Raw genomic sequence first — 69,194 nt, forward strand, 5'->3', positions numbered from 1 at the left:
CTTGGAATTGTTCAGCATTCTATGTAATAAAAAATGCAGAACTTGAAAGAGGAACGCCAAGATTAGTAATTAATTACAAACCTCTCAATCAAGCCTTAAAATGGATTAGATACCCAATACCAAATAAGAAAGATTTGCTACAAAAACTTTGTAATGCAAATATTTTCTCAAAATTTGATATGAAATCTGGATTTTGGCAAATCCAAATAAAAGAAGAAGAAAGATATAAAACAGCATTTACTGTACCATTTGGACAATACGAATGGAATATAATGCCTTTTGGGTTAAAAAATGCTCCATCTGAGTTCCAAAGAATAATGAATGATATTTTTTACCAATATTCTCAATTCACAATAGTATACATCGATGATGTATTAGTATTTTCAGAAAATTTAGAAAAACACTTTAAACATATATCAATCTTTATAAAAGTCATAAGAAATAATGGTTTAGTAGTTTCTAAATCCAAAATAAGTTTGTTCCAAACTAAAGTAAGGTTTTTAGGTCATTATATTACCCAATGAACCATTACCCCAATAGAACGATCTATAGAATTTGCTAGCAAATTCCCAGACCAAATTCTTGATAAAGTCCAATTACAAAGGTTCTTAGGAAGCCTCAATTATGTTATAGACTTTTATCCAGGTCTTAGCAAATTATGTAAACCATTATATGATAGACTCAAAAAGAATCCACAACCTTGGACAAAAAACCATACCAATATTATCACTCAAATCAAAAAACAAATCACTAAGCTTCCTTGTTTATATTTAGCTGATCCAAATGCCCCCAAGATAGTTGAAACAGATGCTTCTGAAATAGGGTATGGTGGGATCCTAAAACAAGTTAAAGGGGGAAAAGAACAAGTAGTCTAGTTTACTTCCAGACACTGGAATCCAACTCAGCAAAATTATAGTACTATTAAAAAAGAAATTTTATCAATTGTTTTATGCATTACAAAATTCCAAAGTGATTTATTAAATCAAAAATTCCTTTTGCGAATCGATTGCAAATCAGCAAAAGAAGTTTTTCAAAAAGATGTTCAAAACATTACCTCAAAACAGATTTTTGCAAGATGGCAGGCAATTTTGAGCATATTTGATTTTGATATTGAATACATCAAAGGAGAAACTAATTCTTTGCTTGATTTTCTCACCTGAGAGTTTCTTCAAAAATGCCCCTAAACTCCGAGACAAAGGAAAAGGGAAAATAGAAGAACCATCCAAAACCCAAATCACATCAAAACCTATTAAAACATGGTATGAAATGTGCCATGAAGAAGATGAGAAATCATCATCATCGTCAAAATCCTCCAAAAATACAATAATTCAAGATGCACAAGATCCAAATGAGATTGGTTCTCAAATCAAAAAATGGATTGAGTCCCTATCTCCATATCCAGAAGTAGCATTGGCCTTTTCTCAAATGAAAGAGGAAACTCCTCTCAAACAAATTGCTGCTGAAGCAGCAAAGGTTTCAAAAAATAAAGAGATTGTTTTACACAAACCAAAATCTCTTAAAAATGTTTTAAAAGAGACTTCTCTCCAAGATGTTTTTCCAAAAGAGATAGCGGTGTCTTCACAAACTGCTACACAAAAATCTTCACAATATTTTCCAAACAAATATTTTGAAAAAATTCTTGTTATGGAGGAAGAATTTTCAGAAAAACCTCCACATATACTGGCAAAAGAACTTTTCAATGGATGGCATTTCAAACCATTGGATTCTCAAAAACCCCAACAGTATTATGAAAATATACTGGTCCAAACTGGATCTGTATTGTTCAAACATTACACAGATCCAAAATATCCAAATTTTATTACCCATTCAACAGCCCAAATATTAAAAATTCTTCGACCAAGAGATTGGAGTGAAAACCCAAATTCTCCAAAGAAATTCTCAGCCAAATTTGCCACCAAAATAGATCATTACCCATATTTTACATATTGGGATTACCAAATGGCATGGTACAATGCCTTTTTAATGAACAACCAACATATGAGACATTCTTGGCTCATATATTTCAAATATGGCACCCAATTCAAATTCCCAAACTGGTTCCAAGAATGGTGGAATTGGTATGGACCATCATCCTTTGAGATACTACCAGAAAAAATTTAAAACTTATAGCCCAAATTCTTTGACAAATTTCATCCTAAACCAGATCAAAAACACATTTACAGGACAATCTATTTTTCTCAAAACTATGCATTTTTTGGATTGTCTCATGGAATTATTCTTATGAGCAAGACCAACACACTGGAATTCCATTATTAGTTCGCAATTACAGGACTAAATGGTGGGACAAATTTAATGATGAAAATTATGATTCAAAATATTTGGATAATTTTTTCAACAAGAATCCAAGATTATGTAAGTCCGCAGCCCCGGATCAAACCACAGCAAAATTTCTTCAAGCAAAGTCGACAGCTAGTGCAATGTTAGCTCAAGCCAAGACCAAAAAGGAATACAAAAAACTCATGGCTAAAATGCTCAGCTCATTAGACTCCGAATCTGAAGATGAATCTCCGGCATCCTCAATCAAAACGGTGGATCTTGCAGATGATACCACGTCGGTAACCATCACCAGGTCCAAAAAGAAATAATACATGAACAGGAGAGATTCCTTGCAACAAAATAATGCGTGAATAGGAGAGATTCCCTGCAAGAAATGATGTGTGAACAAGAAAGATTCCTTCCAATTTAATGCTCGATCTTTAGCGGCGTTTTTGTAAAAGCGCCGCTAATGCTTGATCTTTAGTGGCGTTTTTTTGTCCAAATGCCGCTAAAAGTGCCGCTAAAAGCCTATTTTGGTGTAGTGATTTAACCATCTGACTCAAAGAGTTAATATATTAAAAAAGTCGAAAAACACTCTCTATAAAAATTCAAATTATTTTTAAAAATCGATCTGTTTCTCAGAAATCAATTCAAAAACCTAAATATTTTTTAAAAATATTCTTCTTTTTTCAAATTTCAACCAACTTTTTAAATGTAAATATATACATATGATGATTGATGTGATAAAATATAGAGAAAATATATATAGACATAAACAGGGTTTTTTACAAAATTATTATAAAAAAATAAAAAAATAACCAAAATATTATAAATTTTTTTATTTACCAAAATATTATAACTTTTTTTATTTACCAAAATATATAAAAAAAACCTGCAAAAAGCCTGCACCGATTTGACAGCACCTTGGTCAGGCCAAAGCCATTGGGGGCACCAAAGGTGCCAAAGCCATTGGCGACACCAATGGTGCCATACTGATTGGCGGCACTACTCTTGTTGTAAACACGAGCTCTGTCCAGCTGAAGGGAGAAAAATCAGAAGAAAAAGAAGAAGAATAAGAGGTGCTGCGGAAAAGGAAAGAAAAAGAGAGAAAGAGAAGAGAAAAAGAAGGTATTTTTTAAAAAATAATTGATTATATTGTTGTTATTGTTTTGTATATTTTGTAATATTTTTTGTTTTAGTTTAGTTATTAAGATTAATAAAACTCAAATTGATAGTTTTAGTTAGTATTATTATTATTGTTGTTGTTGTTGTTGTTGTTGTTGTTGTTGTTGTTAGTATTAAGATGTTATTAATGTATTAAGATGTAACTTAGTAGTATTATTGTTAGTAAAAATCTAGTATTATTATTATGGTTAGTTATTATTTTTAGTAAAACCCTAATTAATAATTTTAGTGTGTATTATTTTGAGTATAAAATTATTAATATTATTATTGTGTTAGTTATTAGGATTAGTGGTTAAACAGTTTTCAAGTACAGAATTGCATATTGAAACATTAAAATTTTTTTAAGTAATTTATTTACCGTTCGAGAATTTTTATGAGATTTTATTTTTTTTACAGATTAAATATTGAAGATGGATGCTAAGTTTCTTGTATGTGTTTATTTCGATGGAGTCATCTTGACAACAAGTGTTGGATGTGTATTTGAATGTCGGCAACAAATAGCAATGATATTTAATAGAAATGTATCGTTCGATGAAATGAAGGCAATGATAAATGCAAAAATTCTTAGACGTTGTGGGAGAAGATATCAAAAATTTTCTACAAGTTTCTAGTTTCGACAAATCCGGTCAAATTCGTCGAAATGGAACTTGTAGACGACGAAGACGTGGAGACAATGGTCGATCTCTACTGTGGGAATGGGAGTGAGAAGAATGCACTGATTCACTTATTTGCTGAGTTAGTCGGTATGGAGCGAAATGAAGATGTTAATGCATCTGATGAAGAAGACGGGGCTGAAGAACCGTGGATGGTGGCTCCAATATCTTACGTTGATAGTGAATCAACTATGGGTGAGATCGATATCGACCTGAATATTACACCCGATGTTGATATGGTTGGTGGTGAAGAAGAATGTGCTGGCGAAGAAGAAGGTGGTGGCGATCATTGGGATGAAGAGGTCGATAGTGACGGTGATCCCGATGTGGACGATGTACCTGATGATATTAACAATGAAGATGTCAACAACGATGAAAGCATTAATGCTTCTTCGGTCGGGGAGCAGATACGACGTATTTTGATACACAATAATCTTGGGCCATACATGTCGCTCATAGACCCCAACGCAACGTATGTAGCTGAGTTTTCGGAGTACCCTGAAATAGTTCATTCTCACGGGTTGGCCGTAACATCTGATGATGAAGAGTTATTCATAGGCCAGAGATTCAGGTGTAAAGAAGAGTGCATATATGCCATTAAACGGTACATCATGAAGATATCGGTGGATTATAAAGTCTCCATGTCTACTCTGACAATATATGTTGGGGAGTGTTGAAAGGCAGCGGAAGGCTACAATTGGTGGGTACGAGCTGCATTCATTAGAAGTTCTCAGATGTGGAAGATACGAAAATTTGTTGGTCCTCATACATGCACATCAACACGTATGACAGAAGATCATGGAAAACTTGATTCAAAAACTATTTGTACGTGTATCATGCCAATGGTGAAGGACGTGCCGACTATTAAAGTTTTGGTACTGATTGCCGAAATACAAGCACGATTCCAATATCGAGTCTCATATCGAAAGACATGGATAGCTAAACAGATGGTGATGGAGCAACTGTATGGGGATTACGATTTGTCGTATAACGAGCTTCAAGGTTGGATAGCTGCTATACGGGAGTACGTACCGAGGACTGTGATTGAGTTGCAGACAAGGCCATTTACGGCCCGGATGACCAGTTACAGCCGGCAAAAAGGATTTTCCATCGGATGTTCTAGACGTTCGATCCATGTGTGCGGGCATTTCCCCACTGTAAGCCAGTTGTGCAGGTGGATGGGACCTGGCTGTATGAAAAATATACACAGATCCTACTTCTTGTAATTGCTCAAGACGGTAACAGAAACGTGCTCCCAATAGCATTTGCTATCGTAGATAAAGAGAACATGGAGTCTTGGGAATTCTTCCTCACAAATCTGCGGAGGTATGTTATTAGGAACGATACCATTTGCATCATCTCCGATAGAGGGAAGGGTTTAATTGCAACTATTAGGCGTTCCGGTGTGCCGTGGAGATCCGTTTACTGCATTCGTCACATTGCGTCTAACTTCCATAAAGATTATAAGAATACAAATTGGAAGAGACAAGTCGTGGCAATGGGTAAATGATAATCTTATCTTTTCAATATAAGTTGTAATGTTTGATGTTATCGACTTACTAGAACTTATTTTTCCTTAATACGTATGCAGCGTACGAGTTAGAGCCACATATTTTCCGGTGAAGAATGATCCAACTTGAGAGTGACATGGAGGGGCAGACAAACACATCTTTCCGACAATGGTTGGGCATAATGGAGCCGTGGCAGTGGGCTCAAAAATTTGACGAGGGCTTTCGTTATGGCCAAATGACCACAAACTTAGTCGAGGGGATCAACGCTGTCTTGTTAAAAACACGTCATTTTCCGATTGCATCGATATTTTCTGCTACTTTCTACAGGCTGGCTACTTTGATGCCAAGAATGGGTCAGCAGCAAGTCGACCAGATTCAGGTGGGACATGTGTTTGTCGAACATGTCAGGGATGCAATGGTCGTAAACCGTCGGTTGGCAAGGTCAATGAACGTGGAAATATATTCACGACGACTGGAACCGTTTCGAGTTACTGAGACCATCAGTCGTCGACCTGTTATACCAACTAAGTCCTACGGAGTTGATCTCCGAAATAGACTGTACGAGTACAGGAGGTTCGAAACACTTCATTATCCCTGTGCGCATGTCGTGGCAGCGTGTGCTAAAGTCAACATTGATGCTGAACAATATGTCGATGATGTGTACACGTTGGAGCGCACATTGCGTGTCTGAGAGAATGAGTTCCCCGTCCTGCCTGACCTATCTACGTGGGAGGTGCCGCCAATGACTTTCGAGCTTCTCCCAAACAGAGGGCTACGGAGGAATCCAAGGGGTCGTCCGCAGCCAAGCAGAATCCGTAATGAGATGGACATTAGGGAGAAATCTGACGGAAAGCGTTGTGGAATATGCAGGTTAAGTGGTCATAGTCGGAATAAATGCCCTAATCGAAACTTTCATGTTGGACAATCGTCCGGATAAGGTCAGAATTGACCTAATGCTGTAAAATTTTTATGTATATTGTTATAAAAAGTATAATTCATTTGAAATAATTTTTATTATTCGGCTTATGCTTACGCTTAAATTGTATCCAAATTAAGTTATAAAATACCATGTGCGCATTTGCAATTATTAAAATTATATCGAAAATAGAGGCATTCATAATTGGATTCAGCTTTAATATAATGGAAAAAATAGAATAATTTCTATTTATACAAAAAATTCAGAAGTAAGGAAAAATTAAATTAGAAATATTAAATTTATACAAAAAGTGCATTAAACCCCTAAAATTGATGGTTCGATGGTGTTGTCCTGGGGGTATACCTATGCGGAGGTCGACGATCACGTCCTGGGCGACGACCAACATCATCATTCGGCGCAGGTGGGGTGTGGCAAACATAGAGGAAAAGTCATGTGGCTCGTTCGCTGCCAACGAACTTGAACCAGAATGAGTCCCATGATGCTGCGGATACGGGTCGGACAGGCTGGGCATGCCGTACTGCGGCGGGTAGGATCTAAATAGTTCAAACTCGTAGGCATATTCGCCCTCTGCGAAGCTCAAAAAATAGTCACTGCCCGCCAAATCCGAACGATAGCCACGTGAATCCACATTTGACTGTGATTGTTCGGGATCTGGCTAGGGCTCCTGCTCGGGATCTGCTGGTTGCGAAAGATAATATGCCATCGGATCCGGATCTATCGGGCTCGCTGCGTCCGATCCCCCAAGTTACTGCACGTACGGGGGGATTACAGTTGATTAGCCTCCAAGTATATATGGCTTCCCGCAACCATAATACCATTGTATATACTCTAATGATGGTTGCGGGTCGGTAGCCATAACCATCTGAGGTATTCGACGCAATCGATCGTTCCATAGTGCCACAAATTTTCGGTGCTTAATTCCCCAATCTAATTGAAATCTTCCTCTCTTAGTCATGCCGTGAACTTCCCCCACCTGGCACGGCGAATCCAGGATAAGTTGGATGCAGCCAAACTGCCGTAGCACCTGGTCTCCGTGATACCACTAAACTACGTTGAAATTGATAATTGGTGCGTTAGTGCACCATATGTGGGAATCAACGTATGCAGACGAGGGTACAACATTTGTAATTTTCGGCCTCCGGTATGGCATCCATATAAACTGCATGATTAATAACATTGTAACGAGTTAGAGCCATAACATGTAAGTAAGATATAGAAATAGAATAGATGTCATGAATATTAGAATAGCAGCTTACCCCTTCTCGGGCATGTTGTTCAATCATGAGGCGATATATCGAGACATCATACGACTTCCCGATGCCTGGACGAACAGTCCACCTACAAAAAATAATATAAGGTTTAGGGTTGGTAACATTAGTCAATATATTATGACTACAAATAATGACAATTTATATTTTATCACCTGAGTGGCAGTGGATACGGATACGGTTGGTGACTAACGGATGCCAAAAACGGCAGCAAATAAAGCACCCAGGACTGCAGCAGTATGAGGCATCCGCCGATGTCGGAAACATTCGGGTTTGTCGCCCGACAAAGCTCCCGGTACAACATCACTAGAACTGCGGAACCCCAGCTATACGACCTAGCAGTGGACAAATCAGCTAACAGAGGCAAGTACATCAAATGCACATTATCGCCGTTTGCATCAGGCATGAGTACTGCCCCTACCATATGCATGATGTACGCTCGAACCGCGCACATCAACTCACCTTCAGTGGCATTCGCTGATAATTGTCCAATTTTGGCTTTCAGCCATGTAGATTTTATGCCGGAAAAATATGACTCACCGTCACCTGGCGAGTCTCCTAGGAGCTGATAACAAAGTGCAGCCGGATCGTTAAATAAAGATACTCCCGTTACGGGACTCCCGTCAATTGGGAGCCCAAGCTGCAATGCAACATCCTCCAAGGTCACCGTGCACTCCCCGCACGGAAAATAAAAAGTGTGGGTCTCCGGGCGCCACCGCTCCACTAGCGCAGATAATTAATCAAAGCGCAAGTCAGAGGACCGGATCAATGCTACTGACCCAAATCCGGCTAGCTCTAAGTACGGCATCAATCGTGTATCCAGAGTTTTCTTTAAAACACTCACACGACCCCTTAATACTCAGAACGAGTCCTGATAGTGTTAAATTACAAAAAAAATATTACAATAACATAATTTATTTGTATATACTGCGTATATCCTTTTTAAATAAATAGAACTCGTGATTAACAAATAATAAATCATACCCCGTTATTAGCCGCATCAGATATGTGTTCATCGTTTTCAATCAATGGAGCCATTGCGATGCCTGCAAGTTGAAAAAAAAGTTAGTAAAAAAATCTTACTTCGGCCATTTATTCGTATTTTTTTCTCCGCATTTTATTCCTTTAAAAAATATCATAATTTCTAATTTTATAATTTTACATTATTTCAGTGCATAATGTTTGAAATTTATTAATTTAGTATGTTATTTAAATTAATTTGGTGTAAGAAAATAACCCTTACCCCTGCCCTTTGCTCGTATTATTTTCTCGATTTTTATTACTTTCAATAAAAATATATTATTTTTTTATTTTATTATTTTATATTATTTCAGTACATTTTCTTTAAAATATTTTGTATTAATTATTTCTGAATTTTAAAAAAAGTTAGTAATACAATCTTACTTCCGTCATTTGTTTGTATTTTTTTCTCCGCATTTTATTATTTTAAAAAGTATCATAAACTTAGTCTTTTATAATTTTACATTATTTCAATGCATAATGTTTGAAATTTATTAATTTAGTGTGTTGAAGGGGAATAAAAGAAAATAATAAATAAGGAGGGCTTAAAAGACAATTAGCCATATATTAGTGCCGCCTTTTTATTCCTCTCCATTGGTGCCGCCTTTTTATTCCCCTCCATCACCCTCTTTTTTTTCCTCTATTGTTTTGGTAAATAAAAAAAGTTTATAATATTTTGGTTTTTTTAAATTTTTTTGTAATATTTTCGTAAAAAAACCCGAAAAAAACCCTTTTCCCTGCCCTTTGCTCGTATTATTATTTTCCTGATTTTTATTACTTTCAATCAAAATATATTATTTTCGTATTTTATTATTTTATATTATTTCAGTACATTTTGTTTCAATTATTTGTATTAATTATTTCTAAATTTTTTTTAAAAATTTATTATTACACTCTTACTTCGGCCATTTGTTCGTATTTTTTATCCGCATTTTATTATTTTAAAAAATATTGTAATTTTTAATTTTATAATTTTACATTATTTCAATGCATTATATTTGAAATTTATTACATATACAATTTTTTTCGCATTTTATTATTTTCAGTGAATATACAATTTCCGTTTTTTCTTTTCGTATTTTATGTTTTCTTAAACATATTTCTTTATCATTTTACTTTTAATGTTATTTTCCTAAAATAACTAATTTCAACTTCCTAAGTAAATTTCATAAAAAAAATCTTTAATCACAAATAATGACAATGTACATACCATAAATTTTTTCATTCTAAATATATTTCATAAAATATATATGCTAAATAAAATAATAAAATACGTATAATGTACATAACATAAATTTTTAACACACAAATATTACAAAAAATTAAATTTATAAAAAAATTACCTTTTTTTCTCTTTTTTCCTTCCTTCCCTCTTCTTTTTTTTTTCTCTTCTCCTTTCCTTTTCTTTCCTTCTTTTTCTTTCTTTTTTCTTCTTCTTTCCTCTTCTTCTTCTTTCTATTTTTTCTTCTCTTCTCCTTTCCTTTTTCTTTCTTTCCTCTCCTTCCTTTCTTTCTTTCTCTCTCCTTCTCCCCCCCCACCTCCGGCTGATCCACTATTATACCATTGGTGCCGCCAATGGCATTGGCCTGACCAGGGTCTTGTCATTTTCGGTGCAGGTTTTTTGCAGGTGTTTTTTTTGTATATTTTGATAAATAAAAAAATATTTTGGTAAATAAAAAAAAGTTATAATATTTTGGTTATTTTTTATTTTTTTATAATAATTTTGTAAAAAACCCGACATAAACAGTTTTCTTTTTTCGTTTGGAGCAGGGGTGAGTTGGGTTTTATTCGTTCAGATTTTTTTTTCTTATTTTGGGTTTTAGATTTTTAAATTTATTTTCACAAAAATATTTTATTTATGAATTTTGAATATTATTTGGTAAATAATAAAAAATTATAATTATTTCTAAAAGGAATAAATTTTATTTAAATAGAAATCAATAAGTTGCATTTAAAATATATATTCTATTTAAATTATTATAAAATATTTATTTATATATCATAAAAATTAAACTCAATTATAAATCAATAAAAAAAAGAGAAAATATAGGAAAGCCAAATAGAATGTGGTGTTTAGGGTTAAAAATACTTATTCCTTTCATTTCCAGAGAAACTCCTCCACCAGTCTCTGAGTTAATTTTTGGTGGCTTAAAATTCTTTTTCAAATCAGCATTGCTTCCCCATTAAAGACTTCTTCTCAGCATTCTGCAAAGTCTGATCACCTCTTCTTAAATGATGACGATCTTTAATTCAAAATTTGAAATTTGGTTTGTAGGGTTGCAGGTGCTGGCAATTACTTTTTCTTCTCAGGCACTGATTTGCAGGTGAAAGGGACAATGTCCAATAGTTTAACACTAATGGACCGTAAGTTTATAATTAACATTTCAACATTGCACAGTATATTATTTTCCAAACAGCTTCCTACGGTAGATATGGTGAGATTGGATAGGGTAATTTTCATTTTACCCCTATCATTATCTAAATATAATTAAATTATTGTTTCACATGAAATAATTTTAATATGTCAATATAATTATTATTTCAATAATTAATTTATTTTTAATACAAATGTAAATTAAATATTTTTAACTATCATTCAACATTAATTTTATTATTTAATATGAATATGAATGTGATTTTAATATTTTTATTTTTATAATTATTATCATACATAACTAAGGTGAGTATGGCCATGTTTTTTTTTGGGTCTTCTTATATTGCTCGTCATAATTTGGTTTAATTCGATTCAAGTATAAAATTTTCATATTAATTTTTAATTTTATTTTATGCTTTTTGGGTATTATTTGGTAAAGTGTAAAGATTTTTTTTAATAAATATTTCTAATAAAAATAATTTTTCAAAGTAAATAAAAAATAATCTAATAACTTTTATATGATATTTAAAAAAAATATATTTTTGCATAAAAATTTTTAAATTAATTTCGCTAATCTAAATATAAAATATTTATTTTTACATCATAAAAATTAAAATTAATTATATATTAAATAAAATAGCATTCTATTTGGTTTTGAGTAATTATGGTTTTTAAACTGTATTTTATAAATTATTTAAATATCTCAACTTGGGCCACTTTATGATTTTTCTTGCTCAGCCATATACAAAATAATCAATTTTTTTAATCTAATTTTCTTGATGATTATTTTTTATTCTCACTCATTACTATACTTATGTTTGAATCATTATATGTACCTTATTGGTAAAAGATTTGGGTTTGAGGCGGGAGGACAGTTCTACTTTGGAGAAGTTATGAGAACCTCCATGGAACTTGATTGGAGGAGATGGAAGAAGGGCCTCTTTTCCATGGAACTTAAGAGTAGATAAAGGAGTGTAGGGTTGTTACAAAGTTATGTGGATGTGAAAGGACTCGATATTTATGTATAACTATTACCTCTTAATTGAAGGGAATGCTAAAAGGACATTTCTCCATATGAGAAATATCAAAAGTATGTGTTATAGGTGAGGTTAATTTAGTTTAAGGAAATGTGATTTATTTATGAAAATGATTTATTTTGAAAATTATGTACATAAATGACTTGTTTTGAATAGTAAATTATGTTGTTATTATTGCTATTAGCGGCACTACCCATCACAATTAGTTAATGATTGATCTGTGGAAATAAAAAGTAAATTCTTTGGGTGTTGCTGTTGGCATTGGCGGCACCAGTATAAATATATGTATACCCATCCGTTTAAAATACTCATATTCTGTGAAAAAAAAGAAAAAGAATATTTTTTAAATAGGTGCCGCCAATGACAAAGGCGACACCAATATTTTTTTTAAATAGTATTTTTGGTGGCACCAATGACAACAGTGGCACCGGTGTCAGAAAAAAATTTAAAATTTTTTGTGGTGCGTTGACATTGGTGACAATTATTAAAAAATATTTTTTTTTGCGAATGCAAATATTTTAAACATGGGGTATACTTGTACTTATACTAGTGTCGTCAATGTCAACGATAACATTCAAATAAATTATTTTTTATTCAAAAGGGCCAATTATTGGGTGATTATGATGGACGGTGCCACCAAAGACAACAATGACATCGAAATTTACTGTTTAAAACAGAAAATTTATGTACATAATTTTCAGGGTAAACATTATCATAAATAATAAAAACTTTTGGGTATTTTTATGAAAAAACCAAATGTGATGATATTTCTTCTAAAAAGAATAGTGGGAATTTTTGTGGATATAATAAGTTTAATATCCCTTATAAAGTGTAGAGCAGTAGTTATTCATATCAAATAAAGCAATATTAACCGAAGAGTGAAACAACTTTTTCTTTATTACTCCATCCAGTCGTATAAAAAATTATATTATTAATAGAGAAAATATTTGATAAGTAATTTTTAGACTTAATAAATAAAATTAAGTGACTGATAAATATCTTATAATGATATAAAAAAATATTAAAAAAATTTAAGATTAGTTATAAAATAAAAAAAATATTAAATACTAATCGAAAAGAAAAAACAGCATGATACCTTTTTTTAATATTAAAAATATGATCATTGGCCATCAATCAATCCATTTAATCATGATAAGTTGATCTTCGATAAAAACAAAAGAAGTAAAGTTGAAAAAGGGCAAGCCGAGTACTACGCATGCTAGTGTAGTATAACGGGCAAGCGACGGCCCAGATTCACAGAATATTCCTCAAAATTCTTGCCGACTCCTAAAAACCACTGGCTCTGCAGTTTAGTTTAGGCCCAGTAATGAGTTTTGATGTTGATTTTAATTTATGAATTACATTCTTATCGTATAAGATGAACATTTCTATTTTTTAAACAAATTGTATGAAGGTTTGAAAATGTCCAATTAACTCATCCTCATCCTTTTACTTTTCCCACCGTTTGAATCCTTGGGCCTCGCGCGAATAGATAAACAACCATACTTGCTTTCTTTTGCCTTTTTCATCCTGTTTTTTTATTTAAACTAATACAATGAATGGATTCAAATTTATTTATAAAAAAAGGAGCAATGTTTCAAAGTTATTTTAGATGACCAATTCACACCAAAATTAAAATAAAAACAAAACTGTCTATTGTCAAATTGCTTAACAATGGCACACGGTTGGAGGAGACCTTTCTCTTTTTCAACAGCTTAGAGTGTGAACCATTGTTGAATCACACAGGGTTTTTAGAATTTGACAGCTAAAGTTTTTAAGTTTTATTATAATTATAATTATAGATTTTGATTTTATGTTATATTTTATTTTATAGTTGTTCAAATATAGATTTATAATTGTGTTAATTTATAGTATATATGTTGAAATTATCTCAAATACGAGATTTTATGTTTTACTTGATATATAATTTGGAATCATACATATGAGCATAACCAAATTCATATCCGGTGGCTAAAATGAGAGAGAGAAGAGGGTAACGATAGGAACATTTATGATGCTATACAAGTCTTTTAGTAATTCGGAACAGAGGTACAATGAACCAAGCAGAAGAAGTCAAAATAGAAAGAGAAAGGCACGTGTTGTCCACGCTCCAGCTGATTATGATACGAGGTTCACGTCTTAAAAAGCTGAGTCAAGTCATCAGCCAATCACACATTTCAGTCTAATAACGACAAATATCCTTCAAAGATAAAAGCCTTAGCCTTCTCTTTGTAAACATTTCAAACACCCTTCTTTCCCCCTGCCTTTCCCTCCCCCCTAGTATCCTTATCCATTTATTTTAGCTTTAATTAACTTAATTCATTCCTCCTCCTCTTCTCTCCCATTAACTTGATTTCTTGTTTGGATTAGAAGGAACTAAATGGAAAGAAACACCAGTTCCAAGTCTGACCTTCCTCCTGGTTTCAGATTCCACCCTACAGATGAAGAATTAATCATGTTTTACCTCAAAAACCAGGCCAAATCAAAGCCATGCCCTGTTTCGATAATCCCAGAAGTTGATATTTACAAATTTGATCCATGGCAACTGCCTGGTTAGTTTTTCTCTTTATTCATATTATCACCCAAATTAATATAATTTATGTTCCACGCACTTTGATGCTAAGCTGAATTTATACGGTTGGTTTTTGTGTAGACAAAGCAGAGTTTGGTGAAAATGAATGGTATTTTTTCAGCCCTCGAGATCGAAAGTACCCGAATGGGGTTCGTCCGAATAGGGCCACTGTTTCAGGGTACTGGAAGGCTACTGGCACGGATAAAGCTATACACAGTGGTTCTAAATACGTTGGGGTGAAGAAAGCTCTTGTTTTCTACAATGGCAGACCACCAAAGGGTGTCAAAACTAATTGGATTATGCATGAATATAGATTAAGCGATTCGCATAAACAAATCAAGAAACATAGTGGATCCATGAGAGTAAGATTTGTTGTTTTCGGTATTTTGGTTTATGATCATCAACTGTTTGATCATATTGTTGTGCGAATTGTCCAACTAATGACTTCTGTGTGTGTTTTTTTCCCTTTTCAGTTGGATGATTGGGTACTGTGTAGAATTTACAAGAAGAAGAATTCAGCTGAGAAAATTTTGGATCACAAAGTTGAAGAATCAAATACCCAAATTGATAGGGTAGGGTATTCAAATGATGATAGTGAAAGTCAAGAACTGTTGAAATTCCCAAAAACAGGCTCCTATTCTCGTTTGTTGGAGTTGGATTACATGGGTCCAGTTTCCCATCTTTTAAATGAAAATACATACATTTCGAGCTTTGATTTCCCTAACACCATAGCTAATACAGGGATTGAAGATGTTGAGAAGCTACAGCTTGGAGACATACCTTACAATTACAGTACCGAGTCAGGGAATTTTCAAGTGAATCAGAATGGGATCTTAATGAATCCCATGGTGTATCAATTTCAGTAATATTTGTTCATTACATTAGTTTTTCACCTTCACCAAATATTGGATTGTCTAGAAATGTAAAAAATTGGATCACCTTTATCCGTTCAAAAAAATTGTGAAAAAAACTACTGTTTCATGATACATTATACATTTAGATGGTTTAACTTTTTTTTTTTATTATATATTTTGCATATTCCATCTCTTTCAAGAACTATAAATAATTACTGATTCCTGTAAATATTATGAAGGCTTTAATTTCGCAAAAGAAAAGAAAAAAGAAAAAAAGAAGACAACCTAAAGACTTTAAGAAATATTCCTAGCATATGCTAATGAAAATACAATAATCCATTGGTTATTTATCCTAAATAAGCTCTCCTACCCCCCCCCCCCCCAAAAAAAATGGTTAGGGTGGCATATAGATGCTTGAGGAAAAAATTAATTAAAAAAATTAAAACACAAGTTTAATTTAATTGATTCATACAATTTTTTTAAACCCGTAAATCACAACATTTATAATCCATTTAGTTCTACCTAAACTGATTCAACATAAAACTTTATTACCAAAAATAAATTTCAACATAAAACATGGATATTTATATCATTGGTGGGAAGTGTGAAGACGACAAACATAAAAGAACAAATGGAACCAAGATTGGTACAAGGAAAATGGATAGCTACGCCATCACTTATCCAAAAGAGAAACTAAATAATTGGGGGGAATCAAGATGGTCAAAAGGACCTTTGTGGGAAAGCAGCGATAGTAGTGGATGATTGCGTCTAGAATTGCTGCAATGCGTGGGGCTAGTTTTGTCGTTCTTCATATTTCTTTCTTCAGATTCTGCCGTCATCTAACATTAGCACCTGCATACCAATTGATTCTGTTTGAACAAGCTTTAAAGTAGCTGCTGCCTTCTTTGAACCAGTCATACTTGTAGGACTACCGTTTTGTGTTTTTTGCCTTTTTTTCCCCCCATTTTAGAAAGTTGGGTTAGGTGGAACTTTCTTAGAGCCGAAGAAGCATGCATGTATGTGTATCTATCGATGAGTCAAAGTGCTCTTGTAGAGATTTATTTAGAGATGCTCATAAATGGATCGAATTTATACAATATATTTATTTTAACTTTTTAAGTTCGTAGATTAATCTTTTTGCAATATTATTATTCGTTTTGATTGTAAACTTTCAGATTTTTTTTTTGTTCCTTTTGAATAATTTACCAAAACTCATCATCTCATTTGAGTTTTTTTTTTCAAAACTCATATTTATTGGATTATCATAACATTTCAAAACAAACTAATACCTAAAAAAAAGTATGTACAAATATTTAATAAATTTATGTTTTTATATAATTATTCAATTGACTTGTCAAAGTAGGCATTATTTAGTAGAATTCAATTTAAAAAATGTTAGTTAAGTATTATATTTATTTTTAAGTTAAGAGTCCAAATCAAGTAAGAAAATAAAAGTTAGTTAAATAATTAAAAATGGTTTTTGTTATACTAAGAACAGAGTTTTTTAACTCACCAACGAGGCTAACACATTAATTGAATTTTTAAAATTGTGTTTGTAAAATTAAAAATTTCATCATCGTATCAAATAATAACCATTTAATTAATTTATAATATTTATATTATATGCTTTTTAAGGAATATTTTATATATTTTTAAAACTTGTAAATAAAATAATTATTCAAAAGAATGATTTACCATTTTTTTTAAACTATGAATGAATTTTACTGAGTATGAGCTTAAGTATATAACTCAATAGATTAAACTTGACAATACTTCGAGTATGCGTCTCATAATAATTTTCTTCCAATTTTGGCCTCATGTGATTTGGTATAATTGAAAAGTGCATCATTCTTCGTTGCTATTTATGTGGTTTCTCTTCAATTTTATTAAAAAAGTCATTTTAATATTTTATTTAATTTTATCTTTTTTAATTATTAAATTTATTTCTTTTGTCAAATTACCTCAAAATAGATGAAAAAGTTAATATTTATCACCTTTACCGACGTGACATGCACGTGGATGACATGCCAGCATTTAATTAATTATTTAAAACTTAAAAATTATTAAAAATATATATACTTTATACTTTTTTAATAATTTTAATTTTTAAAAATATTTTTTTGAATTTTAAAAATTTTAAAAAATTAATTAAATATTGACGTGTCATCTATATGACAATCCACATGTGTGTCACATTAATAAAGTTAAAAACCATTAACTTTTTAATCAATTTTGGAGTAATTTGACAAGAAATGCAAGTTAAAGTATTAAAAGAAGCGAAAAATTAAATGAAGGGTTAAAATAATTTCTTGTAAAATTGGAAGGCCAAAAAAATCATTATGCCTTTTCTAAGTCAACTTAAATAGTAGGCTGATTGGTTGAAGTGAATTTTTCTATACTCCAAATTAAAATTTGATTTGTAAATTTTGCCATGTGCGTATGTGTATAAAAAAAAAAGAGAGAAAGATTTTCTTTATATAATATTGAGGTAGGAATGAGGTGACACGGTTTAACTCATTTCATAAAGATGTTTAACAAAAACTTTAACCACCATTTCATACAAATCAAGATATATGTTAGAACCATATTTCTACTTATAAATGGGAAGAGGAGATTACATCAATCGTGTTTAATCACAAGTTGTAAAAATCCTTAACCACTGCTCTTTTTTTTTATGCTATTTGCTGAAAACCAAACCCAATTATAAATGAAATAACACAAAGGGCAACATAATATTTGAGGTTAAAGTGGGTCATCAATCAACCCAAAAACTTAAACTAAATGAATGGGATTATTTTTGAAGACGAAAGAAATAATTTGGTTAGACTGAGGTTAAGGAAGCAAAAAGAGGTGAAACATTTTTTAAAGCTATAGCATGCAAAGAACGTTGACAAAGTTGTAGTTAACTCATGACCTTCACAACCTATCTACATTATAGCAAACCTGGTTCTTACTTGAACTCCTTATAAAAACAGTATTTCCCCAACTCATTCTATCAACAAATTAGATTTTAAACAAAAATGGAAGTTCATGACAATCTTTTTTTAGTTTTTTCACAAGGATGCAACATGGGAATGGTGATGCTAGCTTGCATGTTTATTTCATGGATCTTTGTTTACAGATGGAACCAGAGGAACAAAAAAGGCCCCAAAACATGGCCACTCATCGGAGCAGCGTTCGAACAATTAATTAACTATGATCGAATGCACGATTGGCTCGTCGAATACCTGTCCGCATCTAAAACGGTTGTAGTTCCAATGCCTTGCACAACTTATACTTACATTGCTGATCCTGCTAATGTTGAACATGTACTTAAGACCAATTTTGCCAATTACCCCAAGGTAAAGCTTTCATTATTTCATTTTTTTTCTGTGGTTGTTGGACTGCAACATGCTCGTTATATTGGTTAACAGAGATATAAAGGTTGATGTCTGGTTTTGTTATATTGAAAGGGTGAAACGTACCATTCATATATGGAAGTGCTGCTTGGAGATGGGATTTTCAACGTAGATGGTGAGCTATGGAAGAAGCAAAGGAAAACAGCTAGTTTTGAGTTTGCATCAAAGAATTTGAGGGATTTCAGCACTGTAGTATTCAGGGAATATAGTCTACAACTCCATTCTATTCTAACTCAAGCTTGCTTCCATAACCAAGAAGTAGACATGCAGGTAAGTAATCCTACCATTTCAGTCAAATGCCGTTGCTTTTGTCAGAAAGATTGAGCTGTGAATTCAATTTTCAGGATTTATTGATGAGGATGACTTTAGACTCCATTTGCAAGGTGGGGTTTGGTGTTGAAATTGGAACTCTGGCTCCCACTTTACCAGATAACAACTTCGCTCGGGCGTTTGATACTGCAAACATCATTGTTACACTGAGGTTCGTTGATCCTCTCTGGAAATTGAAAAGATTTCTCAATGTGGGCTCCGAAGCTCTACTTGGAAAGAGCATCAAAGTCATTGATGACTTCACTTACAATGTCATAAGGAGAAGAAAATCTGAGATTAAAGAAATTCGAGAATCTTGCAAAACCAGCAAGGTAAAGTGAAAAGGGTTGCTTCCTTCTTTACATTCTTTCCCTTTTTTTTCCCCAGAAAATTTATCCTAGAAACTTTCTTTCTTGGTGGAAAATTTCAGATAAAGCATGACATATTGTCAAGATTTATTGAACTAAGTGAAGATCCAGAAGGAAATTTAACTGACAAAAGTCTTAGAGATATTGTCCTGAATTTTGTGATTGCTGGCCGTGACACAACAGCTACGACTCTCACATGGGCCATATACATGATAATGACCAATGCCCGTGTAGCTGAAAAGCTTTACTCAGAACTTAAAGCTTTCGAAGAAGTACAAGCAAAGGAGGAGAGGATTTCATTACTACCATGTGACTTGGAAGACCCTGAATCCTTCAATCGAAGAGCAGTGCAATTTGCAGGTTTGTTGAATTATGATTCACTGGGGAGATTGTATTATCTGCATGCAGTGATCACAGAGACACTACGTTTATATCCAGCAGTTCCCCAGGTATGTAGCTTCTTCCATTTCAGTCGGTAAATAAAAAGAAATATTGTAAGGACTTAAAGATTTAGTTCCTTCGATCTCAGTTCCCAAAAAGGCTTGAAAAATTGTGTCCAAAAGAAGCATCTCATATGTTCGTTTCTGGTTTTATAACCAAGTAAATGTTGCTGGTGATTACAGGACCCCAAGGGCATCCTGGAGGATGATATCTTGCCCGATGGAACCAAAGTAAAAGCAGGAGGCATGGTTACTTATGTTCCCTACTCGATGGGTCGGATGGAGTATAATTGGGGCCCTGATGCAGCAGTATTCAGGCCTGAGAGATGGCTAAAAGAGGGTTGCTTCCAAAATGCATCTCCATTCAAGTTCACTGCATTTCAGGTATAATATGCAAAAGATCTTCATCCTTTGATAAATACAAATTCAACAAACTGGTAGAAAGCAGATTGAACTAAGTGTTGTGTACTTCCTTTACATTGAATTCATATATAATCCATGAAAGTTCTCAACTCTACCAAAGAACACTACAAGCTTATGCTACAACATGGTGGCTAACTGGTTCTTGTTTTCTAATGTCATGCAGGCAGGACCAAGAATATGCCTTGGAAAGGACTCTGCCTATCTCCAGATGAAGATGGCATTGGCCATTCTGTGCAGGTTTTTCAAATTTAATTTGGTGCCAAACCATCCAGTAAAGTATAGGATGATGACTATTCTATCAATGGAGAAAGGTTTGAAGCTCAAAATAGCCAGACAATCTTGTTGAGGTGGCCAATGGTCTACTTCTGGTCCAAAGTTAAACCATACCAGATGTTGTCCAAACGATAATATATACTTTAGAATTTTGCAAGCAATCAATTCGGATTCTTAACTAGAGTACTCCTCTAAGCTCTGCTGATAATCGCAATAAGGAATACCCTTTTTGATAGAAAAGGCATTATAAATTTAACTGCTGAATAACTAATAAATAGATAGATAACATATGTTGCAGTAATGATCGATTTCAAACAAGCTCCAAAACAGCATGTAAATCTGTTTCAACATGCAAATCCTTCCAACTCTGGCAAATCAGGGATAAAAAAGAGTGGCTATTATAACCATTTCATGTGAACATATTCATTGTAGCTACAAGCTGATGAACTGTCACTTCATGTGCTTTGAGTCACGATTTGTAGAATGAAACATTAAATGTATATTATGAGTTTGTTCTAATTTTCTACTCAAAGAAATCACCTGCAAGCTAGTGTCAATGGATGAAGTATCTAATTAAGTAAATTCTGCTTCTTTTCTTTCCATTCATTGATTTCAGTTTCGATCTTTGCTTGAACAATTGCATGAAACCCAGGGTACGGTTCATAACCAAAGAAGGTTTGAAGAGCCTGAGGAGCAAAGGATAAGAACTTATGAATATGTATGAAGATCAATCACTTTTTTTTTCCTGTCTCTTTTCCTTTATTTTGAAAGAGAAAAAAAGAAGATGAAATTACCTCAAACAGCACAAAGAAGGGAGCCATTATAAAGGCTTGAACAAGGTTATCCAATAAAGCTGGTGCTCGTTTCTGTGGCATATTAATCGAAATTTAGGAGAATGAATGTATGATCGAAAGGCATTAACTTTTTGTGTGTATGTGCTTACATGCATGAATATACACATGTATGTATTATTAGAACTCATTACCTCAAAGACCCCATGGCCAATGAACTGTCCAATCCAGCAGAAAAGTTGAACCGCAAGAACGACCTAAAATTGGTTTCAATCCAATCCAATCCAATCCAATCAGAGTAAAGCAAGATAAAGTGAACTTGCAAAATGCAAATTCAAAAACTACAGCGATCAGTTGGAAGAACCAGTGTAACTTGTAAGCAACAAATGGATTGAAACAAGAAGCGTCTGAGATGTAAGTTTAAATGCACTCTATAAAGCAACAAGAACATGTACATGTTGCAGCCATAGAATTTTACGAGAAGAACAGCCATAAAACATTTAGGCAAAATGATCAACTGTTTTTATTTTGTCTGGAAATGCTATGGATTGAGATTATCTAAAAAAAATTGCAGCTGAGACGCTAATAAACAATTAAAGATCAATTTCAATGATTTTCAAAGTCCAAGACCATGCTTGGGAATGAAATGGAACCAAAGACTCCATTAGCATGTGAGAATGATAAACTTTCCATGGTTTGGAATAAATTCCAGACGCCACTTATGTCGTAGGCTACCATACAACACTAAAGTGAAGCCATCATTCAAAACATTGAAACTTGAAAGGATGCTCCAGAAATAGATCTCTTTGAAGGTCTGGTTCTTTTAGAATAGAAATGCACCCATATATTTTCAGATTCTTATAAGCAAAACAATGTGTGTCAATTTTCTAACACTTTGGAGTTGGGGGTATGCAGACCCTTCTCCGTGAAAATAAAAAGTGAAAAGAATGCTTAATATGACTGAGTCAACCAGAAACCAAAACCATTAAAAAAACCCGTAACAAAAGGAACAAATTTGTACCTTCCAAGCAAGAGAAAAGCCAAGTCGAGTTGCAAGAACGCTGCTAACAATCCAACAAACCCCGCAAAGTAAGGCAGCCAAGGTTCCAGCTTTGACATCCAAACACATGTAAAACACAGCGTAGACGAAAGCAAACAAGAACCCAAAGTTGAAAATCAACGAAACATGGACTCCAAACAGAGAGAAATCAATATGAGGGAGATTAAACAGAGAAGGAGTGAAGTCAAGAAGGAGAACTGCAGTGAAGAAGATTGGCCAAACAAATAACATGTGAATCACTATGTTTGTTGGGTTGCTATGATATGCACCATAAAAAGCAAAGTGCTTTTCCAGATTAAATAATTCAATCCTATTTCCCATATTCAATTTTCTTGCAAATTTTCTCAATAAAATTTCTGGGTATGCTGTGAAAGGAGAATACTTGAAAAGCTAAAAATTTTGCTTCGTAAAACAGCGGAAACAAAGTCCTTCTTCTTTACCGTTCAAAAGAAAAAAGTCGTTCTTCTTGGTTCATCAAAGGCCAAATCAGAGAACTAGGACGCTTGCCATTTGACATCCTCATTCAAATATTTTTAGTAAAAGTTCTATTTTTTGTTTAATTTAGTCAACGAATCTTTCTAATCGTGTCTAAAAATTCCTGGTTAAACTTTGGAATTACTCATCCAACGATTACCATGTTTCTGTTTTCCTCACTTAACTATGAAAATTTTTAATTTAGTCACTAACGTTATAGATCATTTCTATTTTCGCCACTCATGTTTTAAATAGATCTATTTTGGCGACTCTCTGTTAAATGGTTAATGGTAGTGATGATTTTTATAATCAGTATAATAACACATTTAGTCCTCAATACTAACGCATTCTATCAATTCGATCTTAATTTTAAATAATTCAATAAATTTAAAACTCCATATTTTCAAATACTTTCAATTTGATCCTCAAACATGTATAATTAAATATAAATATAATTATACTGAAACACATATAATTAAATCTTGATAAAATTATATCTAAACTTTTGGTTTTTATAAACTTCATTTATAAAAAATGTTTAGGTACCAAATTAGGGAAAAAAGAGTTTAGATACCACTTGTAACAAAAAAATGTTTAGATACCAAAATGAGAAAAATGACATAATTTAGGTATGCTTAATTCGTATTTATTGTGTTTTGCAAGCAACCCACGACACATTAGCGAATGAGGGAATATTGCTATACCCCCATCCGTATCAAGACATGTGGCATGCCAAAAAAACACTTAAATAGTAAGTCTACCACCAATAAACCAAAGGGCCACTCGTGAGCTCTCATTTCCTAGATGACCATCCGGACAAGTACATACCATTCACCATTAGAATCCCTGAGCGTCATTGGGAAAATGAAATTGTTGGTCACCAAACATTTTGTGGGATCAATTGCTTTCTCCCATCAAGTCAGAATGAATGACAATATCTATTGTGTCATAAACATTCTCATCCTATTGAAGACATCCCCTTACGCGCTTCATAATAATAGGTAAAGAGCAAGTTCAATACGTTAACACCATCTTACACAGGACCTCTGCCTATAAATACCTCTTGGAACAATGAATAGAGGACCGATTCTCCAAGGATATTGAGCCTACACTGTAACACCCCGAACCCGAGGCCGTCGCCGGAGTCGAACACGAGGTGTTAACAGACTTCAAACCACTTAAAAAAAATTTCCCAGACAAGCTGCCAATCTGCGTACTAGTCGCTTTAAAAATCATATCTTGAGTTCTGAAACTCGAAATCCAGTTCCGTAAATTTTCCCTGAAACTAGACTCATATGCCCATCTACATATTTTTTTCTAGAATTTTTGGTCGGGCCAATTAGTACAGTTTATTAGTCAAAGTCTCCCATGTTACAGGGATCGACTACACTGACCTTTGTGCATTACGACTTGGATATCTCCCTGCACAGAGCTTCAATACTGATGCTGTTTGTTTCTATAGAAACTAGACTCAGAGAGGAATCTATACATATATGGCATGACTCCTAATTATCTCTGGTTAATTTATAATGAATTTCCAAAGTCGGAACAGGGAATCCAGAAACCGTTCTGGCCCTGTCTCACGAGAACCTGAATATCTCTTAACATACTGTTCATATGATCGTTTCGTTACTTTCCTATGAAAATAGATTCATCAAGGTTCGTTTACATAATCTCAAATTCAGCACAAGCTGTTTTTCCTGAGCAATAGTCACTAAATTATTTATAACTGGAGCTACAAAACTCCAAATCACTTTCCGTTAATTTTTCCTGAATATAGACTCGTATATCTTCCATCCATAAAATTTCCAGAATTTTAGGTTTGGCCAATCAATACCAGATTTTTCTTAAAGTTTCCCCTGTTTCACTGTTTGACTAATCTGACCACTCTTCACTACGAATCAAATTTCTCATTTTACTGAATTCAAAATGTGTTGTATTTGATTTCATTTGAAACTAGACTCATTAAGGAGTCTAAGAATATAAATTTTATCTTATAACCATTTTTGTACAATTTATAATGATTTTCTAAAAACAGAACAGAGGATTACAGTGTCATTCTGCGCTGTCTCACACAACTTTAAGTATCTCATTATCGGAAATTCCTTTGCTTACACGGTTTCTTTTATAAGAAACTAGACTCATTAAGCTTTAATTTCATGTCTCATTCAGCCTCTAATTCAAATCCATAAATTTATGGTGATTTTCTAAAGTCACGTTACTGCTGCTGTCCTAAGCAGACTATTTCAAATTACCCTTGAATTCCCAAGCTCAAACACTTAAGAACTTACCATTTGAGCTCAGAACATATCATGGCCACATCATATCTTATTAAATCAACTCATCATGTCCTATTATAATTGAATTTACTCAACGTTTAATCGCTTAAAACTTACCTCGGATGTGGTCGAACAATTTCGGCGGCTATTCGATCACTTTTTCCTTTCCCTTATCCAACTGTGGTCCTCTAAGCTCTTGAGCTAATTCAAACAAATTTAACTTATTAAAGTCTCATTATGCTAGCTTATGGCCGAATATGACAAGGAGTTTGATTGGTCATATGGCCACCTTCTAGCTCAACTACACAATGGTCATATGCATTTTTAATCACATCAAGCAATTTAATACAATTCATTCGAACATCAAAAGAAAACCTCAAGGTACTTAGCCCATATATACTTTAGGCATTAGAGTCACATATATATATGGAATCATGAATCAAACTCAACATTTTAGCTAATATTCCCCCTTGGCCGAATTTTCTAAGCCAAGACAAAAGCATCAATATGCTTGCCTCTAACCGAATACATGCAACATCAATATGCTTGCCTCTAACCGAATACATGCAACACCAATCTTCTTCCTATGGCCGAATATGCATGTCTATGTTTAGGCCGATTATATACTTAATACCACACATAAATGGCATACATTTTACTAACTAATGCATTACATATTATTTAACCATGTATATCACCAATCAATTTCATCACAATTTCACTTAAGCCTATTCTCAATACAATACATCGTGCTCAAATCATTATTCAAGTTCAAATTCGGCCAGCACACATATACATACTAGCAACTATGTATTAACATTGCATTTCATACTATAACCGAATGTATAGCTCATCGAAATATATTTATTCATGTTCCCTTAACACATATTGGTCAACTAGATCATGCATTATTCTTTGGCACATTTGGTCATTAAAGCAATCACCTATTTAACTTTCAAGCATTTTTATACTAACATTTCTCCCAAGGCCGAATTTATATACAACCTTTAGTACTCATTTAAAGTTTATATTTTAAGTAATTAATATACACAATATTAACCAAATATCCATTTACTAAGCATTTTAACAAATTTTCCTTCAACTATCCACACATTCGGCAATCACATAATCAAACACTAAACCTTAACTTCCAAGCCAAAACAACTAGCAAATTCAACACATCCAACATAAATTTCCATGCTAATGACATCAAAACAACTACTAAGAATTTCAAGCTCCTTGGCCGAATTTCAATCTTCCAAAATAACAAAAATTTGAGCCATGAAATAGGTAGAATTCAAACTAACCATTCAATTTATGCATGAATTTCCAAGAGTAGCATTGTACATACCTTGATCTAGCAATCTCCTTAGCTGAAAATTTTAACAACAAAAGGAAATTTCTTCTCCACCCTTTCCTAGCTACGGCAATGGAGGAATAAACCAACTACGGTTTTGTATAGAAAATCCTATGTTTGAAATTTGTTGTTAGAAAAGGGATTAAGAGTACTTAATAGACTCCATGAGGTTAAATTTCATATGAATAGGAAATTGTGAACTTAATTTATGAGCTAGATGCAATCCCTTATAAACCCCACGTTGAATTTCGATTTTGGTCAAAGAATGTGTATTCGGCCAAGTTCTTGATGAGTTAAATTTGATTGCTTGAAGCTTTAATTTGTAATTAGTCATTAGGTGAGTTTTAAACTTGTCAAAGTTGATAAATTGGGGGTTTAAATGGCTTGTTTATATTGTTAAGTTGGTTATGGTGATTTCATCAAATGATGGTTATTAATGATTTTGATAAATTGACCAAAGTGTAATGATAAGTGTGAATTATATTTGACACGTTGCTCATGATTTTGTTGATTCGGTTATGTCATGTATTTAATGGTGGTGGTATAATGTTTGTGCAATATATCCTAAAATGACTTTAGGCTAAAGGGGTAATGTATTAGTAAATTCGGCAATGGAGGCTAATTTATAGAAATTTTTTTAAGAGAAATTTATTATGTGTTATTTGAATGCCGAATATACTCCCAAATTGATGACATGAATTGTTTGTAATTTTGAGAAGTGGTAAGGTGAATATGCCAATTGATATTTCTTTAAAAATATTAGTAAAGCATTCGCCATAGGTAAAATGTCATAAGGATGGAATTTATGCTATTTGTTGGTAGCCTAAATCCATAAAGGAGCATTCGGTTTTGGTCTAAAGGATAGTGAATTGTTGTTGAATGGCCTCAAATGAAATGTGTATGTTATAAAATGAGTATTTGGGCAGGCTAATTGATTGAAAAGTGTTTGAAGCATGTTTGGGTGGAATCTAATTGAGTCCTTGTGACTGTTTTAATTGTAGTAATCGGCTAAAGTGGTTATTGTGTAACTATTTATATATTTTTATTATGATAGCCGAATGTAACATAAATAAGGATGTGAATAAATTGTAGTTTCAGAGGTTGTTAATGAAGACATGAGTGTGGAAGCATTCGGTCAAAGAAGAATGGTTGTATGAAAGTAAGATTATAAATGTAGTAGTGCCTTGTAAAGTGCGTAAATTACATGACTTTGATAAGTGTTGCTTGTGTTTTGAGACTTATCAATATTTTTTTTTAAATGTGCCGAATGTGATTTTTTTTGGAATAATAGAGATGTGATAAGTTGAATTTGTTTAATTAAGCTCAAGGACAAAAAGGGGCACAAATTTCGGATAAGGGAAAGAGAAAGTAGCTGAATAGTCGATTCGTGATAATTCGATAACATCCGAGGTAAGTTTTAAGTGTTTAAATGTTGAGTAAATTCAATTATAATAGGACATGATGAGTTGATTTAATAAGATATGATGTGGCCATGATATGTTCTAAGCTCAAATGGTAAGTTCTTAAGTGTTTGAGCTTGGGAATTTAAGGGTAATTTGAAATAGTCTGCTTCGGACAGCAGCAGTAATGTGACTTTAGAAAATCACCATAAATTTATGGACTTGAATTAGAGGCTTAATGAGACATGAAATTAAAGATTAATGAGTCTAGTTTCTTAGAAAAGAAACCGTGTAAGCAAAGGAATTTCCGATAATGAGATATTTAAAGTTGTGTGAGACGGTGTCAGAATGACTCCGAAATCCCCTGTTCTGTTTTTAGAAAATCATTATAAATTGTACAAAAATGGTTATAAGATAAAATTTATATGCTTAGACTCCTTAATGAGTCTAGTTTCAAATGAAATCAAATACAACACATTTTGAATTCTTTAAAATGAGAAAATTGATTCGTAGTGAAGAGTGGTCAGATTAGTCAAACAGTGAAACAGGGGAAACTTTAAGAAAAATCTGGTATTGATTGGACAAACCTAAAATTTTGGAAATTTTATGGATGGAAGATATACGAGTCTATATTCAGGAAAAATTAACGGAGAGTGATTTGGAGTTTTGTAGCTCCAGTTATAAATAATTTAGTGACTATTGCTCAGGAAAAACAGCTTGTGCTGAATTTGAGATTATGTTGTGAACCTTGATAAACTTGTTTTAGTTGCTCACAAGCTATTGATTAAACCCGTACTTGAATCCTAAATCGTGATATTGTAAGTTTATGAGTATTCGAATATGAAATGATAGTATGGCGTAATGGCCGATGTGATGAATGTGAAAGTGTATATATATGTGATAGGGCCTAATGGCCAATGTGATGAATGTGAAAGTGTATATATGTGATAAGGCCTAATGGCCGATGTGATGAATGTGAAAGTGTATATATATGTGATAGGGCCTAATGGCCGATGTGATGAATGTGAAAGTATATATATGTGATAAGGCCTAATAGCCGATGTGATGAATGTGAAAGTGTATATATGTGATAAGGCCTAATGGCCGATGTGATGAATGTGAAAGTGTATATATGTGACAGGGCCGAGTGGCCAACGTGATGGATGTGAAAGTGTATAAATGTGATAAGTCCCGAAGGGCATTTGTGTCAGTACTATATCCGGGTTAAAACCCCGCAGGCTTTATGCGAGAATATTATCACTGATTAATGTCCGTAAGCTTCGTGCTCGTACTATATCAGAGCTCTAAAGACCCGATGACTACGTGTGGGAATTTTGTCCGGGTAAGACCCGATAACTTCGTGTGGAAATTATGTCCGGGTAAGACTTCGTAATAAGAATTGCTTATAAATATATTCAATGCGAAAGGTTAAACAGGTATGTACTCCAAGTTTATATGTGAGCTTGATTTGCACTAAATCATAAGGTAGTTATGTGATGCATACGAGAGCAATCTATGAGACTATTCCTATGATTATGTGACATCGGATCAGTGTGAGAGGTGATGTGAAATCATACGATATATCTATGTCACATGAGCTCACTTTTATGTGAAAGTTTATCTGCCTATTGTATATGATGAGATGTGCATATTCGGTAAAGGGATGGTATGCCCGAAGGAAGAGTGAAATAAAAATACGAACAACTATGTTATAATTTGATTGTTATCTGTTGACACTGCTTAAAACTTACTAAGCATTGTAATGCTTACTCCGTTTACTCTGTTTCCTCTATTTTATAGATCTCATTGTGAAGCTATAGGCTCGGGGATCGTCAGCAACTAGTCACACTATCACTATCCACTGTTTGGTACTACTATGTTTTGGATTATCTTATGGCATGTATAAAATAGACTAGTGGCGGAAGAATATTTTGGTTAATGTATATAGCCATGCGAAAATGGCTTATATATGTTTGAGCATAATGTTATAATCATTTGGTATGGAATGGTTAATCACTATCATAATTTGTGCTATTTATGCTAAAAGGGCTAGTTGAATCATGGAAACTATGAAATAGGTAAAGTCTACCTTAAAGGCAGATGCTGGCAGCAGCAGTGATGTAGATTTGGAAAATCAGTAAAAATAGTAGAATTGGAATTAAATAATGAATAAATTATGTAAATGAACCTTGATGAATCTATTTTCATAGGAAAGTAACGAAACAATCATATGGACAGTATGTTAAGAGATATTCAGGTTCTCGTGAGACAGGGCCAGAACGGTTTCTGGATTCCCTGTTCCGACTTTAGAAATTCATTATAAATTAACCAGAGATAATTAGGAGTCATGCCATATATGTATAGATTCCTCTCTGAGTCTAGTTTCTATAGAAACAAACAGCATCAGTATTGAAGCTCTGTGCAGGGAGATATCCAAGTCGTAATGCACAAAGGTCAGTGTAGTCGATCCCTGTAACATGGGAGACTTTGACTAATAAACTGTACTAATTGGCCTGACCAAAAATTCTAGAAAAAAATATGTAGATGAGAATATGAGTCTAGTTTCAGGGAAAATTACGAAACTGATTTTCGAGTTGTGAAACTCAAGATATGATTTTTAAGGTAACAGTGTCGCAGTTAGCCAACTGCCTGGAAAATTTTAAAATGGACTGCGATAGTAAGCGAATTTAGTCTGTGAACCCCTCGTGTCCGACTCCGGCAACGGTCTCGGGTACGGGGTGTTACAATTTTATTTGGCATGACTCCTAATTATCTCTGGTTAATTTATAATGAATTTCCAAAGTCGGAACAGGGAATCCAGAAACCGTTCTGGCCCTGTCTCACGAGAACCTGAATATCTCTTAACATACTGTCCATATGATCATTTCGTTACTTTCCTATGAAAATAGATTCATCAAGGTTCATTTTCATAATTTATTCATTATTTAATTCCAATCCTACTATTTTTACTGATTTTCCAAATCTACATCACTGCTGCTGCCAGCATCTGCCTTTAAGGTAGACTTTACCTATTTCATAGTTTCCATGATTCAACTAGCCCTTTTAGCATAAATAGCACAAATTATGATAGTGATTAACCATTCCATACCAAATGATTATAACATTATGCTCAAACATATATAAGCCATTTTCGCATGGCTATATACATTAACCAAAATATTCTTCCGCCACTAGTCTATTTTATACATGCCATAAGATAATCCAAAACATAGCAGTACCAAACAGTGGATAGTGATAGTGTGACTAGTTGCTGACGATCCCCGAGCCTGTAGCTTCGCAATGAGATCTATAAAACAGAGGAAACAGAGTAAACGGAGTAAGCATTACAATGCTTAGTAAGTTTTAAGCAGTGTTAACAGATAACAATCAAATTATAACATAGTTGTTCGTATTTTTATTTCACTCTTCCTTCGGGCATACCATCCCTTTACCGAATATGCACATCTCATCATATACAATAGGCAGATAAACTTTCACATAAAAGTGAGCTCATGTGACATAGATATATCGTATGATTTCACATCACCTCTCACACTGATCCGATGTCACATAATCATAGGAATAGTCTCATAGATTGCTCTCGTATGCATCACATAACTACCTTATGATTTAGTGCAAATCAAGCTCACATATAAACTTGGAGTACATACCTGTTTAACCTTTCGCATTGAATATATTTATAAGCAATTCTTATTACGAAGTCTTACCCGGACATAATCTCCACACGAAGTTATCGGGTCTTACCCGAACAAAGTTCCCACACGTCGTCATCGGGTCTTTAGAGCTCGGATATAGTACGAGCACGAAGCTTACGGACATTAATCAGTGATAATATTCTCGCATAAAGCCTGCGGGGTTTTAACCCGGATATAGTACTGACACAAATGCCCTTCGGGACTTATCACATTTATACACTTTCACATCCATCACGTTGGCCACTCGGCCCTGTCACATATATACACTTTCACATTCATCACATCGGCCATTAGGCCTTATCACATATATACACTTTCACATTCATCACATCGGCCATTAGGCCTTATCACATATATGCATGTTCACATCCATCACATAGAATCCTAAATCAAAATATAGATTTTCATGTATTCACATCACAATTATCCAAATATACTTCACATACCACATATACTTTCACGTATACACACTGTCTTGGCTGAATCTACATCTATCATTTTCCAATATCACAATTTAGAATTCACGTATGGGTTTAATCAATAGCTTATGAGCAACTAAAACAAGTTTATCAAGGTTTACAACACAATCTCAAATTCAGCACAAGCTGTTTTTCCTGAGCAATAGTTACTAAATTATTTATAACTGGAGCTAAAAAACTCCAAATCACTTTCCGTTAATTTTTCCTGAATATAGACTCGTATATCTTCCATCCATAAAATTTCCAAAATTTTAGGTTTGTCCAATCAATACCAGATTTTTCTTAAAGTTTCCCCTGTTTCACTGTTTGACTAATCTGACCACTCTTCACTACGAATCAATTTTCTCATTTTAAAGAATTCAAAATGTGTTGTATTTGATTTCATTTGAAACTAGACTCATTAAGGAGTCTAAGCATATAAATTTTATCTTATAACCATTTTTGTACAATTTATAATGATTTTCTAAAAACAGAACAGAGGATTACAGTGTCATTCTGTGCTGTCTCACACAACTTTAAGTATCTCATTATCGGAAATTCCTTTGCTTACACGGTTTCTTTACCAATCAAATGTAACACCCTGAACCCGAGACCGTCGCCGGAGTCGAACACGAGGTGTTAACAGACTTCAAACCACTTATAAAAAAATTTCCCAGACAAGCTGCCACTCTGCGTACTAGTCGCTTTAAAAATCATATCTTGAGTTCTAAAACTCGAAATCCAGTTCCGTGAATTTTCCCTGAAACTAGACTCATTTTCCCATCTACATATTTTTTTCTAGAATTTTTGGTCGGGTCAATTAGTACAGTTTATTAGTAAAAGTATCCCATGTTACAGGGATCGACTACACTGACCTTTGCGCATTACGACTTGGATATCTCCCTGTACAGGGCTTCAATACTGATTTCGTTTGTTTCTATAGAAACTAGACTCAAAGGGGAATCTATGCACATATGGCATAACTTCTAATTATCTCTGGTTAATTTATAATGAATTTCCAAAGTCGGAACAGGGAATCCAGAAATCGCTCTGGCCCTGTTTCACAAGAGTTTAATTATCTCCTAACATACAGCTCATATGGTCGTTTCGTTTCTTCTATATGAAAATAGACTCATCGAGCTTCGATTACATAATTTATTCATTAATTAATTCCTCTCCTACTATTTTTAGTGATTTTTCAATCTCACGTCACTGCTGCTGCCAGCATCTGTTACTAAAGCAACTATGCCTATTTCGTGATTTCTCCTTGATCTAACTAGTAATTCATCATACATATCACAAATTATGATCATGACTAGCCATGCCAAAGGCTAATCATGGTCAAACATCTCCCTACTACACTATTGCCATATCATGACTTTTAACACCAAAAATAATCAACCATGACATAAGGCATAAAAATCGAATTTCCAAGACTTACGACCTAACATTATAGAACCAAATCCAACCGAACATTTATGCCATTTTCGCATGGCTAAAAGTTTACATACCAAATTTCAACAAAACATATTAGCCTATACATGCCGAAATGTTCTCCTAGACTGACTAAAAAGAAGATACCAAAAGTTGCTAGCCGGTGTGATGACTCCGATGACGGCCCGATCACGCAAAAAGAGACGAGTCCAAGAAACCTAAAATAGGTGACAAGGAAACACCGAGTGAGTATATAACTCAGTAAGTCATAAGCAATGCACTACCATCCATTAATAACATTATCACAAGAGGAAACAAAATGGAACGAGGCTAGTTACTCCATCCATACCGAACCATACCATAGTTCCTTAAACCTATCGGTTCAATCTCATACCAAGTCATGCATTCACATTCCATATACTAATCAATAGGATATTTGAGGCATTTTCATACATCATTTTATTTTCGTTACAATCATACAATTAAACGACCTTTCACCTATTCCACGATAAATCTTATGTACGTGACTTCAATTATAATTGTCACATAGGTTCAAACTTACCAAACTCAACTTCAAATATAAACATAGCGCCTATTAGTCACGAACTCAAGGTACTTACCCGATTCGCTGTCCGTGATCAACTCAATAATGTCGCACACTTAGTGTCCATAGTGATTCAAAAATATATATTAAGTCCGCACACTCAGTGCTATATAATCAACTCGCACACTTAGTGCTATATAATCAAACTCGCACACTTAGTGCTGTACAATTTAAACCCGCACACTTAGTGCCAATCTCATGATCATAAATGTTTATACCCGCACACTTAGTGCCGAGATCAACAACTCAATACATCTCACCTCTTTTCTTTTCATTCAACACTTTCATCACCACATGCATACATGTATATAAATTTATCATTCCATTCGGCATAATTACATAGACATTATGTCTATTTAGATCAATACAAAATATATGCTTGGTGACTTACCTTATGTTGGGTAAAATAATTCCAAGTCGGCTACTCGATGACCTTCGATTTCCCCTTGTTGGACGCCTCTCCTTTAGGTTCTTGAGCTTAAATAAATAAATTAACTAGTTTAATTACCTTGCTAGTTATTTATATCCCATAACATTAATAGTTTCATGTCAAAAGAATCATACGGCAACATTTTATTTTTATTCACCTTATGCTTTTTACTAACTTTAAGCCATTCGGCTATTGATCACCTAAGATCCAATTACTATAATTAACCCAATAAATATTTCAATAAAACACACATAAATATTATATACACGGCAACCACCCTTGTTAATTACTCATATATATTTTAATAATTTTCGTTTCATCTTACAACCATTCTTGTTCAAAACATTAGAACCTTAACTAATACTTATAAATTGTCTCAAGGCCGAATGCATTCTTACTTCCAAAGTAACATAGTCGATGATATATTTTATTTCAAGGTGCATATTCATAAATCAAATTCAACCATATAAACCAATATCACCCACTTGATCAATTATAGAGAATTAAAGTTAATATCACAATGTGTACTCTATATGGCCCATTATACATAATCAAATTTAACATCATCTATATATTTACTCATATGGCCGAATATACATGCCCCCATATAATATCATTTTCATTCCATTTAACACTTAATTTCCACCACATAAACACTTGGCCGAATAATCCTAAACTAGCAAAACTCCACATTTGTTCATACCATCTTTTAAATTCACATATATCTAATTAGGTAGCTCATATTTTCCCCTTTCTAATATTTCAATCCAAAATATCAAAACACCATCCTTTTAGCATTTATCCAATAATACCGTATGCACAATTTGTCACCAAAACTAAAGAAAAATCAACATATGGGTTACAATAAGAGCTTGACTACTACTAGATTCTCATAAAAATCAATAGAAATAACATGAACTCCTACCTTATTTAACCTCCAAGATAGCCGAATGCCCTAGACAAATTCCTTCCTCTTTCCCCTTTTGTTTCGGCTTTGCTAGAAGGTAAGGAAGATGAACACACTCTTACCTTTATTTCACTAATATTATTTTTTTCTCACATAATGCCATTTCTTATTTTAATAACTAATTAAACATATATATTTGCCCATCAACACCCATCTTGGCCGGCCACTATAAAGAAAATTGGGCAATTTGACATGCAAGTCCACCCTTGTGTTGACATGCACTAATAAACCATTTAAAATTAGTCTATCATATTTCACCATGTCTCATATTGATCCCTATTTAATAATTTCTCATGCAATTGGCAAAATTAGGGAATGAAACGTCGACATATGCATGTACACACATAATAAGCATAGAATATAACAATTAATCATTTTTACGACTCGGTTTTGTGGTCCCGAAACCACTTTCCGACTAGGGTCACATTAGGGCTGTCACAACTCTCCCCCACATAAGAAATTTTCGTCCCCGAAAATCTTACCGGTGAATAATTTTGGATATCGATCCTTCATAGAGTCCTCACGTTCCCAAGTGGCTTCTTCAATTCCGTGTTTATGCCACAACACCTTCACTAATGGGATTTTCTTATTTCGCAACTCTTTTACTTCACGCATCAAAATACGAACCGGTTCTTCTTCATAACTCAAGTTAGGCTGAATCTCGATCTCAGATGGAGTGATTACGTGCGACGGGTCGGACCTATATCGTCGAAGCATCGAGACATGGAAAACGTTGTGAATCTTTTCAAGCTCAGGGGGTAAAATTAATCGGTATGCAACTGGTCCAACTCGTTCGGATACCTCATACGGACCGATAAACCTCGGACTTAGTTTGCCCTTACGACCAAATCTAAGCACCTTCTTCCAGGGTGAAACTTTGAGAAATACTTTGTCTCCGACCTGATATTCAATGTCTTTTCTTTTCAAATCCGCATACGACTTTTGACGATCCGAAGCGGCTTTCAAACTTTCGCGAATTACTCGGACTTTCTGCTCGGCATCCTTAATCAAATCAACCCCAAGGATCTTACTTTCACTAAGTTCAGTCCAAAATAATGGGGTACGGCATTTACGACTGTATAAAGCCTCGTAAGGTGCCATCTTAATGCTTGACTGAAAACTATTGTTGTAAGCGAATTCGATCAAAGGCAGATATCTTTCCCATGAACCACAAAACTCTAAAACACAACATCTCAACATATCCTCGAGTATTTGAATTATCCGCTCAGATTGGCCATCGGTCTGAGGATGGAATGCGGTGCTAAAGTGCATCTTGGTACCCAATGCTTCTTGTAATTTCTTCCAAAATCGCGAGGTAAATCTTGGGTCTCTATCCGACACGATGGAAATAGGTACCCCATGCAACCGAACTATTTGGGAGACATATAATTCTGCCAATTTATCGAGCGAAAAATCCGTACGGACAGGGATAAAATGAGCAGACTTGGTCAATCTATCAACAATGACCCAGATTGCATCTTTCTTGCTTGATGACAATGGCAATCTAGATACAAAATCCATCGTTACCCGATCCCACTTCCATTCGGGTATCGTGATCGGCTGAAGTAATCCCGACGGCACTTGATGTTCCGTTTTTACTTGTTGGCATATCAAACACCTTGAAACAAATTCGGAAATGTCTCGTTTCATACCGGGCCACCAAAATTGACGTTTCAGGTCATTGTACATTTTAGTACTACCTGGGTGGACTGACATTCGACTACTGTGAGCCTCGTCCAAAATCATTGAAATAAGTTCCGAATTTCTTGGAACACATAATCGACCTCTGAACGTCAAGCAATCATTGTCGTCAATCCGAAACTCCGATTCCTCATTCGAAGCACATTCAACTCGTTTTGTGACCAATTCAGCATCGACTTTCTGGAATTCAAGTATTTGACGAATCAATAATGGTTTGGCCTCTAATTCAGCTACTAGCACCCCATCGGGTGAGAAGGACAAGTGAGCATTCACCGCTCTCAAAGCAAACAGTGCTTTCCGACTTAAAGCATCGGCAACCACGTTAGCCTTTCCCGGGTGATAATCAATAACAAGTTCATAGTCTTTCAACAACTCAAGCCAACGTCTTTGTCGCAGATTTAGATCTCTTTGAGTCATCAAATATTTAAGACTTTTGTGGTCCGAATAAATATGACACCTTTCCCCAAACAAGTAATGCCGCCATATTTTCAGAGCGAACACTATGGCCGCCAATTCAAGATCATGGGTCGGATAGTTTCTTTCATGCGGCTTTAATTGTCTCGACGCGTAAGCCACAACTCGACCTTCTTGCATCAACACACAACCTAGCCCAAGTAAGGATGCATCACTATAAATGACAAACTCTTTGCCGGACTCCGGTTGTACTAGCACTGGAGCTTCGGTTAAGCAGGTCTTTAGTCGATCGAAACTCTTCTGACAGTTCTCTGTCCACTCAAACTCAACATCTTTTTAGAGTAGTTTCGTCAACGGTGCAGCTATCATCGAGAAACCCCTTACAAACCGTCGGTAGTATCCGGCAAGTCCCAAAAAGCTCCTAACTTCAGTAATATTCCTCGGAGGTTTCCAATCGAGTATGGCCGAAATTTTGTTCGGATCCACTCTAACACCCGATGCGGACACCACGTGCCCCAAAAAGCTAACCTCTCTCAACCAAAATTCACATTTACTGAATTTTGCGTATAACTGCTTGTCTCGCAAAATCTGTAATACTAACCTCAAATGCTCGGCGTGTGCGGCTTCACCTTGTGAATAAACCAAAATATCATCAATAAACACAACCACAAATCGATCCAAGTATGGTCTGAATACTCGATTCATTAAATCCATAAATACCGCAGGGGCATTAGTGAGCCCAAACGGCATCACTAAGAATTCGTAGTGACCGTACCTCGTTCTAAAAGCGGTTTTGGGTATGTCCGAGTCTCGAACCCTCAACTGATAATAACCAGATCTCAAATCTATATTGGAAAATACTGAGGCTCCCTTTAATTGATCAAACAAATCATCAATACGTGGCAACGGGTATTTATTCTTTATGGTCACTTTATTCAACTGACGATAGTCGATGCACAATCTCATGGTTCCATCCTTCTTTTTCACAAACAATACGGGTGGGCCCCATGGAGAAAAACTAGGTCGAGCGAAACCTCTATCCATCAATTCTTGCAATTGAACTTTCAATTCCTTTAATTCTGTTAATGCCATACGATACGGGGCTATTGAGATTGGCGTGGTACCAGGTACAATCTCGATGCCGAATTCCACCTCTCGAACCGGTGGCAACCCCGGTAACTCCTCAGGAAAAACATCTGATACTCACAAACCACTGGTACTGATTCAAGTTTCCTTTCCGTCTCTTTGCTATCAAGTACATACGCAAGGTATGTTTCACAACCCTTTTTCACATATCTCTGAGCGGTCATTGAAGATATTATCACTGGCACCCCCTTCAAATCGGTAGACTCAACTCGGACTACCTCATTATTTGCACTCCTCAAATCGATGGTTTTTCTTTTGCAGTTCACCACTGCATCATGTTCGGTCAACCAATCCATACCAAGAATAACATCAAATTCGTCAAACGGCAAAAGCATCAAATCGGCTGGAAAACAGGATTCTCGGATTATTAGAGGGCATCTCTTACACACTTTATCAACAAGTACGTATTGACCCAAAGGGTTTGACACTCGAATTACGAACTCAGTAGACTCAACAGGTAGAGTCTTACTGGATGCTAAGGTTTCACATACATATGAATGAGTAGAACCAGGGTCAATCAATGCAATCACATTAGTATCAAAGAGAGTGAAGGTACCAGTGATGACGTCAGGGGAGGATGCCTCCTCTCGTGCGCGAATGGCATATGCTCTAGCAGGAGTACGGTTCTCGGCTCGAACAGCCGTATCAGAGGCCCCTCTCTGACTACCACCCCTACCTCCTAAAATTTTCGGTGGTCTACCTCTAGTTGTCACTCCACTAGGTCTTGCACCATGAATCTTATTCTTCTCATCAAGCTCCGTGCAATCTCTAATGAAGTGGTCCTTCGAACCGCATCCGTAACAGGCCCTGTTAGTAGATTTACCCCAACATTCACCTAGGTGTCGTCTTCCGCATTGGGGGCATTTAGGTTTCTCTTGACGATTATTGCCCACACTAGCTACCGAAGTAGCTCGGGAGTCCATCGATGGTCGTGCTCTGATGGAAATTCCCACAGTCGTCCTCGACTTATTAGTGTCCTCCCTGAACTTCTTTACAGCTGAGAACGGAGCTTTACCCGTCGATCTTTTACGATAGTCTCTAGCTTCAAATTCAGCCTTCTTCTTCTCCTTTCCAAGTTCTTCCGCCTTGCAGGCTCGTTCGACTAGTGTTACGAATTCTTTTATCTCCAAAATACCCACTAGTAGCTTTAAATCTTCATTCAATCCTTCTTCGAATCTTTTGCACATAGCAACCTCATCAGCTACACACTCCCGGACATACCTACTGAGTCTTACGAATTCATGTTCGTATTCAGATACTGTCATACGGCCTTGCTTGAGTTCTAAGAATTCCTTACGCTTTTGATCAATGAACCGTTGACTAATATATTTCTTTCGAAATTCCGTTTGAAAGAAGTCCCAAGTTACTCGTTCGTTTGGGACTATGGAAATCAGGGTCCTCCACCAATAGTAGGCTGAGTCCCACAACAAGGATATAGCACACTTTAGACATTCATCGGGCGTGCATGACAGTTCATCAAACACCCGAATGGTGTTATCAAGCCAGAACTCGGCCCTTTCAGCATCATCAGTAACTATGGCCCTGAACTCCTCGGCCCCGCGCTTCCTAATCAAGTCTACAGGTGGCTTACTCAGCCTCACAGGATCAGTAACTGATGGCATTACGGGCTCTTGGGGTGGATTATTCAAATTCGGGAATTGTTGGACAGCCGGATTGGTTCGAGCATATTGCGCGACCCACTAATTCATCATGGTAAAGAAGGCTTGTTTAGCCCCCTCACCTTGATTATTCGCAGATGACTGAGGTTCAACAGGCGGCGTCCCTTGTGCAGGAGCAGCCGCTACACTTTCAACGTCATCCGCCAAGGTTCTCTCTACACCGGGATCCATTTACTAATCAAAACAAAAATTTTAACCGTCAGAAGTCATCACACATTTAAACATTAACATTAAGGCATGTATAGCTAGACTCATACGTGCTATGGTAGTCCTAGAACCGACTAAACCATAGCTCTGATACCAATCAAATGTAACACCCCGAACCCGAGGCCGTCGCCGGAGTCGAACACGAGGTGTTAACAGACTTCAAACCACTTAAAAAAAATTTCCCAGACAAGCTGCCAATCTGCGTACTAGTCGCTTTAAAAATCATATCTTAAGTTCTGAAACTCGAAATCCAGTTACGTAAATTTTTCCTGAAACTAGACTCATATGCCCATCTACATATTTTTTTCTAGAATTTTTGGTCAGGCCAATTAGTACAGTTTATTAGTTAAAGTCTCCCCTGTTATAGGGTGCGACTACACTGACCTTCATGCATTACAATTCGGATATCTCCCTGTACAGGGCTTCAATACTGATGCCGTTTGTTTCTATAGAAACTAGACTCAGAGAGGAATCTATACATATATGGCATGACTCCTAATTATCTCTGGTTAATTTATAATGAATTTCCAAAGTTGGAACAGGGAATCCAGAAACCGTTCTGGCCCTGTCTCACGAAAACCTAATTATCTCTTAACATACCACTCATATGACCGTTTTGTTTCTTCCATATGAAAGTGGATTCATCAAGGTTCATTTAAATAATTTATTCACTATTTAATTCTATTCCTACTATTTTTAGTGATTTTCCAAATCTACATCACTGCTGCTGTCAGCATCTGCTTTTAAGGTAGACTTTACCTATTTCATAGTTTCCATGATTCAACTAGCCCTTTTAGCATAAATAGCACAAATTATGATAGTGATTGACCATTCCCATGGCCAATCCTTGTTAAGCATATCCACACCTCTCAATAACCATATCCATACTAAATGATTATAAAATTATGCTCAAACATATATAAGCCATTTTCACATGGCTATCCAAAATTATACAAATCCAAAGGGTCCATGACCCACTACAAAAGGGTAGTTCTATACATGCCATTTTCAGAGTTCAACCAAAAGTGTACCAAAAGGGCTTTGATAGTGTGGGCGACTTCGACTTCAATAATCCCGAGTCCGATAGCTGACGAACCAAAATCTATAAAACAGAGATTCAAAGAACGGAGTAAGCATTTAATGCTTAGTAAGTTTTAAGCAAGACAAAGTGTTCTCAATCACTATTATTGGTCATTCATTTCAACTGTTCGATGAAGTTAATCTGAGCTTCATCTCGATCTATAATATCATTAAACGCAACACTTGGCTGCCACATATATACTTTCAAATAATAATGACCTAGATGGTCAAATATTTCCAAAGCACATTCTCACATTTGGAGTTATAATATTAATCACATTTACCTACCTCTTTGATACTGATAATTCACCTCGAAATCACTCCACCGATGAGTAAGTAATACGTACCTGAACATCTTGAATACATAATACTTATTTGATGGTAACTTAATGCAGATACTCAATATCAAAGTCTTACTTGAATCCTAGCATTTAGCCGTCGGGTTTTTAAAGCTCGGATATAGTACGAGCACGAAGCCTACAGACATTAATCAGGATAATACTCTCGCATAAAGCCTGCGGGGTTTTAACCCGGATATAGTACTGACACAATTGCCCTTCGGGACTTATCACATTTATACACTTTCACATCCATCACGTTGGCCACTCGGCCCTGTCACATATATACACTTTCACATTCATCACATCGGCCATTAGGCCTCATCACATATATACACTTTCACATTCATCACATCGGCCATTAGGCCTTATCACATATATATACACTTTCACATTCATCACATCGGCCATTAGGCCTTATCACATATATATACACTTTCACATTCATCACATTGGCCATTCGGCCTTATCACATATATACACTTTCACATTCATCACATCGGCCATTAGGCCTTATCACATATATACACTTTTACATTCATCACATCGGCCATTAGGCCTTATCACATATATATACACTTTCACATTCATCACATCGGCCATTAGGCCTTATCACATATATATACATTCACATCACAATTATCCAAATATACTTCACATATCACATATACTATCATGTATACACTTTGTCTTGGCCGAATCTACATTAATCATTTCCCAATGAATAATTCAATTTCACGCCATACTATCATTTCATATTCGAATACTCATAAACTTACAATTTCACAAATTTTAATATCAAAGATCCATCTAACACTCATGTATCGTTTTACAATATCACGATTTAGAATTCACGTATGGGTTTAATCAATAGCTTATGAGTAACTAAAACAAGTTTTATCCATGTTTACAACAAAATCACATATTCACTACGAGCTGTTTTCCTGAGCAGTAGTCACTAAATTATTTATAACTGGAGCTACAAAACTCCAAATCACTTGCCGTTAATTTTCCCTGAATATAGACTCGTATATCTTCCATCCATAAAATTTTCAGAATTTTAGGTTTGGCCAATCAATACCAGATTTTTCTTAAAGTTTCCCCTGTTTCACTGTTTGACTAATCTGACCACTCTTCACTACGAATCAAATTTCTCATTTTACAGAATTCAAAATGTGTTGTATTTGATTTCATTTGAAACTAGACTCATTAAGGAGTCTAAGCATATAAATTTATCTTATAACCATTTTTGTACAATTTATAATGATTTTCTAAAAACAGAACAGGGGATTTCGGAGTCATTCTAACACCGTCTCACACAACTTTAAACATCTCTTTATAGGAAATTTGTTTGCTCACAAGGTCTCTTTTATAAGAATCTAGACTAATTAAGCCTTGATTATATATTTTATTCAGCCTATAATTCCACACCAACAATTTATAGTGATTTTCTAAAATCACGTTACTGCTGCTGTCCAAAGCAAATTATTACAATTTGCTCTTAACTTTCCAAGTCCAAACACATATGAACTTACCATTTGAGTTTAAGACATATCATGGCCACATCATATCTTATTAAATCAACTCATTATGTCCTATTATGATTGAATTTACTCAACGTTTAATCACTTAAAACTTACCTCGGAAGTGGTCGACGACTAGATATCCACGGCTATTTGTTTACTTTCTCTTTTCCCCCATCCGACTTTGATCCTCTTTGCTCTTAAGCTTAAGTAAAACAATAGATTTGCTTAAGTACTTAACCAATATTATTCACTTAACTATCACATTGGGCAATCACATATCATTTAATCTATATCTAAAACAATAGATTTCAATATGTATCATATTCGATAAAACATACCATGACTCGATTTCATGCTTATTTAATTTAGCTAATTTCATAGCCGATTAATCACCTTACCCCAACATTACTCAATGCCGAATATTAACCCAACATCACAAGCATAATCACCATGAAACTTACCTTGATACACATTTTATCCCATTGCCGAATATATATATATCACCAAACAAATTTTTATTCACATCTCTATAATTGATCATAATCGGACATTATAAACAAATCAACTAGTTTAGCATTCAAATTCTTCTAATCATTCCTCAATCACTTACTCAATGAACAATAATCCAAGCACATCAAAGCATAGTCGAATGTATCATTCTTCTTAAATTCATATTCGAACACTCAATTAAATACTTACAATTTAGCACTAATTTGGCATTTCAACATAGCCAATTGTCATTAAGCAATTAAGCCACAAATATTCAATTTTACCAAGCTCAACTCATCTATAATCAACCCTCAATACACCTAAGCATCAAAAACAACATCAAAGAAATACAAACATCCATGACCGAATGTCATCTTCATAAATTTACAAAAACATTTGCCATGAGTTAGCTTCTATACTTGATGACCACTCCAAATATACAAAGACTTTCAATGAAAGAGCATTAACATACCTCTTCCTAAACATCAACCAACCCATCATGAAGCAAGAAAATCCTCTTCTTCTTCCTTCCTCAAGTCACGGCAATAGGGGGAGCAAGGATGAGACAACTTTGTTTTCATCACCCCTCCCTTTTTATTACTTTATTACTAACCTTTTATTTTATTATTTCTAACATAAATCACTAACACAAAAATGTTTATAATAGGCTTTAACCCATAGCATGGCCGGCCACTACTTGTCATAGGTGGAAATTTGACATGCAAGCCCATTATTTTCATAACATGCACTAATAGGTCCTTATAGATTAACCTATCACCTTTTAAAAGTGCCACACATAAGTCCTATTAATTAAATTCACATGCAATCGACTAAATCGAAGCTCAAAACTTTCACACATTCATATTCACATATTTTAGACAATAAATATCATATTCAAATAATTTGGTGACTCGGTTTAGCGGTCCCGAAACCGCTTTCCGACTAGGGTCATTTTAGGGTTGTCACAACTTATAAAATTGTAACACCCCGTACCCGAGACCGTTGCCGGAGTCGGACACGAGGGGTTCACAGACTAAATTCGCTTACTATCGCAGTCCATTTTAAAATTTTCCAGGCAGTTGGCTAACTGCGACACTGTCACCTTAAAAATCATATCTTGAGTTTCACAACTCGAAAATCAGTTTCGTAATTTTTTCCTGAAACTAGACTCATATGCCCATCTACATATTTTTTTCTAGAATTTTTGGTCAGGCCAATTAGTACAGTTTATTAGTCAAAGTCTCCCATGTTACAGGGATCGACTACACTGACCTTTGCGCATTACGACTTGGATATCTCCCTGCACAGAGCTTCAATACTGATGCCGTTTGTTTCTATAGAAACTAGACTCAGAGAGGAATCTATACATATATGGCATGACTCCTAATTATCTCTGGTTAATTTATAATGAATTTCCAAAGTCGGAACAGGGAATCCAGAAACCGTTCTGGCCCTGTCTCACGAGAACCTGAATATCTCTTAACATACTGTCCATATGATCGTTTCGTTACTTTCCTATGAAAATAGATTCATCAAGGTTCGTTTACATAATTTATTCATTATTTAATTCCAATCCTAATATTTTTAGTGATTTTCTAATTCTACATCACTGCTGCTGCCAGCATCTGCCTTTAAGGTAGACTTTACCTATTTCATAGTTTCCATGATTCAACTAGCCCTTTTAGCATAAATAGCACAAATTATGATAGTGATTAACCATTCCATACCAAATGATTATAACATTATGCTCAAACATATATAAGCCATTTTCGCATGGCTATATACATTAACCAAAATATTCTTCCGCCACTAGTCTATTTTATACATGCCATAAGATAATCCAAAACATAGCAGTACCAAACAGTGGATAGTGATAGTGTGACTAGTTGCTGACGATCCCCGAGCCTGTAGCTTCGCAATGAGATCTATAAAACAGAGGAAACAGAGTAAACGGAGTAAGCATTACAATGCTTAGTAAGTTTTAAGCAGTGTTAACAGATAACAATCAAATTATAACATAGTTGTTCGTATTTTTATTTCACTCTTCCTTCGGGCATACCATCCCTTTACCGAATATGCACATCTCATCATATACAATAGGCAGATAAACTTTCACATAAAAGTGAGCTCATGTGACATAGATATATCGTATGATTTCACATCACCTCTCACACTGATCCGATGTCACATAATCATAGGAATAGTCTCATAGATTGCTCTCGTATGCATCACATAACTACCTTATGATTTAGTGCAAATCAAGCTCGCATATAAACTTGGAGTACATACCTGTTTAACCTTTCGCATTGAATATATTTATAAGCAATTCTTATTACGAAATCTTACCCGGACATAATCTCTACACGAAGTTATCGGGTCTTACCCGGACAAAATTCCCACACGTAGTCATCGGGTCTTTAGAGCTCGGATATACTTCTTTCAACTTTATTTTCCTTAACCTCTGACTTTTCACCCTCACTAAGTGAACTGACCTCTGTAACAACCACCACTATCTCTTTTATACTCCATCCTTATTATTCATTGTATCAACACCCTTTAATGTAAATAATCATTTATATTATTTTTTAGTCTTTTAATTTAGAGATTAATATACATATAGCTTTTATTCCTTACAAGTTTTGTCATCTTCGTAAGTTCTAATACTCTATCATTTTTACCATTTTATTATTTCAACATTACATTTGCACATCGAAAATATAAAATCTTAGCAAAAAAAAAATTGAAATCCATAAAAAAATCTAGTTTTTAAGTATAAAGAAAGGTAACAAGATAAGAATATGGCATTGAGAACTCAGTATTGAAGGAGTTGTTGAGTGGCACTCGATTGTGTCAACTGTAAACTGCTACTGAAGGGGCTAAAAACCTGTCTTATCTGATTTGACAATTTAATGAAGAAAAATTTTGAATCTGTTAATGAGCTATGTTATTAAGGATACTTTGGTTCATCTATGGAAACTAGTCTTTGGCATTTGAAGATTGGATGCGTGTGAATCAATTAAGTCTTTAGAATGTGGAGTTGTGACAGAGATAATGCGACTGATTTTGGAGAGCATATCTTCTAGTGATTTTATTTTTATTGTTATTGATGTAATAACTATTTTCAAGGTGTTACTTTTTATTTACTTAGATTCTATTTTAACAAGTTGAAATTGAATTTATGCTTTGAGGCTTGTATATGTTTTGTATAAGAGCTTACTGAGTGCATTCTAATATGTTCATTGTGGAATCTTGTAAGAGAGTGCAAACTGATATTGTAAACATCGTCGAGTGTTTAATGCCCAAGTTCTCAAGGGAAGAATTTGGAGGTAAGTGTTCTAGTCTTTAGGTGCAAAGGTGAGATCTTTATACTTTGTGAGTGATAGAGTGTGATTCACTTGTTGTGTTGTGGATTAAAGATAGTAGAATTATTCACTGACACTACACCAAAACAGGCTTTTAGCGGCACTTTTAGCGACGCTTGGACAAAAAACGCCGGTAAAAATCGAGCATTAGTGGCGCTTTATGGAAATTGCCACTAAAGATCAATCATTAGCGGCGTTTTTCGTAAAAACACCGCAAAAAACCAAAGCCCAACGGCGTCGTTTTCTTACCTTTCGGGTCTTTAGCGGTGTTTTCAAAAAAGCGCCGCTAATGCTGGGTGCTTTAGCGGCGTTTTTGAAAAAGCGCCGCTAATGCTAGGTGCTTTAGTGACGTTTTTGAAAAGACGCCGCTAATGTTTGGTGTTTTAACAGTGTTTTTGAGAAGGCGCCATTAATGCTTGGTGTTTTAGCGGCGTTTTTGAGAAAGTGCCGCTAATGCTAGGGGCTTTAGCGGTGTTTTTGAAAAAGCGCCGCTAAAAACATTTTATCTTAATTGGTTTATTTATATTAATTAAATAAAATTTAATTTATTTCTAATTGAATTTTTAAAATCTTCAGAAAAAAATAATGACATGTAGAAATAATTTGAATAAAAGCACATGGAAAAATTAAAATACTATTATTTAAAATAATTTTAAAGTTTTTTGGGTACATGATTATTGATTATTTTTTAATTTATATATTAAAAATTTCTTATATAATCATAAAAGAGATAGTATTAATTTTAAAATATTGAATTAATTATCACTATAGTTTAGGATTTTTGGTTTAGGGTATATGATTTATTTAAGATTTAAGGTCGGTTTAAGAGTTATTATTTTAAGGTTTAGGGAGTATGAATTAGGGATTATGGTTTAAGGGTTGGGATTTAAGGTTTAGGGGTTAGAGGTTAAGGGTTTAGGGGTTAGACGTTAGGGGTTAGGGGTTAAGATACTATTTTAAGGTTTAGGGATTCTGGGTTTAGGATTTATGATTTATGGTTTATGGTTACGGTTTAAGGGTTGGGGTTTAAGGTTTAGGGGTTAGAGGTTTAGGGTTCAAGGTTTATGGATTAGAAGTTTAGGGTTTAGATTAATTAGTATTTTAATTTATATATTAAATAATTTCTTATATAATGTAAAAGAGATAATATAAATTTTAATATATTAAAATTATGATTAAAGTTTAAATTATTTAAGAGATAATAGATAAACTTTATATATATTAAATGGTTTAGAATTTAAGATTTGTTAAATGATGAATTTAAACTATTTGATATTTTTAAATATTAGATTTTAAAAAAACATTGACAAAAAAAGTAACAAATTGATATAGATAGGTAACTATCTATTTTGGATAGGACCAAATTATAACAAATATACGATATTTATAAAAATCCAATTTGTTTTTTTATTAAAATATATGATATTTATTTTGAAAGTACTTAATTTTTTTTATAAAAATCCAATTTATAAAAAATAATAATAAATATTTTATAAAATCACTTTAACTAATAATTTTTAACAGATAAAATATAAGATTTTTAGCAGAACAAAACAACATCGTTTTGTTCAAAATGAAATGATTTTTGTGGCGTTTTTATGAAAATCTATTCTTGTTCTCGTTCACAATTGATTTTAGTAAAAATATCATAGCTGGCTTCTGTTTCTCTACATCTTTAACTTCTATTTCTTTAAAGCTATAAACTTGCTTGCCGTAAACCCTAAAATGATTTACTCCTTTAATCGGATTGCCAAATCCATCACAAAGCCAGTGATGTACACAATTCACTCGAAATTTGGTAAACCCCACTTGAATCTGACTACCCTTTTCAAAACTCTCTCCACTAAACCTCCTCAAAATGGCAAAGATGACTCTTGGAACGATGCCTGGGAAACAGCTTGGCTCCCTGATGACATTTTTTCTTCCCAAAAAATCTTTGGTTTTATTTGTGATTTTATATGATTTGCTTTCCATTTGTGTGGCATGGACATCAACTTTTTGCTATTGTGTTTGTGGATCGTGCTCTTAGGTGGTTATGCATTTTAAATACTTCGCCATTTTAAAGCTTAAGGATTTTGAGGAGTTAAGTACCAAAAATATCTGCCATGTCAGAGCTATATTGGAATCGTTGACTATTTGCTCAACTGAATTTCATTTATGGAGATTTTGTTTTTGCTTTATGACAATGATTTCATAGAGAAAAAAGCAGCATGTGTTGATTTTTGGGTATTCATCAATTTTCTGAGCTTGGAAACTATTATTAACTTTCTAAATCTAGAGATGAACTTTAAGTTGTTTCTTGTTCTTGAAAGCTGATAAACTGTAAATGCTAATGAGTTGTTAATATTGATATCCCCAGCATTTCCTATCATATTACGATTAATTATTGTTGGTGATGACTTTTTGTTATGAGGGTTACTGTAAATGACTTGATAGTTAAGTTGCTTTTTCTGCCATGGACTTAGTTTATAATTTCTGGACTTTTGATATTCTCCCATTTCAGGGTGCTGGTTCATTGCTGCAACAGGCATTTTTGGCAGTTTAGAAAATATGGGACTATGCTTTTCTAAGGTAAGCATTTAAGTCCCCATGTGCTAGCTTTTAGGTGGTTAATTTTAAACATGTTCATAGGGTCGGAAATCAACCGGCTCACCACATTTGCTAAGTTTGCTATATTAGGATGTAGTACTAAGTTTGCTAAGTTTTCTAAGGTAAGCATTTAAGCCTCCTAATTGTATTTAAAATCCAACTACTGTGGTGAATTTGATAATGCTGATGCAATGATGAGTGTTGATGAAAGCCTAATGTGTTCTTTCCAAATTCTTAAGCCTGCTGATAAAAGACCCGGGTTCAGTTGAGGGACACTACCGGCGTCTGCCTCTGTTCCTACACGGAATTGCTGATGTAAGTTTCAACCTATACCATGAAGTTAATGATCTATTTTCAAGAATGTGAAATGTTACTATTTATGTTGGTAGGTTAGATGCTGAACGCTTATTTTCATTTTGGTGATTTGTGGTTTAGAATCATTTATTTTCTAGTTATGGACATGTTGAGAGCATTTGAGCACAAATAATAAGTACACCTCGTATTTACATACATGTATTGCAACTGTCCATTTTGATTTGTTATCATCAACCATCATTTCTCATGTTCATAATGAAAGTTCTCGTAAAACTCTGAACCTATTTTTATGTTGTTTGCCTGTTTATAGCATGTCATTAACTTTAAAGTTTTCCCAAGTTTTTTCTTTGCCTTTGTTGGTTTTAACATATTTTTCGCAAATACAGTTGTGATTGGAGATGAAAGTTTCTATGATTTTCAGACGCCAGTGTTGGCTTGTTAAAGATATGGGATATGCAATATCACCATTTCCTCATTTTAAGGGTACAGATTATTTGTTTTAAATTGAAAGACAAGGAATGATTGGTTCACATTGGGTACAACCTGTAATACCCAATTGTTGCCCGGGGCCCAAAATCATTTACACAACCCAAACCTAACCTAAAGCCCAATGACCCAATACACTAGACCTAATCCTAAGCAAGCCCATTAACCTAAACCCAAGCCCAACTACAATATATCCCAAGGGAGAAGCCCTAAGTAGTTAGCAGCAGACAACGCCGCATGCCCCACATTCGGCAGCCTCCACATCGCCAACGTTCAGCCCTCCGCGTGCACGACGCACCTCTTTCACGTTTTCCATGTACCTGAAACGAACCACTAATGGCAAATAATGGCAGAAAATACGACGAGAATGAAAGAAGAGTTTTTTTGTTATTTTTCGGCTATATAAAGCCAAATAAAATTTGTAAAAGGAGAGAAGAAAAAAAGATTGTATCAAGAATTTCAGAAATAAGGAAAAAACAAAGAAACAAAGATAATTTTGAAGGTGATCAGTTTATTCCGTTTTTCCTTTTCTTTTCACTGTTTTGTTTCTTTCTTTATTTTCTTCCTTGTTTTTAAAATAAATAAACGAAGTAAAGAGAAAGAGGGGAGATTCTTACCAACGGTGGTGCGCCGTTGACATCTTTGCTTCGCTTCGTTCCAATCGAAGTTGAAAGGGGGGAACTTCAGCGTGAGGAGCAAAGGAGAGGATGAAGCAACCCCTGCGGCTGCTGTTACCGCAAATGGAAGCATTAATGGGTTATTTACATTTTTAATCTTTTTCATTTTTCCATCATTTCAAAACTATGGTTTTTGTTTTTAAATTTTTCTATGAAATATTGAAATTGTTTTATTTTAATTCCATTTAAACGCAGTGTTTGAGAGATTTAGGTGAATTTCCCTTTTGGGTCCTCCTCCTGTTGCGCGCATTTTAATTTGGTCCTTTTTGATGTTTTTTATCTTTAAATTCGGCCCTTAAACTCTGTTTATTTTCAATTTAATCCTTAATCAGTCGTTTTAGGTTTTTTAGTTTTTTAATATTATTAATATTGTTATTGCATCATTATTATTACTATTATTATAATTGTTATGACCACGTTTTTTATTCCAAGTTTCTATACATATACACGCATATTTTTTTAATTTAATATATATGCCTATATTTTTTAGATTTTATAAATACATGTATATATTTTACACATATATATTTATTTTATTTTCATAACTTTTATATACACATATATATACATTTATATTTTATAATACATGTGCCTTTTCCTTATTTTATAATCCATGCACATATACATGCATTTTTTTATAATATATATATACATACTTTTTTTAAAAATTATTTATAAGTTTTTTTTTGTTTTATATATTTCATTTTTTAATTTTATATGTGAATACTTATATGTATGTATTTTAATATATGCATACACATATTTTCAAAATTTACTTACATATTCACTTATATATCATCCTTATATATATATTTTGTAAATACATATACATGTATAATTTAAATTAAAGTATTTGTTTCATATTGTACATTAATTTTTTAACAAAATATATATCTTGGTTTCATCAAAACATTAAAACCATTTTCTTTTGATTGGCTTTTAAAATAATGCAATATTCGATATTCGGGATTTTCGAGCAAATTGAGCCTTAACGTATTGGGTTCCGATTTTCTTTATTAATTCTAAATAACCGAGAATATTCTTTATTCAAAATGCATAAGCATAAAAATCATTTTCAGGAATTGAACTTGTTGTGTCCTAATGTATTGAGCATGATATATTGCTTTTTCGAAATGAAGATTTACTTATAAAATAAAAGCGGTATTCAAAGTTTGGGGATTTTGAGAAATTGTACGCTAACGTATTGGGTCTCAATTTCTTCGTCTGACTTAAACAATTGATTATCCTTTTCAGATTTCATCATTTGAGTTTTTAAAAAAATCTTTTTAACCCTCGACACTAAGACATTAAATAATCAATTTGGTACCGATTTTGGGGCGTTACGAGGGTGCTAACCCTTCCTCGTACGTAACTGATTCCCGAACTCATTTTTCAAATCTCGTAGACCGAAATCATTTTTAAGGTGAGCCGATGGCACCACAATAAAGGATCGGTGGCGACTCCAATTTTTTTTTTATTTTTAAAGTCGACAACCAAATTTTTGTTTTCAAAAAATGGTTTCGGCACAACCAATGTGTGACAAGTGATATCTTCTATTTTTGTTTTCCCCAATTTTGTAGTGATAAGGGTATTTTGATATTTTCATTGATGTTGTTAAATATATTTGGCACCTAGAGTTTCAGTCTTGAATTTTTGGATGGCAACAATTGCTACCGATGAGTTTTTCTTTTTTTCTTTTAGGTTACAAAAGAGATTGTAATTTAGGGATATAAGCAAAGGACTCACATAAATGTTTATATTTGAATCCAAACTAACTGAGGTAAGCTTTCAATTTTGTTACTTTCCTTTGAATTGTTGTTTATGCTTAAATCTAAGTGGATTATGATATTTTTCACAAGTGATGCTGTTTTAATTAAAGTTCAAATATATTTGTTGAATTTCCATTTTAGTATATAAATTTTCAAGTTTATTATTGTACATTTTAAACTTGTGCATTTTTTCTTTGCAATCAATTAGTTGCACTATTTGAACTTGTAATTTTGCTATTTAAATATTAACATGATTTTTCAATATTTTGACTAAAAAAATTAATTTATTATATGATTAAATACTATCTTTTTGACTAAAAGTATATATTTAATACTAATAAATTTTTGATATTAATAATGGTTGATTTTAATATTTAATATTTGTGCTTAAAGCGCCTCTAAAGAACATGACCTTTAGCGCTTTCTAAAAAAAACGCCACTAAAAACTTGTTTTGGTGTAGTGTGAGTTAGCTTCATAGACGTAAGGAAACCGAACTATGTAAACAAACCTTTGTGTTTTTAGAATTTTTGTTTGCACAGTTTTCACAATATCAAGCCGCAGCAGCCAGCAATCTAGCACTTCCATTAAAATTTCCATTTTAAGCAAATAGATAACTTAAGAATGTCAACCCTCAATACATAGAGATGCAATGAATCATGAGAGAGAGATGGCAATGGCAGATGAAATGATCATGAGCATGAGAAGAAATGCTGAAGCGAAAGAGCTAATTAGTGATCCTGACGTGCGCTCACAGAAGGAATCCAACTGTTGGCATATTGATAACCAATTCGCATTAACATTCCCTTTGTGTGCTAAATACACAATGGATGTGGCAGCTGATGCACCAGCCGTCACCAATCCCAGCATTGCCTGGAAAAAAAAAATTTGCATGTTTGTTTAAGTTCAACACTGAAAAAACTATGAACTTGGAAGGCCCAAAATTAAAGGTGATAAACTTCACCGTGTCAAACGTGACCAAGACAATTCGACTGTGTTTGGCTGCTCTCCTGATGATATAGTAGAAAGAAAGCGGAAGAGAAAACACAAGATACGCACAGGCAACTGAATTGGCAATCACAAAAAACCTGTTAAAATAAGCATAGCCATGTCAAGAAAGCTCAATATTTTTACCAAAAAACGTGTTTACGACATAATAGCAACTCACGTGAACATGGGAAGATCACTATATTTGGCATTCAAAAGGATGGACTGAGGGAATAATGGAACAGTTTCTTCAGTAGTACCCATGGCCATAGCACTCCCTAGTGTTCCTCCAGCAGCAAGGAATCTGAGTATGAATTCTAGTATAGCAACCCCATTGATGTTGGAGTTTACTGGGGTTGCCTCGTTGGATGTTTCACCAGATTCACCGGCTATTCCCTTCATGCTATTCAACTTTCCAAGGTTTCTATTAATTAATGGGTGAAACTAGATTAAGCAGAGTGGAAGATATTAACATTTATACTACTTTGTATGCCTAAGCAAATCTGGATTTTTCTGACTGTACAAGTAAAAAGCAAATAAATTGCTTCCGTAACATGTCATGCCATTTCTTAAATCCTATTTATTTCTACCTGCCCCTACTTGCCTCAAACTTCAATATACGACTGGGCACCAAAATCATATAGAAAAAGTTAATAAATTACAATATAATATATAACACGAATTTCCTAATTTAGTGCTGTTGTCTGCAATAAGCTCTCTTTAAGTCCTATATAATATGTTATAAAAATCAATGTCTAGAAGGCTTGAATTGTTCTTATTTAGCATGGGTTTATAATATTGAGGAACTTACATTTTTTTTTCAAATTATTTACTATTAATGTCTTTGGGTACTATTATAAGTATTCTCTTTACAGTTTGAAAATTTCACGATGGATCATCAAATTGAGAGAATATGTAAATATTATAGAATAAATTTTTAATTTAAAAAAAATAAAACTAAAATTAACAAAGTTTGTAAATATTGAATGTTAAATCTATTATTATATTGAATCACGTTAATATTTCATTTAGTGATTAGACACTTTTTATCTGTGAAGGAATTAGAATGTAAAATTAACATTACGGAAATGACTGAATTTACACATAAAAAATCAGTCACCAAAACAAAAACATGTTAAAATTTAGGTGATTATCTAATTAATAGTTTACCTAATATTAATAGTAGCTAACATAAATGTAAAAAACGATGTTACAATAATACATGATTGACAACAGAAGAATAAATTATTAATTTTGTACCACATGGTCGTGTGGTAGCCCGTGTGGGTCACACGGCCATGTGGAATGGGTCAACCCGTGTGGCTTTTGTAGTTTGCTCCGATTTTTTGATTTTCACTTCTTTTGCTCCAAAGTGCTCTATTAAGCATCAAAACATAAATTTAAATGATTAGGAGCATAAAATTCACAATCAACAACGAATAATCACCCAAAAATGCATTAAGAATAATGTTAAAACATATTACTTTCAGCACTTATCAAGTTCCAAATATTAAGTCTACCGTTGTTTTGCTATTGCTCTCAACTAACAATCAATGCGCCCCTTTTTTCTCAAGTCATTTTTAGCCCATCTACTAATGCTTGAAGCTCTACCTCTAAAACTGATCTAACACCTATATTGCGACCATATCCAAACACCCAATCTCCCTTTGGACATCTCACTAAACCATCCGTAATTGCACGGCTTGATTTTATGTCAACTCCACTATCCATATTCAGTTTAAACCACCCAATCTGTGGATTTTCCCATTGAGCAGATGCTTGTTGTTGCAAATTGGAGAGCGAGCGTTTCATCACCCTAGCCCAAGATAAACTAGCCATGACCACTTCTTTCGTACTAAGATGTTGATATGTGAAGCTAGTCAAATCTCTTCCTTTCTACAGTCTCCATAAAGTATTTGCAAAAACAGTCTCCCATTGTATCCCCTTAACCAAAATTTTTGGGAACGAGTATTTTAATTATATTTATAAAAATATTAAATAAATTTAGTATATTATAATTTGATAATACAATTACGAGTCATTAATACTAACAATATATAACAAATTTTAAAAATCAAATGTACTCATCAGTACTATTATTTAAAAGTTTGATTGAGTTAACCTCACCTATCAATTAGGTCTCAATTTGATTGTGAAATTATAAAAAATCTCTGAACTTTATAAAGCAACAAATACTATTTTATGATTATTTTTATTCTTTTAAAATTTTATATAAAATTTTTAAAAAATAAACACGATAAATTTAAACCCAAAATATTACATTATTATTATCTTTCAAACTTTATCATTTCAATCAAAATTACATTTAATTTTAATATATATTTTTAAATTTGTTACTCCTCTAAATTTAAAAACATATTAATATTATCTATAAAGCAAAGCAGGCCATGGAAACGTCAGTATCCATCGATTTCATGTTAGGATATTATTAAATAATCATGGTTGTTCCAGTGGAGTTGTTTGTATAAGGTAAAAATCTTATTTATTATTGATCTTATAACAAAATATAGTACAATAAGAATCCGTATTAGTCTAATAGTCAGGGTATTCACTGTTTCAAGTGTAGCTTGAGTTCGAGTTGCATTAGTCACGTTGCTAGGGGTGTTCAAACTTTGGTTAAATCCGAATTAACCAATTGATTAACCGATAAAACTAATTTTAACTAAAAGATAAAAACATATAAATTTCAGTTAATTTTTGAAAAAAAAATTTGTTCGGTAACGGTTAAAGAATTACACAGTTCGATTAATTCGATTAATACTAATTTAGTTTGACTAATAACTAAACTCACCATTTGAACACCCTTTAGGATCTTATCCTCCTCTTGCAATTCAACCAAAAAAAATAGTAGAATAAAAAAAAAACCTTTATTCTTGTATTTTCCGCTTGTATATATAAGTGGTTGGCTGTTGGATTCTTTGGGGTTTGAAAGAGAAAGGTGCTTTGCCTTTCCATAACATAAATTCATGGTTATCTGCTCAGCTGAGGCCCTACATCACTTTCTTTTTCCATCTACCATTTCAGTATGCCCGTAGGATCGGGTAATAGTTGAATTTCGGCATTTATGATCCAACTATATCTATAAATATAAATATAAATTAATTCAACTGGGGGCACCCATTTGCTGATGTTCTCAGAATATATAGTAGAATCTTTCATTTGCAACTTTTAATTCTCAGAATATTTATTGTAGCAGCAAAAGATGAGGAATACATAATTTGGAATTAGATTATGATTTAATTTACAAGTTGTGTCATATCACAGTCTCGCATGAAAACCTATACCGTAATAACACTTATGGTGAAAGTAGAAAAAAAGGAAGAGTCAACTGCAAAGTGTTTTGCATGATTTGGGTTCAATATATCAATGGCTGAGATAGCAGAGTAATGAAATGCTATACATTGTCATTTCTCTTTCATGTGTTTTCGTGGAAGTGGAGTGATCGAGACAAGGCAGCAGGGTTAGCTCGCAGCATTGAGAATGTTGTTAGTCTGTAATTTCTATCATCACTGGTTTTGGATTGGAAGCCATCGAAGATTCCTGAATTGGTGTTCTTGGTTTTAATCCGAAGTGTCGCCAGCATAGAGCTTTTTGCAGTCTCCTCAGTATCATCACCAATCCTCAAAGCTTTTGAATTGGAAGAAGCTCTTCTTTCTGATATATTACTGTCTGCTGAGGGCTTTCCCTTTTCGTCCCTTGAATGTTTTCCCAGAGCTGGCCAAGTTGGAGATGGACTTGAGCGTTCAGTATTTGGAGCGCATTGGTTGATGGAAGCTGACGATAGGGTGGCCACTGGAACAACCGATGGGCGATATGTTGGTGATGAATAGAAGGATGCTGGAAAGCCAGGACGGTAGAGAGTCGACGGAGGCAAACGTGGAAGACTGAATACTGAAGAATCCGAACCAAATGTGAAAACACAACTATCACCACTTGCTTGATTAGCAGCACTTGCTTGAGCTCCAAGGATAGCTTCGGAGATCATAACATGATGGTAATGCAAAGAGGAAGAAGAGCTCTTGGTCTTGCGACGACCGGCTCCGACCGGCACGTTTCTCATGGCTCCTCCGTCGGTCCAGTATCTTTGACAGTTTTTGCAGAAATGACGCGGCTGGTTCACGTTGTAATTGTTATAGTAGCAAAACTTGGTTTCTTTGCTATTACATCGGGGACATGGAAGTATCTTATCAGGCTTCTTCAATGCCTTTTCTTGTGAATTTGTCTCACTTTTTTCTTCGTTCTTAGAGCTTTCAAGCGATGAAGGTTTTCTTTCAGATAAAGGGACTCTACTACCACGGTCATCCTCTTCATTTTTTTCCTAAAATCCAGAACTTCAAACAGTTAGGGGCTAATTTAAGCCAGCGGAAACTCAAATTCAAGCACAAGTTAATTTCATTTGTGTTGACTTGGTTTTCATGCTTAACAACAAGGAGGTCATTCAAAAAGGGACTCTGTAACATAGAACTTCCAGGGAAAACTGAGGTATCAAACAGGGAATCCTACCCAACACTATGCATATTTTTTATGATTATATTAACTGAAAAAAAGTCAGTCATGTATGACGGATCATTGAAACTGAACTGAACCCTCAAGTTAGGAAATAAATTATCTGTAGCTCAAAACAGAGCATGTTCATTCAAAGGGGGGGGGGGTGCAAGAAAGAAAGTATAATAACAGTAGAACTAGAGTACAGCTTGGCAACTTACTTGAAGATTAAGAAACATAAAATAACGTTTTGCTCAGTTGCGTGGAAGCAATCGGCATTAACCTGAAATGATTGTTTGAAACTGCAAGAAATAACATTTCTCGCAGAAAACTCAAAGCAATCAGCCCAAGCAAATAAAAAAAATGAAATTATCTTTTTCAATGTTTACAAAATTCAGTGTCTGAACTAAATTTGATTAGATCAAACCCAAAACAGAATTTCTTTTAAACTATCAAATGAATATATATATATAAGCAAAAAAAATTGACTGGAAACTTGAAAAGCTTAATGGAGTTGCAAAAGGGTGCTAAAAAGTTGAATCAACCCATTTATAATTATGAACTTGTAAACAATGGGTTGCTCTTGGAATTCCCAAAAGCCTAAACCTAGTAAGAATTGCAGTAAAAGCAAAATACACAACCGAGTCAACAACACGATTTTGTTAAAAACCTTGGAGAAAAAAAAAACCAACGCAACCCACCAATGATTTGCAGTTTGTAGTCAAGTACTTGAAAAAATAGCATATATCCCGGTTCAAATGGAAAAATTATGAAAAAAAATATATTACCTTGTCTTCGATGGGAGCCTGAAGTGGAAGCCCGTGATTAGAATTCACAGCACCTAAAGAATTAGAGGAAGAAAGAAGATGTCCGTTAGAAGAATCAAGGACTAAAGTTTCATCCTGGTTGAATGTCAGTAATGGAATCATCTTGCCAAACAGCTTTATGGAAGAAGAATCATTAAGTTCAGACATGGTTGATAACTTGTAATATTATTTTCCGACTAGAGCAAACCTTTCTCTTTGTCAGAAAATCAATTTCATAGAGGTTTCTGTTAGTGAGTTTAATCGAGGCAGTGGAAGACTAAGGTGGCCAATGGTGTTGGCTTAAACAAAGGTGGGGAATGCCAAATAAGCAAGAGAGGCAAAGACAAATGAGAGCCACAAAATTTGTGGACTTTTAAGATCTTTTCATGCTGTTATATTCCTCCACATTGCTGAAAAAGATAGTGCTTTTTGTTTTGTTATTCTTTTTGGTGCCTCCCCTTTTTCTGCCATTCCAGATGCCCCCCTTCCCTAGTCTTCTTCATTTACGAAATACTTGGCCCTTCTCTTCTCAAATACTCTCTTTCTTTCATCAAATGATAGCCTTCACTGACCAAAGTAACTTAAACATCTTACTTTCCTTTAAGCAAAATTCTAACACTATTCACCTCAACTTTACTTAATCTTCCCTCCTATTGTGACTAGAAAATTTTTATCTTTATGATTTCTTTTTCTTGCAAGTCTTTAAGAATTTTAATAATTTTGACTCTTTTTCCTACATATATATATTAAATATTATTAATTGCTCCCACTTCCCACATTAAGTGTTTGACAAAATGTTTAGCTAGAGATGATAACACAATTAATAGATAAATCAACTATAGAAAATAATTAGGTTTATATCCACTCAAATCAAATAGTTACTAAATTTTACATCTTTTACGATTTAGTCTTTTTTAATTAATTAACTATCGAAACGTTAAAATTTTTCAACAAAACTTTAATACCACCTTAATGACACTCCATAAATATTTATAAAAATATTTATGGCTCGATTTATAGAAACAAGATCCCGATACCTCACTTTCTAAAACCACTTGACCTTAAGGTCTTACCACTTGAACCTAATAAATCATTATAAAACATAAATTACCAAATCAAAAACCTTTTTAAAACCATATTTGACTCATTAATATTTATGAACTTACTTGCCGAATTTGGTGGCTTCGAAATCACTATTTTCGACACCACTAAAAAATCAGACTGTTACAACTCTCCCCCCTTAGGAAATTTCGTCCTCAAAATTGTTACCTAAAAATAGATTCGGATATTGTAATCTCATTGATTATTCGGTTTCCCAAGTAGCTTCATCTGAACCATGTCGATGCCACAATACTTTTACTAATGGAACTCATTTATTCTGTAATTCTTTAACTTCTCGAGCTAAAATTCTCACTGGTTCCTCCGAATACGTTAAATCTGGCTGAAGCTCAATCTCACTATGAGGAATCACATGCGAAGGATCAGACCTGTACTGTCTCAACATTGAAACATAAAACACATTATGGATTTTCTCGAGTTTAGAGGGCAACGTTAATCTATAAGCTACAGGGCTAATTCTTTCAACAATTTCATAAAGTCCGATAGACCTCGGACTCAGCTTTCCTTTCCTATCGAACTGTAACACATTCTTCCACGGAGAGACTTTTAAGAATACCCGATCACCAACAGCAAATTCTATATCTTTTCTTTTTAGATCTGTGTACGACTTCTGACGATCAGATACAGCTTTCAAGCTATCCTGAATAATTCGAACTTTATCTTCAATTTCTAGGATCAAATCAACTCCCGCCATTTTGGATTCACTTAGCTCAGATCAATACAACGGTGTTTTACATTTTCTCCCGTAAAGAGCTTCAAACGGTGTCATTTTTATACTGGATTGATAACTATTATTATATGCGAATTCAACCAACGCTAAATATTTTTCCTAGTTACCTTCAAATTCGAGTATGCAACATCTTAACATATCTTCCAGAATCTGAATCACTCGTTCTGATTGCCTGTTAATCTGAGGATGAAATGTTATGCTGAAATTAAACTTAGTGCCTAGAGCCTCATGAAGTTTGCTCCAAAATCTCGATGTAAATCTCGAATCTCAATTTGAAATAATGGATGTCGAAACTCCGTGTAATCTCACAATCTTAGATACATATAGTTTCGCTAATCTCTCAAGTGTAAAGTGTAACGACCCGATAGTCACAGATATCGGAAAATGTATTTTTGGGTCTCCGTTTTCGGAAAACGGATTCGTAAATATTTAACAAAAATATTTATGAAGTTAGTTGTGTGGTTAATTAGATTTTGATTAGGTGAATTTGCTTAATTTAAGAGTAATTAAGTGTAAGGACTAGATTGCATATAGGGAGAAAGTTAAATTATAGATTAGAGAAAAGTGAAGGGACTAAATAAGCAATTAAACCTTAAATTAACAAGTGTGTGGTATTGGTAATGACATGTGTAACATTTAAATACATACATTTATAATAATTATTACTTACTTATTATTTAAGTAAATATTATTATATTATATTATATTATATTATATTATATTATATTATATTATATTATATTATAATTAAAACATAAAATAAATGAAAGAAAAAGAATAGAAAAAGAAGAACAAAGTAGAACGAAACAGAGAAGAAAAAGAGAGAAAGAAAAAGAGAAGGAAAAAGCAGAAACAATTAGGGTTTTCAAGGGTTCAAAGCTTAATTGGCAAGTCAATTTAGTCTCTTTTCTTGTAATTTTTATGTTTTTAGAATCCTAGTATTAAATACTACTTAACCTATGTTGAAATTTTAGAAAATATTGAATTTTTAAATGTTGTTCATGTTGAATAATTTAAGTATTTGGGATTAAATTGATAGAATTTTAAGTTAGAAACAAAAAAGGGATTGAATTGTAAAATAAATTATAAGTTTTGAGTATTAGGGACTAAATTGTAAAAAATTCGAAATTGAGGGATTTGATTGAAATTAGAGAGTTGAATTTAGTCTAAAGTGAAAATTGAATGAAAATATGGAATTAGTTTTGAAGAAATAAAGTTAGTCTTGGTTTAGGGACTAAATTGGAATTTAGACAAAAAATTGAATAAAAATTGAAATATTTAATGTGAAATTGTATTGTATTGATGAATTTTAATTGTTTTAATTTTTGTAGCTAACACTGTACTGGAAACTTCGACTAAGAAAGGAAAAAATAAAGTCAACGAGGAGTAGCTCGAAAATTCTGGTTTGTATTTCTATAATTCAGATTTAATTATTAATTGTTTTATTTTGATTTAAATGTTTGTGGTAAGTAAATAAGGTAAGTGTTAGCATTTTTTATATTGAATTGAATGTATGTGAAATTGTGATTTATGTGATAATTGAGTATTGGATAATTGTGGCATTAGAAAAGTGAATTGAAACCCTATTATATGTATCGGGCTGAGTCGGATATAGATGGCATGCCATAGGATTGGAAGAGTTCATGGATACTTCGACTTCGAGTCGATGAGATACTGGGTGTCAAATTATTACTTCGGATAAATTCGATGAGGTACTGGGTACCAATTTACTTCGGCATGGCCGATGAGACACTGAGTGTCAACTTATTGCTTCAAATTATCCGATGAGGCATTGGGTGCCAAACTGGTGTGTTTTGGTTAGATCCGTGTATTAGCCCGAGTCTGTGTCATGTTAATAGGGGTTATTGAATAAAATAGTGTTATGATTGATATTGAGTGATGATTTGAAATATGGTTAGAGACACATGATTTGTGTATTTATGAATTGAATATGAATGAACAATATTGTTGTTCAATTGATTTGTGTTCATATTGTGAAAAGCTATCTGGGATAGTAAATGATAAAAATTGAATGTGTTATAAATACCTTATTTATGAATTGAATAATTGTATAACTATAGTTATTGTATGTTATATTATTTTACTTTTAAACATTCAGATTATAGAAATACCACTGAGTTTCTACCCAGCGAACGATTTGTTTTTCATGCGCAGGTTAGGTTAAAGTCAGATTGTCGATTCAGCATCTATCAACGATCCCAAACTCAAAACGTGGTGATATATATTTCTTTTTGTGTCGGCATGTACCTAGGATGTATTATGCTTGTCATTTTGGGAAGTGAATATAAATGATGTTATAAGATGATATTGGTTACTTATATACATGATCATATGTGTTAAGTCGAGGTTTAATATGGAATGTTTAAGTTGGTGCATAAGTGAGAGTGATATAGGAAAATTTGGGTTGAAATTGGTATGAATTTAGAATTGGCTTAAATGGTGTTTTATTTGATTGTTTTGATAATATATGTGAAGTACCTATGAGGGTACATTGGTTAGGAAACTAGGATGATTGTTTTGACATGTTTTAAAGGTATTAAATCGTGTTTTAAAGTGATTGAACGATTGGTTTTTGAGTTGCTTGGTGTTCAAGGTTTCAGGGAAGGGTAAACTTGATGTTTAAGGTTCATTTTGAGTCCACACAGTCAGACACACGGGCATGTGACTGGACCGTGTGAGACACACGGCTAACACATGGGCATGTGTCCCCTGCACTTAGGAAAATTTTTGAAATTTTGCAAAAAATTTCTGGAGTACCCGATTTAGTCCTGATCTGTTTCTAACACATATTTTGGTCCTCGAGGGCTCATAAAAGAGACAATATGATTAAATTATGATGTGTATGCTAGATGATTATATAATATAAGGGACAATATGATTAAATTATGATGTGTATGCTAGATGCTTATATAATGTTCATATTTGATCTGAAAAGTCCGGTAATGCTCCGTAACCCTGTTCCAACGATGGATAATGATTAAGGGGTGTTACATAAAGTCTATTCTAACTGGAATAAAATATGTCGATTTAGGCAATCTGTCAACAATCACCCAGATCGAATCTTTCTTTCTTGGAGTTACAAGTAAACCAGATATGAAATCCATCGTGACTCGCTCCCACTTCCATTTAGGAATCATAACAGGTTGTAGTAAACCCGACGGTACCTGATGTTCTGTTTTCACCTGCTGACAAATCAAACATTTAGCTACAAATTCACAAATTTCTCGTTTCATACTCGGCCACCAATACATTTGTTTCAAATCACAATACACCTTCGTGCTACCTGGATGAATAGAGTACGTACTACTGTGAGCTTCAGAAAGAATACCATTTTTCAAATCTAAATTACTCGGAACACAAATTCTATCGCAATAACGCAATATACCACTATCATCAACACTGTACTCTGAACTCAAATTATTCTGAACCATTTGTCGTTTTAACACCAACTTCGGATCTTCATCTTGCAATTCCCGAATTTGTTGTAGAAATAGGGGTTTCGTTCTCAACTCTGCTAATATAGAACCATCTTCATAAGAGCTAAATGAGCGTTCAACATCGAAGTGCAAACAATAACGACTTTCGACTAAGTGCATCCGCAACTACATTAGCCTTTCCCGGATGATGATCAATAACCAGATCGTAATCTTTCAATAATTCTAACCACTGTCTCTGTCTCAAATTCAATTCTTTCTGATTCATCAAATACTTTAAACTTTTGTGATATGTAAACACGTGACATTTATCGCCGTATAAATAATGTCTCTAAATCTTTAAAGCGAATACAATCGCAACCAACTCGAGATCATATGTAGAATAATTCTTCTCATGTGACTTTAATTGTCGAGAAGCATAAGCTACTACCTTTCCTGACTGCATCAATACACAACCCAACCCATTGAGAGACGCATAACTATAAACAACATACACTACTCTCGATTCAGGCTAAGTCAAGACTTGGACTTTCGTCAACATTTTCTCCAGCTGATCAAAACTCTGTTGGCACTTATCTAACATGAAATGATTTTAATAGTGAAATTTAGATGTTAAAAGTTCATACAAGACTCAAAATTGATTCCATCCTATATTAATGTATGTTTTAGCTTAATTTTAATTATTAATTGCTAAGAATTGCTCGTATTTGAAATTAGTTACTTCGGTATAGTTTGTGACATCTCATAACTTGAACTCAACGACCGGACTAGGTAACGAAGTGTTACATCTAACTTATGAACTAATAATTTATATATTATTAATTAAGCTAACTACTTATATCACAAATGAATATTGTTATCTGTATTTTTGTTTATCATGTAAATTTTATTTTAATGAAACACATGGTGAATTTTTTAAAGTTCATATATAAAAGATTAATTCTAGTGTATCCTATAATCTTTTAAAATGTTTTAGATGTAAATTTCAAATTAAACTTGTTTGATATTTTTGCTTTAAAAAGATGTAGTAATATAATTAATTATTTGATTAAAGTGATATTTGTCAATAAAAATATAATTAATATATTATTTTATTAAATTCAATTGTATTTTTGGAATAAAGCTTAGTTTGTTACAAAGAATTTAGTTGACAACACACAATTTAGCAAGTAACACCATCTCCAAGGTTCTACTAAAGATAACCGTCACATCAAATCTAATCTTGTAATACCCCGAAAATTACTACAGTAAGAAAGTAAGATATTATCCTTGATATAGTAAAGTAAGGAAATAAAGTGACAAAAAGAGAAATTTTGAGTTACGTCAACATTGGGAAGTATATTACGATATATTAATTCAAGAAAGGACTAAATGATAAAAGTAAAAAAAGTTTTGTGGCCCAAGAGTAAATACTCAAAATTTGAAGGGCTAAAGTATAAATATGAAAAAGTTGAAGGACCAATAGTGAAAATATTTTAAGGGTGGAATTCTCTAGAAACTAAGGAAAATGGATGAATTAGGACCAAATTGAATAGGTGAAGAATTATGAGGGACTAAATCACAATTTTACCAAATTAAATGATGTCGCAAGGATGAAATTTTAAAAGATCATAAAGTGAAAAATGGTCATTTAACAAGGAAGATAATTTTGAGGAGTAATGATGATGTTGGTGATATTTTAGATTAAATAAATAAATAAATATTAGTTTATTAATATTTTGATTTGATTTTTAATTTTATTTTTTTATTATTTTTATTTGACATAAAAGGAAAGAAGATGAAAAATTCTCTTCATCTTTCCATGCTACAACGGGAGAAGAAGACAAAGAAAAGAAATTTTCTTTTCTTTACAATTTGGTCCTTTTACCAAAAAAATCACTATTTTCACTTAGAAATTAAAAGAATTTTCATGGTTACCAAGAGAGAAAAATAATAAGGAGACTATGGGGAGCTAGAATATCAACTTAGATTCAAGAAATAGAAGCTGGAGGAGAGAGAAAATCAAGTTAAAGATTGAAATCAATGGGACAAGGTAAGAACATTAAGATTTCAATATATTTTTAAGTTTGATATTATTAAAAAAGCATGAAAATGATGTTAAAGTAGAGTTTTATTATATAAGGTTCTATGTTCTTGATATGCTAGTGAAGAGAAATAAGAGGAAGTGATGGGAAATATTGTAGAGAAAGGAAATGAGAGTGTTATAAACTTAGTCATCAACATTTTACACTAAAACAATTTTGGACAACAGCAGTAGTCTGATTTTGAAAATTCACCAAAAATTGTAGAAATTGAATTAGAGGCTATTTAAAGTATTAAATTAAATTCTATTTAGTCTAGTTTCACATATAAGAAACAGTGTAAGAAAAAGAGTTTCATATTATGAGATATATGAATTTTTGTAAGACAATGTTAAACTGATTTCGGGTTCCCCTATTCTGACTTTGGAAAATCATCAAAAATTGTAAAAATAATAATTAGAGGTTTAAATTTATATGTTTAAATTTTTAATGAGTCTATTTTCAAGAGAAACAAATGGATACATCATCCAAACCCCGTACTAAGAGATAATTAATTTTTAGTAAAGAAAGGTCGAAGCTGTCAAACAGCAGAACAGGGATAAATTTGAAGATTTTACTGTATTTATTATCTAAATTATAAATTTTGAAATTTTTATGGTAGAAATATATTTGAGTATAGTTTCAAAAACATCAAGCAGATCTTAATTTATAATTCTGTATCTCAATATATAAATAATTTAGTAATTAGGACTCAAGTGGACATCTTTCATATGAACATATAAGCATGTTATATACTAAAAGCTAAAGATTCTAACAAATATATATATACATTAAGGATGTGGAATGGAGAGAAGAAAAATATATATGAATATTCAACTAGCATGAGTTTACATTAAAAATGGCTAATTTGCATGTTTTAGGCTCAGGGACTAAATTGAATAAAAGTAAAATTTTGAGGGTAATTTTGTAAAAATTTAAAAAAGATCAAATTGCAGGAAATGAATTGTTTTGTTGTCTAAATTAATAAATTGAATGAAATTATTAATTTAGATCAATATCAGGTGGAAAATCAAGAAAAATAGAAAATTACCAAAAAACCTCTGAATCTTGATATTTTTGCAATTTAGCCAGGTAAGTTCGTGTAACTAAATTGTGTGTATATTCATATGATTGAATTGAACGTTGTACATATAAATTGTATAATTGTTATATGTATGAAATTGACTACATATCCAACAAAGCTTGATAAATGTTAAATCTCGTTTGAATAAATGAAGTTCGATGGATATAGGATTTCCCGTATTAGTTGTGGTTCAGCATATGTTGCGAACACACCATAGCTCTTAAGAGCGTCCCGTTATAAGCCCTCTCGAGCTTTCTGTTACATGGTTTCTACGAGCATCCCGATCGATTTTGATCCAGCATATGTTGCGGACATACCGCAGCTCTTTATGAGCGTCCCGATATATGGCTCGCTTGAACTTCCTGATATATGGCTATCCAGAGCTTTCTGATAATAGCTCTTCAGAGTTACCCGTTAAGCTTACATGAGCTTTCTGTTTTAAACTCTTATGAGTTTCCTGTTATAGCCCGGATAAGCTTCTTATTATATGGCTCACATGAGCTTCCTGTTATATGGCTTGAGAGAGTGCTTTCTGATTATGTGCTCTAATAAGTACCCTCGAATATGAATTGATGGATTTCAGATTCATACACTTCATGTGTACTACCTTCGTATCCATCGATATTTTAAATGATTCAACGGACAAAGTTCTGATATGAGATAACATGAGTTTGAAATGAACTATTACCAGTATATACCTGAAATACATGGAAATGATATTTATTTGATATATTGAAACATGACATGGAAAATATATGTATGTGAAACTTGCCTGATAATTATGTATATTCATGATTATGAA

General features: G+C 33.7%; 6 protein-coding genes and 2 long non-coding RNA genes across 9 annotated transcripts; 3 read left to right on the forward strand and 5 right to left on the reverse strand.

Moving 5' to 3' along the window:
* Window positions 1-7,514: 7,514 nt before the first annotated feature.
* On the reverse strand, window positions 7,515-8,869 carry LOC107915246 (protein MAIN-LIKE 1-like). Its single transcript, XM_041108020.1, has 4 exons — window positions 8,816-8,869; window positions 7,987-8,471; window positions 7,820-7,901; window positions 7,515-7,610 (listed from the first exon to the last, which is right to left on the reverse strand). The coding sequence occupies exons 1-4, from the start codon at window positions 8,867-8,869 to the stop codon at window positions 7,515-7,517; spliced, it is 717 nt and encodes a 238-aa protein (XP_040963954.1).
* Window positions 8,870-14,491: 5,622 nt separating this feature from the next.
* On the forward strand, window positions 14,492-15,820 carry LOC107946409 (NAC transcription factor 29). Its single transcript, XM_016880713.2, has 3 exons — window positions 14,492-14,814; window positions 14,916-15,196; window positions 15,308-15,820. The coding sequence occupies exons 1-3, from the start codon at window positions 14,643-14,645 to the stop codon at window positions 15,698-15,700; spliced, it is 846 nt and encodes a 281-aa protein (XP_016736202.2). The 5' UTR covers window positions 14,492-14,642; the 3' UTR covers window positions 15,701-15,820.
* A 2,854-nt stretch (window positions 15,821-18,674) lies between these two features.
* LOC107946410 (cytochrome P450 704B1) lies at window positions 18,675-21,082 on the forward strand. The gene is made up of 6 exons (XM_016880714.2): window positions 18,675-19,029; window positions 19,141-19,356; window positions 19,431-19,727; window positions 19,826-20,212; window positions 20,387-20,587; window positions 20,790-21,082. Exons 1-6 carry the CDS (start codon window positions 18,709-18,711, stop codon window positions 20,970-20,972), a joined length of 1,605 nt encoding a protein of 534 aa, XP_016736203.2. The 5' UTR covers window positions 18,675-18,708; the 3' UTR covers window positions 20,973-21,082.
* Window positions 21,083-21,281: 199 nt separating this feature from the next.
* Window positions 21,282-23,443, reverse strand: LOC107946411 (2-hydroxy-palmitic acid dioxygenase MPO1). The gene is made up of 4 exons (XM_016880716.2): window positions 22,712-23,443; window positions 21,885-21,947; window positions 21,694-21,765; window positions 21,282-21,585 (listed from the first exon to the last, which is right to left on the reverse strand). Exons 1-4 carry the CDS (start codon window positions 23,069-23,071, stop codon window positions 21,469-21,471), a joined length of 612 nt encoding a protein of 203 aa, XP_016736205.1. The 5' UTR covers window positions 23,072-23,443; the 3' UTR covers window positions 21,282-21,468.
* Window positions 23,444-49,406: 25,963 nt separating this feature from the next.
* Window positions 49,407-51,715, forward strand: LOC121224192 (uncharacterized). Its single transcript, XR_005921775.1, has 3 exons — window positions 49,407-50,382; window positions 50,640-50,715; window positions 51,102-51,715. It is a non-coding gene; the product is annotated as an uncharacterized lncRNA (long non-coding RNA).
* Window positions 50,315-52,332, reverse strand: LOC107956614 (uncharacterized). The gene is made up of 2 exons (XR_001700171.2): window positions 51,819-52,332; window positions 50,315-51,521 (listed from the first exon to the last, which is right to left on the reverse strand). It is a non-coding gene; the product is annotated as an uncharacterized lncRNA (long non-coding RNA).
* A 1,709-nt stretch (window positions 52,333-54,041) lies between these two features.
* Window positions 54,042-55,241, reverse strand: LOC107940651 (casparian strip membrane protein 2). The gene is made up of 3 exons (XM_016874085.2): window positions 54,814-55,241; window positions 54,610-54,733; window positions 54,042-54,518 (listed from the first exon to the last, which is right to left on the reverse strand). Exons 1-3 carry the CDS (start codon window positions 55,032-55,034, stop codon window positions 54,303-54,305), a joined length of 561 nt encoding a protein of 186 aa, XP_016729574.2. The 5' UTR covers window positions 55,035-55,241; the 3' UTR covers window positions 54,042-54,302.
* Window positions 55,242-57,856: 2,615 nt separating this feature from the next.
* Window positions 57,857-60,491, reverse strand: LOC107940647 (cyclic dof factor 1). Of its 2 annotated transcripts, XM_016874080.2 has the most exons (3): window positions 59,927-59,970; window positions 59,360-59,440; window positions 57,857-58,971 (listed from the first exon to the last, which is right to left on the reverse strand). In XM_016874080.2, the coding sequence occupies exons 2-3, from the start codon at window positions 59,375-59,377 to the stop codon at window positions 58,069-58,071; spliced, it is 921 nt and encodes a 306-aa protein (XP_016729569.2). In that variant the 5' UTR covers window positions 59,378-59,440; window positions 59,927-59,970; the 3' UTR covers window positions 57,857-58,068. The 2 variants fall into 2 exon arrangements, with proteins under 2 accessions (XP_016729569.2, XP_016729568.2); XM_016874079.2 differs by lacking the exon at window positions 59,360-59,440 and having other exon boundaries at window positions 59,927-60,491.
* Window positions 60,492-69,194: the final 8,703 nt, after the last annotated feature.

This window comes from Gossypium hirsutum, chromosome D12, assembly GCF_007990345.1.
Source record: "Gossypium hirsutum isolate 1008001.06 chromosome D12, Gossypium_hirsutum_v2.1, whole genome shotgun sequence".
Taxonomy (NCBI): domain Eukaryota; kingdom Viridiplantae; phylum Streptophyta; class Magnoliopsida; order Malvales; family Malvaceae; genus Gossypium; species Gossypium hirsutum.

Coding starts and splice junctions, on each gene's coding strand:
- LOC107946409 (XM_016880713.2), top strand. CDS start 14,643: ATGGAAAGAAACACCAGTTCCAAGTCTGACCTTCCTCCTGGTTTCAGA. Junction 14,815..14,915: donor TGATCCATGGCAACTGCCTG/GTTAGTTTTTCT, acceptor GTTTTTGTGTAG/ACAAAGCAGAGTTTGGTGAA. Junction 15,197..15,307: donor AACATAGTGGATCCATGAGA/GTAAGATTTGTT, acceptor TTCCCTTTTCAG/TTGGATGATTGGGTACTGTG.
- LOC107915246 (XM_041108020.1), bottom strand. CDS start 8,869: ATGGCTCCATTGATTGAAAACGATGAACACATATCTGATGCGGCTAAT. Junction 7,902..7,986: donor CCGTATCCACTGCCACTCAG/GTGATAAAATAT, acceptor TATTTTTTGTAG/GTGGACTGTTCGTCCAGGCA. Junction 7,611..7,819: donor AACAACATGCCCGAGAAGGG/GTAAGCTGCTAT, acceptor ATTTCAACGTAG/TTTAGTGGTATCACGGAGAC.
- LOC107940647 (XM_016874079.2), bottom strand. CDS start 60,112: ATGTCTGAACTTAATGATTCTTCTTCCATAAAGCTGTTTGGCAAGATG. Junction 58,972..59,926: donor AGGCTCCCATCGAAGACAAG/GTAATATATTTT, acceptor TCTGGATTTTAG/GAAAAAAATGAAGAGGATGA.
- LOC107946410 (XM_016880714.2), top strand. CDS start 18,709: ATGGAAGTTCATGACAATCTTTTTTTAGTTTTTTCACAAGGATGCAAC. Junction 19,728..19,825: donor AATCTTGCAAAACCAGCAAG/GTAAAGTGAAAA, acceptor GGAAAATTTCAG/ATAAAGCATGACATATTGTC. Junction 20,588..20,789: donor TCAAGTTCACTGCATTTCAG/GTATAATATGCA, acceptor AATGTCATGCAG/GCAGGACCAAGAATATGCCT.
- LOC107946411 (XM_016880716.2), bottom strand. CDS start 23,071: ATGGGAAATAGGATTGAATTATTTAATCTGGAAAAGCACTTTGCTTTT. Junction 21,948..22,711: donor GCTTTTCTCTTGCTTGGAAG/GTACAAATTTGT, acceptor AACCAATTTTAG/GTCGTTCTTGCGGTTCAACT. Junction 21,586..21,693: donor CCTTCTTTGTGCTGTTTGAG/GTAATTTCATCT, acceptor TTTGCTCCTCAG/GCTCTTCAAACCTTCTTTGG.
- LOC107940651 (XM_016874085.2), bottom strand. CDS start 55,034: ATGAAGGGAATAGCCGGTGAATCTGGTGAAACATCCAACGAGGCAACC. Junction 54,734..54,813: donor AGTGATCTTCCCATGTTCAC/GTGAGTTGCTAT, acceptor TTATTTTAACAG/GTTTTTTGTGATTGCCAATT. Junction 54,519..54,609: donor TCTTGGTCACGTTTGACACG/GTGAAGTTTATC, acceptor TTTTTTTTCCAG/GCAATGCTGGGATTGGTGAC.